A 72,089-nucleotide genomic window follows, 5' to 3' on the forward strand; every position below is an offset into this window, starting at 1 on the left:
AGTCTGAAGGATCGGTACGGAGACGTCTGTACTTATCTTTCAAAGGCTATGAAGTTTAAGAACAATATCACTTCTTTCGTATCCTGTCGTGCGATTTTATTCTATCATCAATAATTGAACCATTCTATTCTTATTCTCTCATGGTTGGAGAGAACACGTAATACATCTACCGACGGACAGAGACCAGATCACTCGGTGGCAACCATGGCCAGGGGTAGAGGTCGAGGCCGAGGTCGTGCTAAAGGCCGAGGCAGAGGTAGAGCTCGGTCTAGAGCTCGAGCAGCCGCACCTGCTGTAGAACCTCGATTAGATCTTTAGGAGGAGGTTCCAATTCAGACTGTACCAGTTGGACCAGTTCAGGTCCCGGAAGAATTCATAGCTACTCCAGTGCTTCTGGACGCTCTAGTCCGTTTGGTAAGTCTTATGGAGGGAGTGACCCAAAATGGTACATTTCCAGTGGCACCAGCCGTCTCACAGGCTGGAGAGGAGCAAAAACTCCCACTACTCCCGTTCTAAAGCAGATGGCTCCCCAGAATTAGGTTTCAGCAGCCTCGACAGTTGGGTGTAGTGCAGCCAGTTATTGTGGCACAGGCCGGTGATAGGCCCGCCATGTCTTTTGATGCCTTATTGAGACTGGATAAGTTTACCAAGCTCTTTCCAGTTCACTACAGTGGTACACCTTCTGAGGACCCACAGGATTTTCTTGACCGCTGCCATGAGGTGTTGCGGAATATGGGTATAGTTGAGACCAATTGGGTCGATTTTGTTATATTTCAGATGACGGGTTCTGCCAAGAGGTGGCAGAGAGATTATACATTGACCAGACCAGTTGGATCGCCTGCATTCACCTGGGAGCTATTTTCACGGCTATTTCTAGAGAAGTTCCTCCCTATCACTTTGAGAGAGGATTACCGCATGCAATTTGAGCGTCTACAGCATGACAGTATGACTGTTACTCAGTATGAATCTCATTTTGTGGATTTAGCCCGTCATGCTCTCTTTTTACTACCTACTGAGGGAGAGAGAGTGGGGAGGTTTATTGAGGGACTCACTCACCCTATCAAGCTTCAGATGGCCAAGGAGACCGGAAGTGAGATTTCTTTTCAGGTGGCTGCTAATGTCGCGAGGAAGATCGAGATGGTTCTTGCATAAGAGAGAGGGCAGAGGTCTGATAAGAGGCCTCGTCGGTTCAGTGGTTTCAGTGGTGCCTCGTCTGGAGGCATGGGTAATTTTGGTAGGGGTCATCCTCCCAGACTATTTCATTCAGCACTTCAGGCATCTCCCGGTGCTTCTAAGAGTCATGATCCTATTATGCCTTACTCTGGGCAGCCAGTATTTAGTGCACATTCAGCTCCTATCAGTGCACTACCACTCCAGAGTCACTACAGCGGTTATCCGGCATGTTCGGGTCAACTTCAGCTTCAGCAGCCACATCATCAGGATGGGTGTTATGAGTGTGGGAACATTGGCCACATCAGGAGGTATTGCCCTAGGTTGTCGAGTAACAGATCTCGGCAGGATTCTCGTGCCATCATACCAGCACCGGTTGCTTCACCGCCTACTCAGCCAGCTAGAGGTAGGGGTCAAGCAGCTAGAGGTGGAGGTTAGGCTATTAGAGGTGGAGGTCAGGCCGTTAGAGGTGGAGGCCAGCCAGTTAGAGGCCGTCCCAGAGACGCAGTTCAGAGTGGTGGGGCCCAACCCCGATTTTATGATTTTCCAGCTAGGCCTGAGGCCGAGTCATCTGATGTTGTGATCACATGTATTATTCCAGTTTGCCATAGAGATGCTTCAGTTCTATTTGATCTAGGATCTACTTATTCCTATGTGTCCTCCTATTTTGCTTCATATTTGGTTATGCCTCATGATTCTCTAAGTGCTTCTATGTGTATCTACACCGGTGGGAGACTCTGTTGTAGTAGACCATGTCTATCGTTCGTGTGTGATTACAATTAGTAGTCTTGAGACTAGTGTGGATCTTCTACTTCTTGATATGGTAGATTTTGATGTCATCTTGGGTATGGATTGGTTGTCACCTTATCATGCTATATTGGATTGTCATGCCAAGATGGTGACCCTAGCCATGCCGGGGTTACCTCGGTTAGAGTGGAAAGGAACTCTTGGTCATTCTACCATCAAGGTTATTTCTTATATGAAGGCTCGACGTATGGTCGAGAAAGGTTGTCTAGCCTATTTGGTTTATATTTGCGATGCCAGTGCAAATGTTCCTTCAATGGACTCAGTACCAGTTGTTCGTTAATTTTCAAAAGTATTTCCTGCAGATTTGTCAGGGATACCACCCGACAGAGATATTGACTTCTATATTGATTTAGCTCCGGGCACTCAACCCATTTCTATCCCACCATACCGTATGGCCCCGCCGGAGTTGAAAGAATTGAAGGAGCAGTTACAAGACTTCCTTGATCAGGGATTCATTAGACCCAGTGTCTCGCCCTGGGGTACACCAGTATTATTTGTAAAGAAGAAAGATGGTTCAATGCGAATGTGTATAGATTATCGGCAGTTGAACAAGGCTACTATCAAGAACAAGTATCCACTGCCAAGAATTGATGACTTATTCGATCAGCTTCAGGGTGACAAGGTGTTTTCAAAGATCGACTTGAGGTCTAGTTACCATCAGTTGAAGATTAGGGCATCTGATGTCCCTAAGATAGCTTTTCGGATTTGGTATGGGCATTACGAATTCCTAGTGATGTCATTTGGGTTGACAAATGCACCGGCAGCATTTATGGATTTGATGAATCGGGTGTTCAAGCCCTATTTGGATTCTTTTGTGGTTTTATTCATTGATGATATCTTGATTTACTCCAGCAGTCGAGAGGAGCATGAGCAGCATCTTCGAAGTGTGCTTCAAACTTTGAAGAATAATTAGTTATATGCTAAATTTTCAAAATGCGAGTTTTGGTTAAACTCGGTTGCCTTTTCGGAGCATGTTGTATTGGAATAAGGCATAAAGGTGGATCCTATGAAGATTGAGGCTGTTCAAAAATGGCCTAGACCTATTTCAGTTACAGAGATCCGAAGTTTCCTAGGTTTGGCAGGTTATTATCGTCGATTCGTGGAAGGGTTTTCATCTATAGCAAGCCCATTGACCAGACTGATCCAGAAAGGTACCCCATTCAGATGGTCAAACGAGTGTGAGTTGAGCTTTCAAAAGCTCAAGACTGCTCTGACTACGGCGCCAGTATTGGTATTACCCACTGGTTCAGGATCTTATACGGTATATTGTGATGCATCTCACATTGGGCTTAGTGCAGTATTAATGCAAGATGGCAGAGTGATTTCTTACGCATCGCGACAATTGAAAGTTCACTTATCATGTTCATGACTTAGAATTGGCAGTCATTGTTCATGCGCTGAAAATTTGGAGGCATTACCTATACGGTGTCTCGTTTGAGTAATTTACTGATCATCGTAGCCTTCAGTATCTGTTCAAATAAAAAGATATTAATTTGAGGTAGAGAAGATGGTTGGAGTTAATGAAAGACGATGATATCACCATTTTGTATCACCTCGGAAAGGCCAATATGGTGGCTGATGCTTTGAGTAGAAAGGCTGTGAGTATGGGCAGTCTTGCGTATATTCCGATTGGTGAGAGGCCATTAGCTGCAGATGTTCAGACTTTGGCTAATCAGTTCGTGAGGTTAGATGTTTCAGAACCCAGTCAAATTCTAACTTGCACAGTCGCTCGATCTTCTTTATATGAGCGCATCAAAGAGCGACAGTATGATGATCCTCATTTACTTGTCCTTAAGGAGACAGTGCGTCACGATGATGCCAAACAGGTTGCTGTGGGGGAAGATGGAGTTCTGCGAATGCAGGGTCGTATTTGTGTGCCTAATGTGGATGGGCTTCGTGAATTAATTCTGGAAGAGGCCCACAGTTCCAGGTATTCTTTTCATCCAGCTACCGCCAAAATGTATCAAGATTTGCGGTAACATTATTGGTGGAAGAGAATGAAGAAGGATATAGTTGCATATGTAGGTGTCTGAATTGTCAGCAAGTTAAGTACGAGCATAAGAGACATGGTGGATTGCTTCAAAAGTTAGAAAATCCTGAGTGGAAGTGGGAGCGTATCACTATGGGTTTTGTTGTTGGGCTTCCACGGACTCAGAGAAAATTCGACGCCGTTTGGGTCATTGTGGACAGGTTGACCAAGTCAGCACATTTCATTCTAGTGGCAGTTACCTATTCTTCAGAGCGGTTAGCTGAAATTTACATTCGTGAGATTGTCCGCCTTCACGGTGTGCTCGAGTCTATCATTTATGATCGAGGTACGTAGTTCACATCGCACTTTTGAATGGTTGTACAACGTGAGTTAGGCACGCGGGTTGAGTTGAGTACAGAAAGACAGACAATCGGAGCGCACCATTCAGATATTGGAAGATATGTTTCGCGCTTGTGTTATAGACTTTGGAGGTTCTTGGGACCAATTCTTTCCACTTGCGGGGTTTGCCTATAATAATAGCTACCAGTCGAGCACTCAGATGGCTCCATATGAGGCATTCTACGGAAGACGGTGTCGTTCGCCAGTTGGCTAGTTTGAACTGGGAGAGGCTCGATTGTTGGGTACCGATTTGGTACAGGATGCCTTGGATAAGGTCAAAATTATTCAGGATCAACTTCGCACAACTCAGTCTAGGCAAAAGAGTTATGCCGACCGTAAAGTTCGTGATATTGCATTCATGGTTGGAGAAAGAGTATTGCTCCGGGTTTCACCTATGAAATGTGTAATGAGGTTCGGAAAGAAGGGCAAGTTGAGCCCTAGGTATATAGGACCTTTCAAAATTCTTGAAAGGGTGGGCGAAGTAGCCTACAGGATTGCATTACCACCTAATTTTCTAGCGGTTCATCCGGTGTTCCATGTGTCTTTGCTCCGGAAATATCATGGTGATCCGTCCCTTGTGTTAGATTTCAGCTCAGTCCAATTGGACAAGGATTTGACTTACGAAGAGGAACCGGTAGAAGCATCTGAGAGTTATCCTTCAATTTAGGTGCAATTGAGAGGTCAGCCGGTAGAAGCATCTAACTGGGAGTCCGAGTCGGACATGCGGAGTACATATCCACACCTTTTTACCAGCTCGGGTACTATTTTAATTCCGTTCTAGGACGAATGTTTGTTTTAGAGGTGAAGAATATGATGACCCAAAAGGTCATCTTTAAATTTAATAATTAATTTTGTATTCTAAGACCTCAAAAATCACTATTTATCATTCTTCGACTTGCGTGCGTAGTCTGAAATATTTTTCGGAAAATTTTTATGTGAAAAATTGATTAAAATGTGAAATACAACCTTAAAAGTGAATTAAGTGGACTTTGGTAAACAATTTTAGCAAATGGACCCGGATCATTAATTTGATAGTTCCAGTAGGTCCGTCTCATGATTTGGGACTTGGGCGTATGCCCGAAATATAATTTGGAGGTCTCTAACTCAAGTTATGGCCATTTAACGGAAACTAGAAATTTAAAGGCTAAAGATTTCTAAAGTTTGACCACGGATTTGACTTTTTGATATCGGGGCTAGAATCTGATTCTAAAAATTGGAATAGCTCTGTTATGTCATTTATGACTTGTGTGCCAAATTTGAAGTCATTCCGGATTCATTAAACATGTTTCGGCACAAGATTTGTAAATTGAAAAGTTTGAAACTCAAAAGTTCGAATCGAGGTGTGAATTATAATTTTAGCGTTGTTTGATATGATTTGAGGTCTCGACTAAGTTCGTATGATATTTTAGAACTTGTTTGTATATTTGGTTGAGGTCCTAGGAGCCTCGGGTGGATTCTGGATGGTTAACGGATCAAAATTTGGACTTAAGGAAAAATCTAAAATTTTAGCCTTCTGGTGTAATCGCACCTGCGGATTTTAGACCGCAGATGCGGGCTCGCAGAAGCGGTCAAGTTTTCGCATAAGCGGAAATGCTGGACAAAAGACATAAAAATCGGGAGTTAGCCATTTTTACTCATTTTTTAGTTTTGAGTCTCGGATTTAGGCGATTCCAAAGCGATTTTTCACGACTTTGAATTGGGTAAATGTTCTTTAACCAAAAGTGATTATATTTCATAAATTCATGTCTATATTCATCATTTATTTCGGATTTAGATGGAAGAAATCGGAATTTTTGTAAAACTTTCCAAAAATAAATATTTAAGATTTGAAGGTCCATTTGACATAGGAATTTGATAATTTTTGTATGGTTGGACTCGTATCGGAATGGGTGTTCGGATTTCGTATGTTTTTCCGAGATTCAAAATGTGGTCCCCACTGTCGAGTTTTGAGATGAATTTCGGATTTTAATCCGGAAAATTAATAAATTCATATGGAATTAATTCCTACGATTTGTATTGAGTATATTGAATTGTTTATGACTAGATTTGAGGGTTTCGGACATGAATTCGCGAGACAAAGGTTTATTGGATTCTTGAACTTGGTTGCAAAGCGAGATAAGTATCGTGGCTAACCTTAACTTGAGGGAATAAAATCTTTGAATTATTTGCTACGTGAATTTCATGTGTAACGATGTATAGCCAAGGTGACGAGTGCCTATACTTTGTCAAATTAATTATTTGCTTAATTATTTAAATATCTTAAATTATTTTAAGACACGAATTAATTATTATAATAATTGTTTCTCTCATATTCCATGTCAAATATTAATTCTTGAATTCCTGCAATAATTGTTACATGCTTATTTGATTTATGTGTCTTAATTTGTACTTGACATTTAGCATATTAAAATTTAAACTGCATATTTTCTCCCTGATTTTCACAATTAATTTCTACTTGTCATTGTTTGTTTCATAAATAAATTATAATTATTGTATGCCTTGATGTTTAATAGTTTCTCATTGAACGTGGTATTTATTGGAGTATGTTTATTACATTTAAGAGTGGTTAAAATATATGGGGGGGGGGGGGGAGGATCGGGTTGCACGCCGCAACGAAAATAAAAATAAATATATTGGGGGATCGGGTTGCACGCCGCAACAGATTTATTTAAAAGTTTATATTGGGGGATCGGGTTGCACGCCACAATAGTTATTCTAAGTTTATATTGGGGGATCGGGTTGCACGCCGCAATGGATACAAGTTGAGGGGTTGTGACTGCTGAATTGACTTCAATTATTGATATTATTTACCGGTCTTACTACTATTCCCGTTATTATTATTAATATTATTATTATTATTATTGTGTACAGGTTAATGTAAGCGACCTACCTTAGCCTCGTCACTACTTCGTCGAGGTTAGGCTCGGCACTTACAGAGTACATGTGGTCGGTTGTACTCATACTACACTCTGCACTTCTTGTGCAGATTTTAGAGTCGGTCCCAGCGGCAGTTACTGTAGATTTGTCCGGATACAGCTACCAGTGGAGACTTGAGGTATAACTGCACAGCGTTCGCAGTTCTGAAGTTCCCTTCTATCTTATCTCAGCTGTGTATTATATTTCAAACAACTTGAATTTTATTCAGACCTTGATTTGTATTATTCTAGAAGCTCGTGCACTTGTGACTCCAGTTCTAGGATGGTATTTAGATATCGCGATTATTATGAATTAATCACTTTATTTTCACATTTGTTTCCTTGTTATTAATTAATTTAAAATTTTATTAGAATGGCTAGTTATATTCTAACGTTGGCTTGCCTTGAAAAATACATAATGGTAACACAAATTTGGTGCACTTCCCATAAAATCTGTTGTAAGTTTAGACATCATGAAGACCACTGTAAAATCTATATATATATAATTGAGGGACTGGAGAAGGTGACTTGGCATCTCTAATAGGTCAAGGAACCTAATTATCTTTTTTCTCTTTTTTTTTTAAATAATTTCCTCACTCGAAAAAACCTTCTGTAAACTTTCAACCCCGTTTTCCCTCTTTAATTTCCCGGGACCTCTAACTTTGTTAATTTATTTCTATAAACTCAACTACATCTGCCGTCTTTGTAAATTTCTTCTTTGGGGGAAACGGAAAAAATAAAGAAGTTGTCTCTATGCTTACACAAATTCAGTTTCCTTCATCGCCAACGAAGACATTCGAAGAACACTATCACCCGACCACTATTTCAGGTATTCGCTCCATAATTATCGGTCTGTAATTCTTTCAAAGTTTAATATTTATCATTTATATACGACTTATTCTTATATATTTGACTCTTACTAACTTGTATGAACTCTAATCTAATTGTATAGGTGTTGACAAACAAGTATACAAAAATACAGTCAAAAGTATGAGGTACAGTCCAAACTTTCTTCGCTATTGTTTTTTTCCTCCAAATCAGAACTTATAATGTCAATATTCTATGAAAGTATACTTTTGTCCCCTAATCAATAACTAAGGATGTACAAATTCTAAAACTCTTTCAAAAAATCTAAAGATTCTTCACTACTATGATTTTTTCACAATTGATACTAACTGTGTCGCTAATATGGAGTTGAAGAATGTTATATTACTGATAATTTCTTTCCGAGCAAAGTTCGAGAACAATATCTTTAAATATTCTACAATACTATAGTTTTTTCCTAATCAATAACTAAGGATCTAAAGATTCTATTTAACTTGCAACTTGCAAAAATACAAAAAACAATCAATGCTACTATGATTTTATCGCAATCCATAATTAATCTGTAAATATTTTTTCCAAAAATCATAATTAAATCTGTTAATATTCTGAAATACTATAAGTATTTACCTATTAAATAATTATTTACTTCTACTAAGTGTCTCCCTTGTATGGAGTGCAACAATGATGTAGTAATATTTTTTCCTTCCAAAGTTCAACGACAATGTCTTTAAATGTAGATTATATATAGATCATTAGAAGATTAGTATTATTATATTTGTTCTGCTTAACTCTTTTGTGTTTCGATAAATTAGTATCATTAAATATAGAGTTTTGTAATATTACCACTATTATATTTTTCCTGTTCTACCCTTTTGTGTTATGCTTAAAGATCATACATGCATTTAATATAGGAGTTGTAGAAAAGGAAATAGGTGAAGGAAAGGAACTGTAAGAAGTAAAATCATTCTCTTAACTACATCCCTATGAGACTATTTTAAGGAGGCTGCTCCTTAATATTAATTTACCAGACCGTGGATCAAGTATATTTGTCTTTTGTCATTTTAATTGTTCGGAGGAGATACGTGCATTCGACACTGCATATGGCCTTTCACTGTTATGGGGAAGTAGCTTGAAACTGGTTTGAAGCGAACTATATATATATTACTGGTCCTCTTCTTGAGGTACATTACCACTGTATTCTTCAAATCATTTCAGGGGCTGATTCAGTCTGTGTTTGAGCTGCCCGATGGCTTCTTCTATTGCAGGCCTTTATATTGGTTTTCCCCAACCTTGCACTACAGTCGTTAGAGCCAATATGTCCGAGAATGTCGATTCGGATGAAATTTTTTCCTGCTATTTTTCTTCTTTTTTATTTGGATTTGGATTTTACATTGTTTATCTTGAGATTGAAATTTATGTATTAACAAAATGTGAAAAAGAAGGAAAAATGAAAATAGCATCTGAAATTGGTGTTTGCAGCATATATAGGTTTTATAATTATATTGAAGTATGCTTAGTATGTTAAAAGCGACATAATTTTTTTTGTTTCCATTGTGTTTATACTTGCCAGTAACCTGAGGTATATAGAGATTCTTGGTCAAACTCAAAATTGTACTTATATGATCGTCGCACAAAGGAACAACAAAAGTAGTAGAAAAGAGAGGACGAACCACCAGTCAAGAATTATCTCTCTTCTCGCTTTCCTTCTCCGAGGAAAAAGAAGTATTGTGCCCAACTCTAATTGATATTGTTCTTTATTCGTGAAACTTATATAATTATTTGAATCTAAGAGAAATATTTCTCTGTCTCATATTCTTGATTTTTCTTCATCTTTAGGTTGATATGTAGCAATAAAGTTTGCATCTTTTGATTGTTTTATTGTCCAATTTGTAAGATTTACTTAATCTTGAATATGTTCACTTAGTAAAACTTTCATCTAACATTTTATGCATGGATAAAATGTCCCGTCAATTTTTTCTGGACACATAATGAGATGAAGATGTTGCTTTTCTCATCCGGATATGTAATGAGGTAAAATTTTGCCTTTCTCACACGGATACATAGTGAGGCAAAGATGGTGCCTTTCTCATTTCAGATTGAGATGGGAACTCTTGAAATTTGTTGGAGTAATATTTGAACATTTTGAATATTCATTTTCAGTAAAAGAGCGGACACTTGGACGTTTCTCTTTGTTAGCTCTTTTTTACTCGGAATTTGTTTAGGTTGGATTTTGGGTTATGATAGTACACTTTGTTTTGTAGATACCATGAGAACAGCGGGAAATTCTGATACATTATTTTAATACACGTCGAAAGGTGGTGGTGCTAGCAGCAAGTATTCCAGTTATTTATACAGGAGATGATCCTGGACAACGTCGTAGTTATACGTTGTTGTAATGACCCGACTGGTTGTTTTGAGAGAATAAGTCCCAAACTCATATTTATTGCTCCTTCTATATTACTTTTGTGTTTATGTGACTTGCTGGGATGATTTATTTTTGGTTTTGGGGTGAAATGAGACACATAGTCCCTAAAATAAAAGTTTAAGTCGTAGGAATTGACCGTAGGTTGAATTGTGTGAAGACGACTCCGGAATGGAGTTTTGACAGTTCCTATAGCACCGTAGAGTGATTTTGGTCTTAGAAGTGTATTTGGATGTTGAATCGGAGGTCCGTAGGTCATTTTAGCGTCAATTGGCGAAAGTTGGAAAATGGGATAATTTTTGAAAAGTTTGACCGGGAGTGAACTTTTTGATATCGGGGATTCTGATTCCGAAAGTTGGAATAGGTCTGTAATGTCAATTATGACTTGTGTATAAAATTTGAGGTCAATCGGACTTGATTTGATAGGTTTCGGTGTCGGATGTAGAAGTTTGAAGTTTTAAAATTCATTAGGCTTGAATCGATGTGCAATTCATATTTTTAGCATTGTTTGATGTGATTTAAAAGCTCGACTAAGTCCGTATGATATTTTAGGACTGGTTGGTGTGTTTGGTTGAGGTCTTGGAGGCCTCGGGTGGTTTCCATATGGTTAACGGATCAAAAATTGGACTTGGAGCATAGCTGAAGCTTTATTGTGTCTGGTGTAATCTCACTTGCGCATTTTGAGCCACAAGTGCGACACCGCAGAAGCGGCCTTTGAGCCGCAAAAGCAGAATTGGGGCTGCCCAGCTGAGCCCGCAGATGCGGTCATGGCCCCGTAGAAGTGAGAAGATTGGCGTATATGCGGAGAATGCGCAGGTACGAAGAGAATTCTGCACCTGCGGTTGCGCAGATGCGAGGGTGAAGACCGCAGAAGTGAAGGCCCAGCTCTAGTGGTTAACCGCATAAGCAGTTGTGTTTTCCGCAAAAGCGGTGCCGCAGGTGTGGCTAAGTGGACCGCAGAAGCGGAACCCCTGGGCAGTGTTTAAAACCAAAGGGTTTCGTGATTTCTCTCATTTTGGACTTTGCAAACTCGGTCTAGGGCGATAATTGAGAGCATTTTCGTGGGATTTCTTGAGGTAAGTCTCTTGTACTTATTTTTTATCAATATTCTTGTTTCCCCATTGATTTTTCCACCTAGATTGTGTGTGTTTAAGGTGAAATTTGGGAGTTTGAGGCTAGGAATTTGGAGAGTTTAATTTGTGGATTTGAATGGCGACTTGGTGTCGGATTTTGGTAATCTGGGTCTGAGTGAACTCAATATCGAATGTGTATTCGTATTTTGTGATTTTTATCCGATTCTGAGACGTGAGCCCGGGTCAACTTTTTGGGGCGATTTGGGTCTGAGTGAACTAGAAATTTGTTTATTATAGTTGTATTCATGATATGTAATTTCTTTTGGCTAGATTTGGGCCATTCGGAGTCGGAAAATCGAGGGAAAGGCATCCTTATCGATTGATTGAGCGAGATTTGAGGTAAGTAACTTGTCTAACTTTGTGTGGAAAAAATTCCCTTACGATTTGGTACTATTGTAACACCTTGTGATATGTGAGCATCGTGTACGCGAGGTGACAAGTGCGTACACGGGCTAATTGTGAAAATTTCGATTCTTGCTGAGTTGTCTTCTTTAAAATTCCTTAATTGAGTTGCCTTAGCATATGTAGTGATCATGTTTAGCCTAGTATTGCATGTCTACATGTCTTAACTCTTACTTGCAATTTGTACAACATGCTTAGTTGAATTACATGCCTCCCTTGATTTGAATTAAATCTTTAACTATAAGATCTCTTGCTGTAAATTCGTTGTTCCTTCGGTTATCTGCTGCATATTTACTTTGGGACTACAAGACGGTTCCTCGGGAGATCCCCCTGTAATGCATATTTACTTTGGGACTACGAGGCATTTACTCGAGAGATCCCCTTGTACTGCATATTTACTTTGGGACTACGAGGTGTTTACTAGGGAGATCCCCCTATACTACATATTTACTTTGGGACTACAAGGCAGTTCCTCGGAAAATCCCCCCTGTATTGCATATTTACTTTGGGATTATGAGACAGTATCTCGGGAGATCCTCCCTGTCGTGTATATTTATATTTGGAACTACGAAGCGGTACCTCGGGAGTGCCCCTGTTGTTACCTCTAATTGCTGAGCTGTTAATTTCTTAAACTTCTCGTTGTTTTAAATTCGCAATCATTTCAAAATATTATTATATCTTCTGCCTTACTTTTCTTTTAAACTAGTAGGGCCCTGACCTGACCTCGTCACTACTCTACCAAGGTTAGGCTTGGCATTACTGGGTACCGTTGTGGCATACTCATACTACACTTTGCATATTATTTTGTGCAGATCTAGATTCTTTCTACCAGACCACTTACTAGTGAGTTGGACAACACGTGGAGACTTCAAGGCAGATCTGCCGGCGTCTGCAGACCTCGGAGTCTCCCTCTATCCTTACTATGTTGTTTTCCTTATTCTCTTTAGACTCTGATATATAAAGATACTAAGTATTTGCTCTTAGAAGATTGTGACTTGTTTTCACCAGGTTTTGGGAGTTTTAATTTATGGAATCGCAATTTTATATTTATATATCATGTGTTGAGATTGGAGTTCAATTTATTATTCATTTATTCCGCATATTGTTAGGCTTACCTAGTCTTAGATACTAGGTGCCATCACGACATCCTATGGAGGATAATTGGGGTCGTGACAAGGTGGTATCATAGCTCTAGGTTCATAGGTATTATGAGTCACAAGCAGGTTTAGTAGAGTCTCATGGATCGGTACAGAGACGTCTGTACTTATCTTCGGGAGGCTATGGAACCGTTATGAAAAGTTTCACTTTCTTTGATTCCTTATCGTGCGAGATTTTTGACTTCGGACTCTAAACGGTTGTCTTTCTATTCGACACCTGCGCCCCCTGCTAGAGCTGCGAGAGGCTGGGGCCGGGGTAGAGGCCGGGGATGTCCACGTGGTGTAGCCAGAGCACCCGCACGAGCTACTACAGCGGAGCCACCAGTAGCTATGATTGGAAGACAGGCACCTAAGATGCATGTCACTACACCAGCCCTCCAGGAGACTCTAGCCCAGTTTCTAAGCATGTTCAGTACCTTGGCTCAGGCAGGATTGTACTGCAGTGGATTCGGGTAGACCAGGATCCAGAGATCATACCGATGCAGCTGGTAGCTCCAGTTCAGCCTAAGGTTAGGGTAGCAGCTTCTGAGGCGGGGCAGCTCAGGCTCGAGAGGTACAAGAAGTACCACCCTCCTACTTTCAGTGGCTTGGCGTCAGGGGATGCCCAGGGTTTTCTTGAGGAGTGCCACCGTATCCTCCCCACTATGGGTATTGCGGAGACTAGTAGGGTTTGTTTCACTGTATTCCAGCTTAGAGGAGCGACCTATCAGTGGTGGCGCGCATACGAGTTGGATAGTCCGGCTGAGTCAACTTCACTCACTTGGACTCAGTTCTCAGATATATTCTTGAGAGAGTGTGTTCCCCAGAGTCTCAAAGATGCTTGACGCGTAGAGTTTAAGCAGTTGCGCCCGGGTGCTATGATCGTGTCAGAGTATGCAGTCTGATTCAGTGATTTGGCTAGGCATGCACCAGCCTTGGTTGCTACGGTTCGAGAGCGGGTTCGTCTATTTATTGAGGGGCTCAACCCCAGTATCAGATTGAGCATAGCCCAAGAGTTGGAGATGGATATCACGTACTTGCAGGTAGTAGAGATTTCTAGGAAGTTAGAGGGTATGCTGACTCGGGATAGAGAGGATAGAGAGGCCAAGAGGTCTCGAGAGTCTAGCACTTACAGTGGTACTCGTGCCCCAGCGGCAGCTCGTCAGGGCAAGGGTTATATGGGTTGCCCTGTTCATTCAGCACTTCCAGCCGCCAGCGGTGCTCCGGCCACTACTAGGCCTCAGGATCCCTATTATGCACCGCCAATGTCTAATATACCTCCTGTACGGGGTGCTTTTAGTTGTCAGTCTAGTCGATCAGGCCCGAGCCAGTCGCAGCAGCCACGTCCTCTGAGAGCATGTTTTGAGTGTGGCGACACTCGTCATTTGGTGAGGGATTGCCCCATATTTAGGAGGGGTGCACCTCCACAGATTTCTCAGGCACCGCCTGCTCCATTAGGTCCTCAGGCTATGGTTACAGCACCAGCTACCACCCCACCTGCACAACCAGCTAGAGGTGGAGTTCGGACATATAGAAGTCGCCCTAGAGGGGGAGGCCAGGCTAGATATTACACCCTTTCTGTTAGGACAGAGGTGCTGCATCAGATTCTGTTATCACATGTACTGTTCTGGTTTGTCATAGAAGTCTTATTTGATACAGGCTCCACTTATTCCTACGTGTCATCTTATTTTGCTTCGTATTTGGGTGTATCCCGTGATTCTATGTGTTCACATGTTTATGTATCTACACCCGTGGGTGATTCTACTTTTGTTGACCGTGTGTATCGGTCGTGTTTGATTGTCTTAGTGGTTTTGAGACCAGAGCCGATTTATTATTGCTTAGTATGGTGGATTTGGATGTTATTTTGGGCATAGACTGGTTGTCGACCTATCAGGCTATCCTTGATTGTCATTCCAAGATGGTGACGCTAGCTATTCTAGGTCTACCATGGCTAGAGTAGAGAGGTACCTTGGATCATGTTCCTAGCAGGTTTGTTTCATTTCTTAGAGCTCAGCGAATGGTTTAGAAGGGGTGTGATGTGTATCTGGCCTATGTGAGAGATGTTAGTGTTGATACTCTTACCAACGAGTTTGTTCCGGTAGTAAGGGACTATTCAGATGTTTTTCCAGCGGATCTTCCGGGCATGCCGCCCGACAGAAATATTGACTTTGGCATTGATTTGTTACCGGGCACTCAGCCAATTTCTATTCCACCTTATCGGATGGCCCCAGCAGAGTTGAACGAGTTAAAGGAACAGTTGCAAGAGTTGCTCGATAAGGTTTTCATTCGGCTCAGTGTATCGCCTTGGGGTGCTCCTGTATTGTTTGTGAAGAAGAAGGATGGTTCTATGCGAATGTGTATTGATCATCGCCAGTTGAACAAGGTTACATTGAAGAACAGGTATCCATTGCCATATATTGATGACCTATTTGATCATCTTCAGGGTGCCAGAGTATTCTCTAAGATCGACTTGCGTTCAGGCTATCATCAGTTGAAGATTCGGGAGCCGGATATCCCGAAGACTGCTTTCAGGACTCGGTATAGTCATTACGAGTTCCTTCTGATGTCTTTTGGGCTGACCAACGCCCCATCAACGTTCATGCACTTGATGAACAGTGTATTCCAGTCCTATCTTGACTCCTTCATCATAGTGTTTATTGACGACATTCTGGTGTACTCCCGGAGTCGAGAGGATCATGAGCAGCACCTGAGGACTGTGTTTCAAACCTTGAGAGAAAAGAAGTTGCACGCAAAAAATTTGGAAGTGTGAATTTTAGCTAGATTCTATGGGATTTTTGGGTCATGTAGTATAGAGTGAAGGGATTAAAGTAGACCCAAAGAAGATTGAAGTAATACAGAGTTGGCCCAAACCGTCCTCAGCTATGAAGATCCGGAATCTCCTTGGCTTGGAGGGCTATAACCGTCGATTTGTAGAGGGTATCTCGTCTATTGCAGCACCTATGACCAGATTGACCCAGAAGGGTGCTCCGTTCAGGTGGACCGAGGAATGTGAGGAGAGCTTTCAAAAGCTCAGGACTGCTTTGACTATATCCCCAGTGTTAGTATTGCTTACTGAATCGAGGTCCTTTTACGGTGTATTGTGACGCGTCGCGCATTGATCTCAGCGTGGTGTTGATGCAGGATGGTAGGGTAATTGCCTTCCAAACAGTTGAAAGTGCATAAGAAGAATTATCTTGTCCACGACATTGAGTTAGCAGCTATTGTTCATGCCTTGAAGATCTAGCGGCACTATTTGTATGGTGTTCCTTGTGCGGTTTTCACCGATCACCGGAGTCTACAACATTTGTTTAAACAGAAGGATCTTAACTTGCGGCAACGGAGATGGTTGGAGCTGTTTAAGGATTATGACATCGCCATTCTCTATCATCCCAGGAAGGCCAATGTGGTGGCTGATGCCTTGAGTCTCAAGGCGGAGAGTATGGGCAGTTTAGCATATCTACCAGTCACAGAGAGGCCTTTAGCCTTGGATGTTCAGGCCTTGGCCAACCAGTTTGTCAGATTGGATGTTTCCGTGCCTAGCCGAGTTTTGGCTTGTGTGGTTTCTTAGTCTTCTATTTATGATTGTATCAGACAGCGTCAGTATGATGACCCCCATATGCTTGTCCTTAAGGACATGGTTTAGCATGTTGATGCCAAGGAAGTCACTATTGGAGATGACAGTGTATTATGGATACAGGGCAGGCTAGGTGTGCCTAATGTAGATGGTTTGTATGAGTTGATTCTCCAGGAGGCTCACAATTTGCGATACTCCATTCACCCAGGTGCCACAAAGATGTATTAGGACTTGAGGCAGCACTATTGGTGGAGGCGGATGAAGAGAGACATAGTGGAGTATGTCGCTCGGTGCCTAAATTGTCAGTAGGTGACGTATAAGCACCAGCGACAGGGTGGATTGCTTCAGAGGATAGAGATTCCAGAGTGGAAATGGGAGCGAATCACTATGGATTTTGTTGTTGGGCTCCCACGGACTCAGAGGAAGTTCAATGCAGTTTGGGTGATTGTGGATAGATAAACCAAGTCATCTCATTTCATTCCTATGGTTACTACTTACTCTTCGGAACAGCTGGCTCGGGTTTACATCCGCGAGATTGTCAGGCTTCATGGCGTATCGGTATTTATCATCTCTGATCGGGGTACACACTTTAGATCACGGCTCTGGAGAGCCGTACAGCATGAGTTGGGTATTCGTATGGAGTTGAGCATAACATTTCACCCTCAGACTAACGGATAGTCCGAGCGCACTATTCAGATATTAGAGGATATGCTTCGTGCGTGTGTGATTGACTTTTAGGGTGTTTGGGATCAGCTTTTTCGACTTGCGGCAGGCGAAGCTAGGCTATTGGGTACAGACTTAGTTCAGGATAACTTGGAGAAGGTTAAGTTGATTCAGGATCGACTATATATAACCCAGTCCAGGCAGAAGAGTTAGCGGATCGGAAGGTTCGCAACGTTGCATTCATGGTTGGGGAGCGGGTCTTGCTCCGGGTTTCGCCCATGAAATGTGTTATGAGGTTCGGAAAGAAGAGCAAGTTGAGCCCTAGGTATATCGGGCTTTTTGAGATTCTTGAGAGGGTTGGAGAGGTGGCTTACAGACTTGCACTACCACCTAGTCTCTCTGCAGTTCATCCAGTATTCCATGTTTCCATGCTCCGGAAGTATCACGGGGATCCATCTCACGTGTTAGACTTGAGCTCAGTCCAGTTGGACAAGGATCTATCTTATGTGGAGGAGCCAATGGTCATTTTGGACAGGCAGGTCCGAAAGTTGAGGTCAAAGAACATCGCGTCTGTGAAGGTTCAGTGGAGGGGTCATCCGGTCGAGGAGGCGACTTGGGAGACCTAGCATGATATGCGCAGCCGTTATCCTCGTCTTTTCACCACTTCAGGTATGTCTCTATACTCGTTCAAGGACGAACGTTAGTTTTAAAAGGGGGAGGATGTAATGACACGGCCGGTTGTTTTGAGAGAATTAGCCCCGAGCCCCTATTTATTGCTCCCTCTATTTTATTTTTGTGGTTACATGACTTGCCGGGAGGATTTATTTTTGGCTTCGGAGTGAAATGGGATACATAGTCCCTAAAATGGAAGTTTAAGTCGTGGGAATTGAATGTAAGTTGAATTATGTGAAGACAACTCTAGAATAGAGTTTTGACGATTCATATAGCTACGTAGAGTGACTTTGTTCTTAGAAGCGTGTTCGGATGTTGAATCGGAGGTATGTAGGTCATTTTAGCATCAATTGGCGAAAGTTGAAAAATGGGATAATTTTTGAGAAGTTTGACCGAGAGTGAACTTTTTGATATTAGGGTCGAATTCTGATTCTAGAAGTTAGAATAGGTCTGTAATGTCAATTATAACTTGTGTGCAAAATTTGAGGTCAATCGGACTTGATTTGATAGGTTTTCGAAGTTTTAAAGTTTATTAGGCTTGAATCGATGTGTAATTCATATTTTTAGCGTTGTTTGATATGATTTAAAGGCTCGACTAAGTCTGTATGATATTTTAGGACAGGTTTGTGTGTTTGGTTGAGGTCTCAGGTGATTTTCGGATGGTTAACGAATCAAAAATTGGAGTTGGAGCATGGCTAAAGCTTTATTGTGTCTGTTGTAATCGCACCTGCGCATTTTAGGCTGCAGTTGCGACAACCGCAGAAGCGGCCTTCGAGCCGCAGAAGCGGAATTGGGGCTGTCCAGCTGAGCCCGCAGATGCAGTCATGGCCCCGCAGAAGCGAGAAGATTGGCGCAGATGCGGAGAGTGCACAGGTGCGAAGGGAGTCCCACACCTGCAGTTGCGCAGATGCGAGGGTGAAGACCGCAGAAGTGAAGGCCCAGCTCCAGTAGTTAACCGCATAAGCGGTTGTGTTTTTCGCAAAAGTAGTGTCGCAGGTGCGGCTAAGTGGACCGCAGAAGCGGAACCCTAGGGCAGTGTTTAAAATGGAAGGGTTTCGTGATTTCTCTCATTCTGGACTTTGCAAACTCAGTCTAGAGCGATTTTTGAGAGCCTTTTCGAGGGATTTCTTGAGGTAAGTCTCTTGTACTTATTTTTGATCAATATTCTTGTTTCCCCATCGATTTTCCCACCTAGATTGTGTGTGTTTAAGGTGAAATTTGGGAGTCTGAGGCTAGGGATTTGGAGAGTTTAATTCGAGGATTTGAGTGGCGACTTAGTGTCGGATTTTGGTAATCTTGGTATGAACGAACTCGATATCGAATGGGTGTTCGTATTTTGCGATTTTTACCTGATTCTGAGATGTGGGCGCGGGTCAACCTTTTGAGATAATTTTTTGATTCTTTGCTTAAGTCATAGTTTCAGCATTTAGATTAGTTTATTGTAGTTGTATTCATGATATGTAATTTCTTCTGGCTAGATTTGGGCCGTTCGGAGTCGGAAAATCGAAGAAAAGTCATCCTTATCGATTGATTGAGTGAGATTTGAGGTAAGTAACTTGTCTAACTTTGTGTGAGGGAAATCCCCTTAGGATTTACTACTGTTGTAACACCTTGAGATATGTGAGCGTCGTGTACGCGAGGTGACGAGTGCGTACACTAGCTAATTATGGAAATTTCGATTCTTGCTGAGTTGTCTTCTTTAAAATTCCTTAATTAAGTTGCCTTAGCATATGTAGTGATCATGTTTAGCCTAGTATCGCATGTCTACGTGTCTTAACTCTTACTTGCAATTTGTACAACATGCTTAATTGAATTACCTACTTCCCTTGAGTTGAATTAAATCTTTAACTGTAAGATCTCTTGTTGTAAATTCATTGTTCCTTCGGTTATCTGCTGCATATTTATTTTGGGACTACGAGACGGTTCCTCGAGAGATCCTCTGTACTGCATATTTACTTTGGGACTACGAGGCATTTACTCGGGAGATCTCCGTTTACTACATATTTACTTTGGTACTACTAGGCGGTTCCTCGGGAGATCCCCCTGTACTGCATATTTACTTTGGGACTACGAGGCGGTACCTCGGGAGATCCCCTCCCCCTTCCCCGGTCATGCATATTTATATTTGAGACTGCGAGGCGGTACCTCGGGAGTGCCTCTGTTGTTACCTCTAATTGCTGAGCTTTTAATTTTTGAAACTTCTCGTTGTTTTAAATTCGCAGTCATTTCAAAATATTATTATATCTTCTGTCTTACTTTTCTTTTAAACCAGTAGGGCCCTGACCTGATCTCGTCTCTACTCTACCGAGGTTAGACTTGGCACTTACTTGGTACCGTTGTGGCGTACTCATACTACACTCTACACATCTTTTTGTGCCGATCTAGGTTCTTCCCACCAGACCAGATACCAATGAGTTGGACCGCACGTAGAGACTTCAAGGTAGATCTGCGAGCGTCCGTAGACCTCGGAGTCCCCCTCTATCCTTACTATGTTGTTTTCCTTATTCTCTTTAGACTCTGATGTATAAAGACACTTAGTATTTGCTATTAGAAACTTGTGACTTGTTTCCACTGGGTTTTGGGAGTTGTAAATTATGAAATCGCAATTTTATATTTATATATCATGTGTTGAGATTGGAGTTTAATTTATTATTTATTTATTCCGCAAATTATTAGGCTTACCTAATCTTAGAGACTAGGTGCCATCACGACATCCTACGGAGGAAAATTGGGGTCGTGACAGTTGTGATAAATTAAAACTTAATTAGTCATCTCTGCATTTCTTCATCCTTCGCTTACAACTTAGATATCATGAGTTTTTTTCGAAGTAGCATCACAAATCTTTTCATGAATGTTATTTATTATATTTTTCGGCCTTTTTTGCCTTTTTCACTCTATATATTGCCCCTCTAAAAAATTTTGGTTCTTTTGTTTTCCTTTGAACCTCTTAAAGTTTTCAACATAGTAAATGCCAAATTTTTAAACTGAAAGAGGCAATTATGTATTTTGGTCTTTCGGTCAGCTATATTTTATTTAATTCTTTTCAGTTTTTGGTGTGCGTCCTATGCCTCTTCATTTTTATTAGCCTATTTTCTGTCCATCCTGCATCCTTTTGCTTTCTTCTTTGTTTTCTTCTCAATGTGCATTTTGATGGAATCAGAAGGTATCGAATTTTGTGGGATAAACTTTGAGTTGTAATCACATTGGGAGCATATTATTTATCTATGTGAATGGTAAATTTTCTTATATGTTCTTGAATATGGTATCAGTAAGTGCTCCGCTTCAGTTGGAATTAGTGTAAGTATGATGTAGTCCTTTTAGCTTTTGTTGTTCAATTAGTTTTGATTGTTATTTAGCTGTTTCACGAGCATTAAAACTACTATTGGTTTTTTTATTTTATTTTTTGCCAAAAGACTATTTCCTATTGTTGTTTCAGATTTATTGGAGAAACTTTGCTGTTATTATTTTATAGGAACACAGAAGGATCAAGTTTTAAGTATGGTGGGCATTTGACATCAAACACGTAAGTTATGCATCTAAACCTGTTTATATGTGCTTATGTGACATAAGTTTCCTTTTTTTTTTTCCTGAAATATTTGTACACTTCTATAAAATGGAAAGATTCATGCATCATCATGGATCTGTTTTAGAATTTCGGCTCTTCCACTATCTTGATTCGTTGAATTTAGTTTCTGCATATGTATTATGCTTATAGGTTTATGACTTTGCTCTTCCTAATTCTCATTATAGTGTTGTTACTATCTGTAACACCATTACGACAACATATTTTCTTACTAACTTCTCTACAATTATCTGTCTACCTGTGCTCGGTATATTACTACTATTATGTTAAGGCTAAGATGTCAAGGTTCTTCCTTCCCAATTTCTACATTAGATGTGTACAAAATATTAAATTTTATTTTGGCTTAGGATTTTTTTTGCAGTGAGTATATATACAAGTTCTATGTAAACCATTTCTCCCATATTTAATATATACTGGTTGTGTGAATTCTAGCGAAATGTCATGGCATTTTGTCTAGCTAATATATTACTATATATCAACCATGTCAGTTTGGTCATTCAAGTTCAGGCGCTATTGGAATTTTGGACTCAAATCTATTTGTGAGGAGGGTTTATAGAAACATCAAATGCGACTATCTTTTGATGGAGAAGCTAAAAGTATAATTCTGCTGCTCCATTTGGTTGATATTGGGAGGTGAGGCCAAGAAAAATCTCATGAACCAATTATCATAGTGGGTGTCCAATGGTTTTACTTGTGGTAGCCACTTCTGCTCGGATTCTGGGAAGCCCTGAATTTCTTTTTTGTCTGTGAAGAAGATCTTCTATTTCCTTTGTACTTATATTAGAATGAAAGAGAATTTAAATGATTTAAGGCTAGCTTAATAAGAGTTTCAAACCCTCCAATACTGTAGAATGAGATGCCTTGAAATAAAGTTGATGGTGCCACATGCTTGATTTCTGCTGTATAAATCTTTGTTGCTATAAATGTTAAAACTATAGCTTTTATTATTAATAAAGCTCTGAGACATGGTCATTTCTGCTAATGGTTCTTGCTTAATATGGTCCGGTAGCCTTTGAAATAGTCCCAAGTCATCTTCATTAAAAAATGGCATTTGCTGAATGGTATGTTGACCAGAGCGTTGGTATTATGCTAAACATGAAATTGGTTATTCCATATCATACTAATATAACCTGTTTTCAGTTTAAAAAATCTATATTGCGGTTGAATCTAATTTGACAGCAAAATCTTTGATCGATAATAACATTATTGGGGGCCAAAATGCTTTACATAGCTTTATTTTTGCGGCAACTAAAATGGATACAAGGATACAAAACCTGAGGTAGAGGCTAAGAATAGTGTTAGTGAAGCCATATTAACCCAAAGCGAAAGAAGCACTACCAATAGCAAGTATTTAGTAAGCTTTTTTAATAATCATCACCCTTTTCCTATATTATTTTAGTATTTAGTAAGACCAAAACTGGATTCATTATTCTTAATTTTTTAAGTTGTTATTTAAAGCATTGTTTTCGTCTCTTAGATAGTGGAGTACTATGGATGATTCACTTCATTTAGATGAAGTACGAGGTATTTTATCTGAAGTTAGAACTTTCAGTGAGTAAAGATTAAAATTTAATTTTTAATAGTGTAAAAGACTTTTCATTATTAATGTAATTTTACCAATTCTCATATGTCATTATACATTGTAATAGTTCATATCGTGAAAGAAATTTTTTATAAGTAGAGATTGATTTTCTTTTATATGCCATTACTTATTCAGCCATGTTTTAGCTTTTTACGATCGCGCAAGGCGCGAACAAATTAACTTGTTATTAAAATAAAATCTGGTTGGGCTTTAAAGGGCCACATTACATAAATGGTCACTTAATTTTCACTTAATTACAACTAAAATCACTAAACTATATTTGTAACATAAAAATTACTCAACTTGATCTCGTACCACAGAAACTTACTAAATTATTTTTTGTAAGAAAGAAAATCATTCAACTTTATCTAAGTATCATATCAAGTCATCAAACAATTTCTTTGTAACCCAAAAGCCATTCACTTTGTTTAAGTATCATGTAAAATGTCTCTTTCGTTACAAAGAATAGTTTAATGACTTTCGTACTTAGATAAAGTTTTTTCTTTTACAAAAAAATAATTTTGTGATTATAATTGCAACACCTTGAAAGTTGAGTGACCATCTATGAATGAAATATAGATTAATCAGAGCAAATATACAACGACAGCACGTTTATGCTATCAAGTACAACTCACAATATCATCACAAAGGTGATGGAACTAAAGTTTCAGTTTTTATTGTGCAAGTTGAACATTGACAAATATAATATTCATGTTCCAAACCAAACATGATCAAATGGATTTTTGTATAGCATAATGGCTCTAGCCAACAGTTGTTGGAAGACATTTATCTCTTATAAATAAAAATCATTCTCCTTTATTTCTCATCAAATCTTTCAATGTTCTCAGCCAAAAATGAAGATATACTGCAAACCGGAAAATGAAAAACTAGTAGGTTATAACCTGTGAATTACTTGATTGCTACTCTGTTTGTGCCGTTTTGAGTATCATAGTGCAGACTGCAGAGTGGTTCAAATTGTACAAAGGTAGTAGGCAATGAACTCAAAAAAAAGAAAAAAAGTACTGAAGAAAAACAATTCAGTCATCTCATCCATAGTTTCTCTTTAATTACGACGTCATGGAGATGATAATTGATGTATGATTCATAAGCAAATGTTTTATTATGTTAGAAAATGAGTTAGTATCTCAAACGGGAGTGTTCAAATTCTTGCTTTAAAATGTCTATATTCATTTCTATTGGTATTTAGTGTGTCTTTAATATTTCACATAATGGGTAGTTATTTTTTTCTAGCCGTTAGCCCATGATCAATAATTAGTCATTATAATATTCTTATCTTTCCATAACCATATATACATTTCCATTCTTCGTCTAAAGATGGACAAGATTATTCCTTTTATTGAGTGAGACTAAGTATACAGAAAATACTCTCCTTCCTTTTGCTTGATTTCTATCAATAATAAATCTTTGTCAGTTTATGCTCCTAATTTTACACTAGAAGAGCTTGTTGAATCCTGAGGGATACACCCAAATCGGGTGAAATATCCTTAAGGACAATGTTTTTGACACGCCTCAAGCTTTGAAGAATTCCCTACAAGTTTCGTGATCAAGTATTTTCCGTAAAATTTACAACAACCTTAAGGATATCTCACTTTGTTCTTATGGAATTCATGGACTTTACAGACATACGATAATATCTTCCACTTGATATGTTTTTGCGTAACATTATATCTAAGTATCAGGTATGCATAATTGAACTAATATATACCTCTTCAATATTTATTTTTTTATGCTTATTCTCGTGAAAATATTAATAGGAAGATAAACTTTGGCCATAAGATGATAAATATAATCTCTTCAAATTTTATTAGTGTTTTGGGCTATGCGTTAATTGGAGTAGTGGATTTGTAGCGTGTTATTTGTACGACGTCATGTAGATGACTTAATAATTGATGTATGATTCAGAAGCAAATGTTTTATTATGTACTGGAATATTAGTCAGAAAGCCAATCTTCCTTTGTCGTTGTGGTATATAGAAAATTATATAAGTCATCTTCCAAGCAATCCCTTGGATTTGAAAGTCATTGATGTGCCAAGTGTGGTCGACGACGCCATAGAAAATATTGTTATTTTTAATAAATTAAAAAAAAAATTGATTTATATTCACTGAAAAGAAAAAAGAGAAAAAAGAAAAGAAAAATGGACCACCCATTTCTGAGATACCAAGCGCTCTCAAAGAGAGTGAATAATACATGCTATGCCAAGTCAGCAAAATGTGTTCAATATATACATATTTAGAAGAGTTTAGGTGTTCAAATTTCAATAGGTAATTACTTAAGTTTACGCAGCATATGCATTTGGTCTTTTTCCTTTGTTACGTATAAAATGTACGCTTCTCCTCTTTGTAACGTGATGTGGGCATATTTCTATATGTTATAATGTTACTTGACTCATGTTTTAATCGATTTTTGGTGCTATTTGATCTTTAAACTACCCAACATGTGTTAATTATTAGTTTTATGACTAATTGAGTTGTGTGCGATGATTTAGGATGTTTAAAGTGCAAAAATATGAAAAAACAATGTTCTCCAGCTATAGGAGAAGAAGGTGGATGTGTCGCATCCAACCTAAAAAAAAGTGTATTTGGTGCACCCTTGGCAGTGAAATCGGGCTAAGGCATCCGCCTTAGCATCCACACATGGGCACAACAGAGATGAAGGAACAGCATCAATCTCTCAAGTTGAGTTGAATTAGGAAAAGGAAAACTTTGACCCACGACTTTTGTATGCAATATATAAGTCAAAAATACCTCTTTTAGGTCATCTAACACACGGGGAAGAGGAGAAAAGCCATCACAGAGTTTGAAAACCACGGAATTCGTCTTGAGTTCTTACTTTTTCCTTCTTTTATTGAATTTTATGTATTCTTGGGAAATACTTGATATTGCTACCATGAGCATGCATGGCTAAACTCGTTAGTTTTGGGGTCATGGGTGCTACATGAGTGTTGACGTTTGAAGTTTCAATTGACGAATTTGATTTTATCATATTGGGTTATTTATTTAATCTATTTTTAATTATTTTGCTGAGTAGCTAACAGTGGAATACTATCTATGAATCTGGAGTTGCACTCAAAAGTGGGAATTTTAGATTGCTTATAGGATTAAATAGAGCAAGTTCTTGAACTCGGGCATCGCGGAACGGATTCGCAATTAGTATAGAAATATACCTAATTGTCTTGCTTGGTTGGAAACACAGGAAATGTAAATGCGTTCTTGTTAGTCTTAGTTCCATAGACATATAGGCATTCAGTTAACTTGAATAGGCGAGCAATAAATCGATAGATTCTTACGAGTAACATTAACCCTGTGAATCAACAAACTAGATAAATCAATTAGTCAGTTTAAGCCGAGAATGCAACAAGATTGTTAGCTAGCCTATGGCCCTCAAATATCCTCTCCTATTGATTGTTATCCGCAATTGCCTACATATTTTAGTCGATCTCTAGTTTAACTGTTTGATACTTTCTTTGGTTATTAATTAATTGCCTACTCATTTTGAGAAAAATCCCTTGAATAGATAATTTGTTTGAGTTGAATCAGTCAAAAGTTAATCATAAGTCTCTGTGGGAACGATACTCTACTCACTACTTTATTACTTGACGACCACGTATACTTATATGTGTGTTTGGTCGCAACGGGTTTTTGGCGCCGTTGCCGGGGACTTGAAAATTAGCTACTTGACTGAGTTAAGCTTTTATTAGTTATTTGTTCAAGTTTTAATTTTCAGTTTGCCTTGTTTGTGTTAACGCATGCACTTCTCTTGAATGCGGAGTAGTAGAAGCGCAAACAACCTCCTTTCTCTTGATCCTAAAATTGAACGAACACTTCACAGAGTGAGGAGGGAAGTCGAATCTAGAACTAGAATAGAAAGAGAGTTGGACATTGTAGTTCAACCACATCCAATAGAGATGTTAGGTAATGAAGAGCGTCCGGTGATAAAAGCTGCAAGGCCCAATCTTGCTAATATGACTCAGGCTATTGTGAACCCTGATATCACGGGTCACTTTGAACTCAAACAGTACTTGGTGCAGCTGATTCAGTCCATAGGGCAATATGTGGATCTATCTCATGAAGACCCACATCGACACATTCAGAACTTCCTGAAAATTACGGATACTTACAATTATCCTAATGTTTCCAAGCACTATGTCAGGCTGACACTTTTCCCCTTTTCACTGCTTGGGAAAGCCAAAGAATAGTTGCAAAAGGAGCTCGCGAACTCGATCCACACTTGGGATGATTTAGCAAGAAAGTTCTTAATTAAGTTTTTTCCCACTAAAAAGACAAAGTCATTGAGGAGCCAGATTCTAGGGTTCCAACAACGGTATGGAGAGACACTTAATCAAGCTTGGGAAAGATACGAGGAGCTACTCAGAGACAACCCAAATCACTGTCAGACTGATGCAGTGTTGGGGCACACTTTTATTGATGGGTTAGATGAGACATCAAAGATGAATCTTGATTCAGCTTGTGGGGTTAGTTGCATGGCGAGACCGTATTATGAAATCAAGCTCCTGCTAAACAACTTCTAATGATCATAATTGGCAAGGAGATGGGGAATCACAAAGAGCACATAAACAGAAAGCAACCAGTGTAATTGAGCTTGATGACTTCTCAGCCATGAGAGCAGATATAGCAAAATTGGCAAATCTGATAAATAGAATGACAATGCACCAAACACAACAGATGCAATATGTACAACAGATGTCTACTTACTGCGAATTATGTGGTGACAGTCACACGAGTGACATGTGCCCTAAGAATCCCGAATCTATCTACTATGTGGGGCAACAGAGCAGAGGTCCGATAAATTAGCATGCACAATATGGGAACACTTACAATTCAAATTGAAAGAATCATCCTAACTTCTCCAGGGCTCAAAATCAGCCGACTCAGAATCATGATAGAGCCCAAAGAAAATTTTAATCAACCTCAGAAGCCACCCCAACAAGTAGAGGAGAGCACGAATAACTTGTTGAACAAGTTGTTGCTTGACAATCAACAATTCAGGACCGATTTCAGAAATCTTGAGAGGCAAGTTGGGCAGTTAGTATCAAATCAAAATACCAGGCCTGCGGGCGCTCTTTCCAGTGATACAGAGAAGAACCCTCAAGTTAATGCAGTCACACTCAGAAACGGGATGGAATTGGAAGAAACGCCAAAGAAAAAAAGAGATAAGCCTACACCTGAGGGGGAGTTGATTCCTAAGGAAATACCAGAGCCAAAGAAATATAATGCAAGTTTAGAGCCAGTGAGTGCTGCAAGACCACCACCACCTTTCCCCAAAAGGTTATAGAAGAAGAATGATAATCGCATGTTTAACAAATTTATCTCTATATTGAGCCAAGTTCAATTAAATATTCCATTGGTGGATGTACTCCGTGAAATTCCAAAATATGCTAAGTATATCAAAGATATAGTGGCTCACAAGAGGAGATTGACTGAATTCGAGACAGTCGCACTTACTGAGGAGTGCACTTCGAGGGTCCAAAACAAGCTTCCTCAAAAGCTTAAGGACCCTGGCAGCTTTACCATCCCTGTATGAATTGGTAATATTGACATGGGCCATGCTCTTTGTGATATGGGGCAGGCATAAATCTAATGCACTTGTCCTTGTTCAAGCAAGTGGATCTGAGAGCTCCAAGACCAACCACTGTGATGTTGCAACTAGCGGATAGATCCATAGCCTACCCTGAAGGAGTGATTGAAGATGTGTTGCTGCAAATTGAAATATTTATCTTGCCAGTTGACTTCATTATACTAGATTATAAGGCTGATGAAAATGTTCCAATCATATTGGGACGACCTCTCTTGGCTACAGGTAATGCAATTATTAAAGTGAGAGAGGTAAAAATGATTATGAAGGTGGAAAATGAGGAAGCAGTTTTTAATGTCTACAAGGCGATCCAACTTTCTCGCCATTATGAGGAGCTCTCTATGATATCTGTTGTGGAGGTGGATGAGCAACTTACTGACATGGTTGAAAGATTTGTAGAAATTTTCATGGATGATTTTTCTGTGTTTGGGTGTTCTTTTGATAATTGTTTAATGAACCTTGATTAAGTGCTTGCTAGGTATGAAGAGGCAACCTTGGTACTAAACTGGGAAAAGTATCATTTCATGGTACGAGAAGGTTTAGTTTTGGGGCACAATGTGGACAAGGCAAAGGTGAAGGCGATTGAAAAATTTCCCCCACCAACATCCGTTAAGGGAATTTCTAGTTTCTTGGGCCATGCATGTTTTTATCGTTGTTTCATTAAAGATTTTTCAAAAATTTCTTCTCCTATGTGCAGGCTTCTTGAGAAAGATATCCCTTTCAAGTTTGATGATGCCTGTCTGAAAGCATTTGAGGAGCTGAAGGGAAGATTGGTGACTGCACCAATTATCATTGCCCCGGATTGGGCGCAGCCATTTGAGTTGATGTGCGATGCGAGTGACTTCGCAATCAGACCTATTTTGGGGCAAAAGAGGGAGAAAATTTTTCATTCCATTTACTACACAAGCAAAACTCTGAATCCAGCCCAGATGAACTACATTGTTACTGAAAAAGAGTTGCTTGCAGTGGTGTGGGCGTTTGACAAGTTTAGATCTTATCTAATGGGAATCAAAGTTATCATCTACACCGATCATTCAGCTATCAGGTATTTGCTTGAAAAGAAAGATGCCAAGTCGAGGTTGATTCGTTAGGTCCTCCTTTTGCAAGAATTTGACTTGGAGATCCGAGATCGAAAAGGAATAGAGAATCAAGCGACTGATCACTTGTCCAGATTAGAAAATCGGAACCATGTGGCTGAGGGAGGTTAAATTAAGGAAATATTTTTGGATAAGCAGTTATTGGCAATCACATCGAGTGAAGCCTCATGGTATGCAGACTACGTGAATTTTATTACGAGTGGGGTGATGCCACCTGATAATAGAAGAATATTTCTACATGATGTGAGGATCTACTTGTGAGATAAGTCATTCCTATATAAGCGGTGTGCAGATCAGTTAGTACGAAAGTGTGTCCCTGAGGAGGAGATGAATGCGATATTGCATGACTGTTATGCTTCTCCATATAAAAGTCACATGATGGGGACATAACTGCCCAAAAGGTATTGTAATTGGGTTTATATTGGCCAAAATTGTTTAAGGATGCACACGCCTTTGTTAAAAAGTGTGACAGGTGCCAAAGAACCGGAACAATCACGAAGAAGCACGAGATGTCTTTGCAAAGTATTCTGGCAGTAAAGCTCTTTGATGTTTGGGGAATTGATTTTATGGAACCGTTCTCATACTCTAATGGTCACAGGTACATCTTGGTGGAAGTCGACTATGTGTCTAAGTGGGTAGAGGCCATTGCTCTTCCTACTAATGACGCAAAGGTAGTGGTAAACTTTATAAATAAGCACATCTTCACATGCTTTGGGACACCAAGGATGCTGATAAGTGACAGAGGAACTCACTTCTGGAATAAATTGTTGAATAATGTTCTAGCAAAGTATTAAGTTAAGCACAAGGTTATCACTGCCTATCACCCCAAACGAGTGGTCAAGTGGAAGTGTCAAACAAAGAGGTGAAGCGGATTCTGGAGAAAACGGTAAGTGAAAATAGGAAGGACTGGGCCAGAAAGCTTGACGACGCATTATGGGCGTATCGAAATGCATACAAGACCCCCATTGGAACATCTCCGTATAAGTTGGTTTATAGGAAGGCGTGCCACTTACCCGTCGAGCTTGAACACAAAGCCTATTGGGCTATTAAAAAGCTAAATATGGATATGGATTTAGCCGGAGAGAAGAGGCTGCTACAGCTCAATGAGCTTGATGAGTTTCGATTGCACACGTACGAAAATGCCAAATTGTATAAAGAAAAGACCAAGAGGTGGCATGATAAGCACATCCAACATCGCAAGTTTGAGCAAGGTCAAGAAGTTCTCTTATTTAATTCGAGATTGAAGCTTTTCCCCAGAAAGTTTAAATCTCGATGGGCGGGTCCTTTTGAAGTGGTTAGTGTGAAGCCTCATGGAGCAGTGGAATTGCAAGATACAAGTTCAGGTGGTACATTCTTAGTAAGTGAGAATATAGTAAAATATTATTGGGGTGGTGACATTGCATGTCACAAGACTTCGATGGACTTGGCCGACGCTTGAAAATCATGTTGCATCGTGCCGCGACTTTAAATCAGGCGCTTCTTGGGAGGTAACACAAGCATTTCCTTTTGTTTTTCGTAGTTTACTAATTTTTCCCATTCGTTTTGTATTCTTGAATTTTTTAAGTAGTTCCTTAATTTTTATTTTATAGGAGTTAACTCTTGTATATGTTTATTTAAACAAAAAACGTTCCAAAATATGGGAAAATAGGGTGGATGCAAAACATCCCCCTTAGCGCCTAAAAATTCGAGACAAACTGCACAAGGCAATAACTACTGGCCATCACGACCAAGGTCACCTCCCCTCAAGAATTTGGAAACCAATTTGGACGCGTCGCATACCCTTCAGCGCACAACAGGTAAGTGATATATTTTTACTACACTTAACGCCTAATAACCCCAATATCATCTATCCCCTCTCAACTTAAACACACTTCCTCGCACACCTCATCTCACTGTTGCTGCTCGAATTGATCAAACACTCAGGTAATGTCTTCCTCTTCTTCTCTCTCTCAATACTCATCTCTTCTCTATCTCGCTGGTAGCAGCAGCATCCCCACCCCCAGTCCCCTAGGTTAGGTTTAATTAGATTGATATTTCCCCATTAAACTAAAAGGGGAACTGGGAAAATAATTGAGGCTTGGTGGTGTCATTTCTGTTGGTTGTGATATTTGTGAGATGATAAACTACAATTCCCTTCATCTCGTTATTTTTGGGAGCGTATTCAAATTGCCCAACTGTTAGAAAACACTAGGCAAAACTGTTGCATGCCACATGTTCAACTAAATGCATGTGAGGTAAATTTAGGCGCCAGCGAAGTCTGAGTAACCGAGTATCACTAGTATATGCTTGTGAATAAGTGTGGGGTCGTTTGAGAGATTGTGTACAACCGTCTTAGTGTAAGAGATATGGGTGCTCACCACTCTTTCACCTTTCATTTTGAGGCATATGATGGTCGTTAGACTTTCGAGCGACCATGTTTCGGGCTGAATTAAATGCAATTAAAGTGCTTAACTATTGTAATATAATGTACATGGCTCTTGCAGTTGCATTATGTGTATTCTATGCATAGTGGTATATTTTGGGACTAAGTGTTGGATTGCGAGTCATATAGCTGAGTAAGTTGTTGCGGTTCATATGAGCACCACTCGAATCAATCTCTTGTTGTGCATATTGATGTCTATAAGTGCATTGCTCACTTTTGTATTTGAATGAAGTACCAGTTAATTCATCCCTGCTGAAAGCCGTGGGCTATGTTTGAATGAAGTACTGAATGGCATAAGCATACGAATGTTTGGTAATGCACACTTTTGCACAGATGATTCACATCTGAAACTTTACTATTTTGAGAACTAATTGTTGACCCCTTTGTTATTCAGGTACATAGGTTCACAATGGCGGCAACAAGAAAAACGTCCAAGCAACAAAAAAGAGATAATGACAAGCAACCGCCCAAAAGCCTACCGGAAAGGCAACAGGTGCTCCAAACCCACAGAACAAAAGAAAGCAAAGGCACTGCCGACTAGGCAGTTAATTGATGAATGGGAGCAAGAAGAAGAGGAACCATTAGTGAGGAGGACTGTAAAAAGGGGTACCACAAATACATTAGCAAATCCGCCAAGCAAGGGGATAGAGTTCAGAGAACCGATGCCGCACCAGACCAAATCCACCTAGCAGAGTGATCTGAAAGATAAAGGGAAGCAGAAGGCTACCTCAAAATTTGAGTCCGAGTCTAATTCGGACTATAAGCTCACAAATGTCAACATGAGCGATGAAGATGAGGGTGAACCAATTGACCGAGCTGCTTGGGAGAAGAATTTTGTTAGTGAAAAAGCATTCCGAGCTTATGAGAAGATACTGGATTCAAAGAAAAATATTCCAGAAAAGCCAATCAACATTGGATCACAGAAAAATTATCCAGATCCTCTAAGATCAATTCGAGAGGTGCAATAATGGGGACCTATCTCGAAGGGCCACGGAAAGGCAAACCTTACTATTCTTAGAGAGCTTTACGCTAATTGGCATCACTCACTGTGAAGCATTGTGAGAGTATGAGGAGTGGATATCAATGTCTCAGCTGAAGCTCTGAACAAGTTCTTAGGGGTGCCACACACACCAACGGACATGTATGACTCTATACGCAAAGAACCTGATTACTCACATATTCATTCCGTCATATGCCCTACTAAGAAATATGCAAATTAGAAGCATGGGAGTGTAGAGTACCATTCTCTGGCCAAAGAATTCATGAGCGCATTTGCACGTATGGTTCTAAATTTCATATGCAACCGCTTGATGCCGTACCAGCACAAAACTAATGTCCCTCAATACCGAGCAATGTGTTGTATCTTTATTGGAGGGGATCCCGCTCAACTTGGGAGCCATTATGAACGACCGGATGCAGCGCACTAGGATGAACTACAAGTGGAGGTTGTTCTTTGCGAATACCTTATCGGCTTACTTGACGGAGATGGGAGTGTTATGGGACAAGGAGAATGATGACATCGAGGCTAAAGCTCCCGGACCATATGATGTTACTCATATACTAGAGCCGAACAAGGAGAGGGCCTCTAAGTTCACTATTTAATAGTTGTTTGAGCATATGGGAGTTGATATGCAAGAGAACATGGCTGAGTTAATCGAGACTCGTGCAACGTTGAATGCTACTAGAGGTGAGTTGATTCAGACTCGGAAAGATCTAAGTCGAGCCCAAGCTGATCAAGCTACGATGATGAGGGAGGTATCACTACTCCTCTGTGCTTTGGTCCAACATACAGATATAGATATCTCACAGTTGCTTGCACCATCCATTGTTGGACCATCCACGTCTGATCCTCCTATAGTCCCGGGGTCTCCATCCATCATCCCACAGAGATCGCCGTACCATATGCTACAGACTCAGCTCCATCTGGTGATGATAGGACTGTGACCAAGCCCCCTATTCGTGAGTATGATATTGTTATGCCAGAGGGGGCCATGATAGATGTCGTGGATGCTTAGAGTACCCATTCGGTCATTGCCACTATCTTTGATGCTCCTCCACAGACCACGGAGGAGCCCTCCACATAGACTTGAGGGAGTTTCTTCTCACCCTACTCTACTTAATTTGTATGCATTGGGGACAACGCACGGTTCTAATTGTGGGGATGGGGGTTATTCATTTTTTTTGTGGATGAATGTACTTAACTATTACAATGTTTGTTGCTTTTGATACTTTTGGGGCTGTAATATTTACTGAATTAATGGCCTATAATAGTTAGTAAATTTGTCTATAAGTAGTAACTCTCAGTCTCTTGGTGTGTCTATTGGTAGATAGAAAACAAATAAAGGACATTTCCCGACGACGGACTACCGGGACAGTTCTCTCGAGGGATTAAGGTCCTTGACAGTTCTCTCGAGGGATTAAGGTCTTTGGAAAAAGACAAAAAGATTTTCATTTGATTCTAGGAAGTAGTGTTAGTATTAAAAAATTGACAGAAAAATAAATAAAAACACAAAAATATTTTATTTGCTTTGAGTAGTTAGTTTGAAGTTTAATCTAGTAGGCAATAATCCCCCTTGGTTTTTCATTAGCCATCGGTTCTTTTTTAAGGGATAAATTTTTGAACCGGGTATAATTTTTTATTTATTTGTAGAGTAGTGTAGGATATAAAGACTCGGACTAAATTCAGCACATTCAGTGACTTGTTTGATACCAACAGAGTTAGACCTAAGCATGTGGATTATAACTGTCCCCGTGAGTTTTGAGAACTATTTTTGCTTTGAAAAGTAGAATAGTTTTTGTGACGCTTAGGCTCATTTTCTTGACTCCTCTACTAACTGTTGTGCCTTGTACATTAAATTTGTGGCTTAACCCCTTACTTGCTTTGATTGAAAGTTGGAATATAGTCCTCTTAATTGAATCATGTACCATTGCCTGGTTCTTGCTAGTGGAATGTAAATTGAGGTAGTGTTTAAAGAAAGAGGGAATGTTTTGGGGGTGATGTTGTTGTGAAATTGAAATGGGTTTAAAGAAAGTTGCGTTGAAGTGATTACTTGACATGTTAAAGTGCTTAGGAGGGTTAACCAATATTTCCTATATCTATCCTACCCGTTCTATCACGACCCCAAATTTCCTCCGTAGGATGTTGTGATGGTACCTAGACTCTAAGACTAGGTAAACCTATCAATTATGCGGAATAACAGAATCTAAAACTGAAACTCAAATATCAACATATAAAATAAATAAAAACTTTAATTCAAAATAGTTATAACTCTCAAAACCCGGTAGAAATAAGTCACAAGCTTCTAAGATAAATACTAAGTGTCTCTATACATCAGAGTCTAAAGAAAAGAAGAAAAATAACATAATAAGGATAGAGGGGGGGCTCCGAGGTGTGCGGACGCTAGCAGATATACCTTGAAGTCTTCACGTACAGACTAGCTCACTGATACCTGGTCTGGTAGGAAGTACCTAAATCTGCACAAAACGATGTGTAGAAGCGTAGTATGCGTACACCACAGCGGTACCCAGTAAGTGCCAAGCCTAACCTCAGTAGAGTAGTGACGAGGTCAGGTCAGGGCCCTACAAGAAATAATAAAAGACATGGTGAAAAGTTTAACAATACAATAATAAAAATGGAAATGGAAGTGAATCATGTAAGGAGTATGTCGCAATTTAACTGTATAGAATAAGAGAAAATAATACATTACGGAAGAAAAACGGGAATTAACATATTTAGGGGGGAAACAAAACAATCAAGACAATTACACCAATAGGAATATATCAACAAGAGCACTTCCGAGGTACCGTCTCGTAGTCCCAAATCATAAATAAATTCACAATATTTCTTTTTTTTATATCACCGCGGGAGCCTTCAAATTTAGTTTAAACGAAATCATTTTTTCTGAAATAGCATCCCGCGTTTTATCCCACCTTATCACACCGCATGGCTTCTAGTAGTTCTCCTACTAGCCACATGTATCAAGCCCACTTTATCTCACCGCATGCATTTCAACACCCAGACCTTATACCACCGCATGCGTATCAATATCACAATATATCACAATTTGCACCTCAAATGCCCAAATATTTCAACTTGCCAAATAAATCAACAACATTATTTTCTACAATAAGGAGCTCACGACTCAATCGCAATGTATAGCAAAAATCTCAACAAAATATTCGGGAGTGAATAACTCAACAAAAATAATATTTTACAATTTAACACTTTACCTCAATACCAAATTTCAATGTCAGATACTTCATATTTTAATAATTCAATTAAGAAATTCAACTTTCAATATTGAGCACACAATAAAATGAACAAAGCTTCAACTAAACAGGTAAAACAAATAGCAGGAAAAAGGTAAGGCAAATTTACAATATAAAAATAGACCAATGATGATGAGTATAACACGATAAAATAATTTAATTAATATGTGATAGAGATATACACAATTTAAAGATATAATCATCCACATTAAATCCGTGTACACATTTATCACCTCGCGTACACGGCTTTCAACATATCACAATTATCATATCAATATTAATCCTAAGAGAAATTTTTCCCACACAATGTTAGACAAGTCACTTACCTCGACTTGCATTAATTCAATCCACTAGTAGGATTTTTTCTCGATTATCCAATTCTGAATAACTCGAATCTAGCCAAAACAATTAATGCGATACAGTCAATACAAGTTATAGGAATAAATTTCATATGAAAATACTAATTCTTCCAACAAATATCCAAAATTCACTCAAAAATCGCCAGTGGGGCCCACATCTCGGAACCCGATAAAAGTTAGAAAATATGAACGCCCATTCAACCACGAGTCCAAACATACCAAAATTACTAAATTCCGATAACAATTCGTCCCTTAAATCTTCAAATTTAACCAAGAGGGTTTTCAAAATTTTCCAACTTAAATCACCAATTAAATGCTAAATTTAGCAATAGATTTGGGTAATTTGACCAAAATTGAGTTAAGAACACTTATCCTATTATTTTACTTGAAAATCTCCCGAAAATCGCCTATCCTTGAGCTCCAAATCGTTAAAAATGGACATCCCATTTTCAGAACTTAAACTCTCTGCCCAGTCATTTCTTCTATGCGATCGCTGACCAAGTCCCGCGATCGCGAAGCATAATTTTTCACTGCCCGAAATAACCCTATACGAACGCATCACTACACCTACGAACGCGAACCACTGCCTCCTCAGATCTACGCGGTCGCGTCGCGAAGAACAACGCGTTCCTTAGCTCCTACCTCCTTTCATCTTCGCGAACGCGACTTGATACAAGTGTTCGTTATGCATTCCCTCTTCTCAGCTAGGGGTGCGCATAAAATCTAAAAAAATGAAAACCGTACCGGACTGAATTAATTCGGTATTTCGGTATCGGTTCTTCAGTTTTTGGGTACTAATTCGGTATAATTTATTTGGTAGCTCGGTACTTCGGTACAGTTACCGATATTGAACTTTCAATACTTCGGTATACCGAAATACCAAATTATTTAAGTAAAAATTCCTTCACTACCCAGGCCCATACCTCTCAATTCCCAGCCCAAAATATTAACTTGTTAGTGGTCCCCTCGTCAGTAGCCCAGAAAATACCGTACCAAAATACCGAATGCTCAACCCTATTCTCAGCTACGCGATCATGGTCCTCCCTACGCGATCGTATTGCACAAAAACTCCACTGCTCAGCTAAGCCTACGCGATCGTGGACCTTCTCATGCGATCGCGTAGAAGGAAACCAGACCTGTGCACCAGAAAACCTTCAGCAAAACACCAAGTCCAAAATTGGTCCGTTAACCATCCGAAATTCACCCGAGGCCCCGGGGACCTCAGCCAAATACACCAACAAGTCCTAAAATATCATACAAACTGAGTAGAAATCTCAAATCACATCAAACAATGCTAAAAACATGAATCAAACCCCAATTCAAGCTTAATGAAACTAAGAAATTCCAACTTCTACATTTGATGCTGAAACCTATCAAATCAAGTTCGATTGATCTCAAATTTTGCACACAAGTCATAAATGACATAACGGACCTATTCCAATTTCCAGAATTAGATTTCGACCCCGATATTAAAATGCTAACTCCCCGGTCAAACTTCTAAACTTAAATTTTTATTTTAGCCATTTCAAGCCTGATTTAACTATGGACTTCCAAATAATTTTTCGGACACGCTGCTAAGTCCAAAATTACCATACGGAGCTATTAGAATCATTAAAACTCTATTATAGGATCGTTTACATATAAGTCAACATCCGTTAAACCTCTTCAACTTAAGCTTTCATCCTTGAGACTAAGTGTCTCAATTCATTCTGAAACCTCACCGAACCCGAACCGACTACCCCGACAAGTCATATAATAGCTATAAAGTATATAATGAGCCGTAAATTGGGGAATGGGGATACAACTCTCAAAACGACCGGCCAGGTCGTTACATGTTCCTTTACCCACGTTACAACCACGATAAAGTCCTAATTGATTTTAGATTGAGCGAGCTTACATTAGTATAGATTTACATAATGGGAAAGCCTGTGGTACCTTTTATGCGCATGTGAATTTCTTTGAGAGAGTGAGGGAGTTCTTCTATTGCTGAAAGTCCTTAAATTAATTCAAATTTTATTTGAGTGTGTGGACTAACTCTCTGTATTTTGTGGCGAAGGCACATGTTTCATGATGGATAGGTAACTTTATTAAGCTCTTCAGTCAAACTGAGTAAGTTGGCCTGAAAGTAGTTATGCTAGGGAGTCAGTTTCAGAGGTTGAGATGTCCCGAAGTTGCTATTTGGTTATTTTGAACTGTACACTATTGTGTTTAGAATTTTTTTTTACATGGGGAAGAAAGTACGAGAATGTCATATGCAAAGGGCTAATTGTTGGTATCAACCAAAGTCATGGGGTACTTGAGCTTAATTGAAATGTGTGACTTGATAGCGATAAACTTAATTTTGTTCGATATATTATAGGTTGATTCTACTTTGCTCAAGGACGAACAAAGGTTTAAGTGTGGGGTGGTGATGTTGGACATATTTCTATATGTTATAATGTTACTTCACTTTTCAGTTAAACTAAGTAAGTTGGCCTGAAAGTAGTTATGTTAGGGAGTCAGTTTCAGAGGTTGAGATGTTCCGAAGTTGCTATTTGATTATTTTGAACTATACACTATTGTGTTTAGAATTTTTTTTTACATGGGGAAGAAAGTACGAGAATGTCATATGCAAAGGGCTAATTGTTGGTATCAACCAAAGTCATGGGGTGCTTGAGCTTAATTGAAATGTGTGGCTTGATAGCGATAAGCTTAATTTTGTTCGATATATTGTAGGTTGATTCTACTTTGCTCAAGGACGAACAAAGGTTTAAGTGTGGGGTGGTGATGTTGGGCATATTTCTATATGTTATAATGTTACTTCACTCATGTTTTAACCGGTTTTTTATGCTATTTGATCTTTAAAATGCCCAACATGTGCTAATTATTGATTTTATAACTAATTGAGTTGTGTATGATGATTTAGAATGTTTGAAGAGCAAAAATATGAAAAAAAGGTGCTCCAGCTATAGGAGAAGAAGGTGGATGTGTCACATCCAACCTAGAAACAAAGTGCATTTAGTGCACCCTTGGCAATGAAGTCGGGCTAAGGCATCCGCTTTAGCATCCACACCTGGGCACATCAGAGATGAAAGAATAAAGGATGGATGCTTCGCATCCACCCCAACATGCAACGCTGAGAAGTTGAAGCTGAGTCGGATTAGGAAAAGGAAAACTTTGGCCCAAGACTTTTATACGCAATATATATGCTAAAAATACCTCTTTTAGGTCATCTAACACACAAGGAAGAGGAGAAAAGCCATCACAGAGTTTGGAAACCACGGAATAGGCGAGTAAGAACTCGACAAATTCTTACGAGTAACATTAACTCTGTCAATCAACAAACTAGATAAATCAATTAGTCAGTTTAAGCCAAGAACGTAACAAGATTGTTAGCTAGCCTATGATCCTGGAATATTCTCTCCTATTGATTGTTATCCGCGATTGTCTACGTATTTTAGTCGATCTCTAGTTTAATTAATTGTTTGATACTTTCTTTGGTTATTAATTAATTGCCTACTCATTTTAAGAAAAATCCCTCGAATAGATAATTTATTTGTGTTGAATCAGTCAAAAGTTAATCATAAGTCTATGTGGGAACGATACTCTATTCACTACTTTATTACTTAACGACCACATATACTTGCGTGTGTGTTTGGTCGCAACATACTGTAACGTAATTTATGGATGAATACATCATCTTAACGAGTCACACCCATTTGCATGCCCACTTCGAGCGGCAAGAATAAGATTTAGTGTAGCATTAATATGTCATCACATTTCCTTGTCGTAATATGCACTCTATGCTGGTTAAGCTTCATCAATTTTTATTTCTTCGAAATTTTCTTTACTAGTGATTTTGCAATGTTTATTAATTGAAGCTTGATGATCTTTGCATCAAATACTCTTTACTCGTGCTACAGACAACTGTTAAATCAGATCAAAGAGAATTTCTCATTAGCAGCCATATTAGTCCCAAGTTGGCGAAATTCTTCCAAATATGAACTTATGCGTCCTTGGAATTGCAACTGTATAAATATGTTTGTTGTACAAGGTTTATTACTTCTAAGTAGGATAATATAATCCGCATTTGTGTTTACATAATAGAACAGACAGGTTGATCATCGTATGAATCTCTAACTTGATAAACAGGGTATTGAGGCAGGGTATAATAGTAAGGAGTTTGCCACTGTGTCACGGCCGCAGCAGAAGCTTGGGGCTTTGTATCAGAACCAGCTTTGTCTTTATTTTCGCCACCACCAGTAGAAGCAGGGCCAACACTTACCAGTTGTGCCTGCCCCAAATTCTTTCTGAGCAAATTTGTCAGTGTCACCGCATCAATCTCATCTCCCACCACTTCTAACTGATTTTTCTCTTCCCCTTTCATAGCTGCTGATTCCACACCTAAGTAAAAGAACAACAATATTAATTAATCCTAATGAGTTTCACAAGATTTTGATTGAAAATCATTAAAATAAAAAACTGAAAGGAAACAAATCAATACCTGGCTGAGAAACAGCAATCTTGAATGCCTTGGACCTGTATTTCTGATCATTCCCATTTAAGGATAATTTGATAACCACCTTTTGCTGCCCAATTTAAGAGCACATGTTAGTAAACAAACCCGAACTATACTACTACAAAGATAAGAATCGCTGCTTTGTTATTAAAATGACAACAAATTATTAGATATGCATACCTTCATTTTCTGGGTTGTGATGTTTCCTTTGCAAAATAAATCTAAATCAGGGGGGTTGTGATTTTCGAAGTGCTATGAAGTTGCAGTGAAGAACATGTACATTCTGAGAGTATTTATAGATGGACCTTCGCCTAAGCCCCAAAGTATATATGATCCACATAAGCAGATTTTTGGGTCATAGAGAAATCAGATTTAGTCTTTTTTTTCTTCTTTTATTTAATAAGCTACGTTACATGATATCCTCAAGAATTGAATTTTGAATGCGTCGTTGCAAGTACATGTGGGAACAAATCCCATACCAACTAGAGAACGTCTTCTATATGGCAAACTCACACTCGAAGCTGTAAGCTAAATTATAGTACTGGCATCTTCCTACTTTCCTAAAATTATAATCTCGTCTCTCTTCGAATTAGCAAGAGACTTTTTTGTTTTAAATCTGATTTTACTTTTGTTTTTAAGCTTTAAAGAGTTGTTTGGTTGGGGAATAAGTTATTCCGAGATTATAATGATGAGATTATAGTGCGGAGATTATATAGTGAGGAAATTATTTAGTGGATATATTTTTATTGATAGATGTTTGTTTCATTAGACTAAAAATTGAATATATGGAATATAATATAAAACATGTATTTGGTGTTTACTAAATAAATTTGGGTAAACTTTTATTTTTAATTTTAACCTTGAGTTTTTTAAAGAACTTTGGAGAAAGAGCCTTAAAAAGTCATCTTTGTTATTGTAGTGTTTTATCCTCATATTAATAATCTTGGAATTATTACCGTACTTTTAATTAGGATAGAATAATACGACAATTGTGGTACAAATTAACCTGATATTGCTAATTCTGAATCCGAAATATCAACCAAATGCCGAATAAAATAATTCACCATCTAAGTATACACAATGTATTATTTTTTCATCAAGCTCTAATATTGCAATTTAGTTATACAAATCGAACCGAAAACCGTATCAAATCGAAAAGTCAAACCAAACATACTAAAAACCCCAATTAGGTTTGGTATTGAGTAAAAAAATCCGAATCAAACCGACATATAAATATATCATTTTTGTATATATTTTAAGAATTTTCATAGAATTTTCTTTAAAAAATGTCTAGAAATATTTGTGATTCTCTTATAGGATATAATATTTAGTTAAATATGAAGTGCTCTATTTTTATAACATTAAATAATGGGTTGTATAATCAATTTTTTATCAAGTGTTAGTGAAATGCATCAATCTCTTTCTTCTTCCATATTCATAAGTCAAGATCTATTAAATTCTTATATCTTTTTCGAATTTAAAGTGGCATTTTGATCATTTAAAATTACATAGAACGTATCATTATATAGGTATCATATTTATTTTTATGTTTAATTATTAAATTCAGTTAACCTTGAAAGTGTACATCAATAAAAAATTATTGTCAGACGACTAAAAAATAACACTTTTCAATTATGTTTTAAGGCCATTCATTAAATTACGTCCCCTTTAGTCTAATGAGTTGAATTTCGCTTTTTAAAGTAATTGAATGAACTTTTCTTTTTATACCCAAATTTTATTTACTAGGCAAGCGGGGCACAAAATCTAAATAATGATCTCAAAAAAGGACAATTCTGCAAATGCCTTGTTATTTCATAGGCGGGATGGCTCACATATTTAATGGTACTTCTGGTCCCATATAAAGATGTCTCGTTAACTCGTTTCTTTTACTAGGAGCAATATTTCAAAGATTTGTTCACACGATTGAAAACATGTTGATTTTTCTATGTTATAGACCAAGAAAGCCAACTACCTAGTCAATTAAAAATATTATGTGCAATCTTGAAATTATTGCCAATTCTTCGAAGGATGAGTCGCCCCGATAATTCAATCAAAGAAGGTGAATGATTGCTGTCAAAACTATTGACAGCTTTGTTCCTCTAACTAATTTGCAAAATGTGTTTAATACTTAAATGGAAAAATGATGGTACTAAATATTTTTATATGACTCTTTCTAGATGTAAAGTTGCCCTACATGTTGAAATCTTCCTCTCGAGTTAGTGTGTACTTTGACCCTCTCGTCTTTTCTTTTTCTTTATTCTTTTCTTTTTTTTCTTTTAATTTTCTCGAGTTGAAGTTGGCCAATGTTTAAATAAAGTAACAATGTTGAGCCACCCATCCCAAAATAAAACTATTTAAGCGTACCACTAAATAATGCTGTCAAATTAATTAGTGTCACAGCTCATATTGGCGAAATAACTATTTGGGGTAACATTATTGTGCGTTCTTTACAGTCCTCATATGGACTTGTACCCTTATTTAGACTGGAAAATTAAAAGTAAATTGACTCTATCAACCAACGAGTAGGCAATTAATATTCATAATCACACTCTTTTTATACGAACCAAAGAACTGGCATCAATATCAGTTGAATAATAGGATACGTCTTGAGTTATATATAGTTGACTTAAGACTTAAGAGACCTTGCTTCTAGTTCTGGGCCCCAAAGAGGCTACCCTATTGTTGACAAATCACACACTTCCGAGTCGGTCAATCTTTCTAAGTCTTTGTTTAATAAATTTTATATCGAACTGTTATTGTCTTCATTTATGTAGCTTCCTTATCAATTTTCTTTTGATATTTATGTGATAAAACTACAGACTAGTCGCTTGGATTTCTTAACATAAACAGAACTAATTAACAACCAAGTCAAAGCTTTTAAGATTGTGCTTACACGGAACATATCATCTACCAATTTTGAAACAGTTTAACAACCTCAATAACAAATTAAATTCTAGATTGCTGCAAAGCAAAATTAAATTGCTAATAAATGGAAATTTACTTTTTGTGTCCGATCCATTTGGCAATGATTATTTATATTGGGATTTTGTATAAAGTACATAGCACTTTTCCATCTAATATTTTTCCACCAGCTTGAATTTGAAGTGGCATTGGAATCTCTAGAATTAACTTTTTTTTCCTTCACATAATCACACACTTATTGTGGTTAAAGAATAATACTAATTCAATCAGGTAAATAATCCAAAACAAACAGCCATACTAATCTAATTCTTTGTGAAAGGAAAGTTCACTTTGTATTTCAATTTTGTTGTCTTATTTAGTTGGATGTAATTTATCTTTTCTTTTAAAAGTTACACGCTGTTCAAGTATATTATTGTCTCACGTGCACAAAGGCAAAAGAGCATGGGAATAATCAAGGGCAGATTTACATTCATGCAAGTGGCATTATTTTATCCGACACTAAATTATATGTAATTAATGATTAAAAAAAGAAATTACAATAAAAACATATTACGGTGACACTGTTGATGTCCAGGGGTCACATGATCTCCTTGGCCTCTTAATGGTCACCATCATTTCTTTGATAACACTAGGGGTCTCGATGGATATTCAAAAAATGATTAAATTGTATCGTATTGAATTGATTTTTAAATTTTTTAAAATAAATTTTATATGTAAAAAATATATTTATCTAGAAAGTATAAAAATAATAATGCATTAAATTTTTATTTGGGCCTTGAAATTATGAAAACTATTATAAGTCAATAAGTAATTAAACTCAAAATACTAATTCCTAAAACATATTATGCTACGTCTACTTAAAGTCTTAAACTAAGTTATTTCAAGTATCTTTATTAGTAAGACACAAAGTATTCTAGCGATAATGAGAAGTAAACTACAATGTATTGAATATGTTTCCTTTCATATAATTTAGATTTATCTTTTTGAATATTTAATCTTTTGTAGACTTTATTTTTGAGTCCCATCTTGGTTAATATCTTTCCACTAGTGTGATTTATATTTTCTTTATCTTTGCTTGATTTCTTTTACGTTGTTGTAGAATCGTTGATGGATCTATAAACAATAAAAATGTCTAGAGAGTTTTGCTAAGTCTTATAAAAGAATATATTTATTGCATTCTACTTCTACTGGTGAATTTTACCTGATATTTAAAAAAATACCGAAAATCAACCGAACCGTACCGATATCGAAGAGAAACTGACTTGATTGGGACGGTTTCGAAAAATCTAATTTTGGTTATACATAATAGAATAACGAAAAATTAGTATGATACAAATTTTATAAAATAACCGAACCATTGACACCCCTGCACTAACCCCAAGTCCCAACTATTCAGCAAAGTTTATTTAACGAAATTCAAAAAGGTATGTATTAAAAAACACCATATAAACATGGCTTAGTAAAGAGCTTTTTAGAAAAAGTTCTTAATGCTAATACGAGAAATTGTTCGCTTGTATTTTTCTTCTTCTTGTGATTTGCTTGTATCTTCGAAAATGATTATATTAATATATTTGATGTGTTTTATCATGATAATCAAATTATAGTAATTTTATTAGTTCACTTTTTAAAATGTCTACATCGCTTATACGAAATCTTCTGTGCGCCACTTGGTATAATGACAACATGTGATCTCATCATTTGGAAGCAAATTATAGATAGTTTCCCTAAAATTTTATTAAGTATTAAATCTTAGATTCTTCGGACCCATAATTCTAAAAGTGCAATGAATTCGTTAATGAGAATCTTAAGAGTTAGAAACCATCCAATTTAAATTTTAAATATGTATTATGTATTATTTTCAAAGAGATTTATAAATATTTTGGTCATTTCATATATTGCCCTAAAATTTTGAATTGTACGTTTAAATTCTTCTTCTCCATACATCACTTCACACTTTAAAACTTGGACAGTACCTAACTGAAATCAATAATCCAATCCGAAATTCTTATACTCCTATTTCACTATAATGGTCAAAACTGAAAGGGAGTATTTACAGAAGACCCAGAAAGGAAAAATTGAAGAAAGAAAACCACAAAATCTAGTAGATCCATTATTGAACTCAAGTAGAATAATCCAATTTGGCATTCTAATTCACATAATGGAACAGCCAGATTGACCATATGAATCTCCAACTTGGTAAATAGGGTATTGAGGAGGATAGGTATAATAGTATAAGACGGGTTGCGACTGAGCCACCGCAGCTGCAGCTGCAGCTGGAGGCTTTGTATCAGGAACTTTCTTGTCGCCGCCACCAGCTGGGCCGACGCTCACTAGCTCTGCTTGCCCTAAATTTTTCCTGAGCAAGCTCGTCAGATCCGCAGCGTCTATCTCTCCCACAACTTCTAATTGGTTCTTTTCTTCCCCCGTCATTGCTGCTGATTCCACACCTAATTAAGTAAAACAACAACAATATATATTAAATCGAATGAGTTTCGGGGAATTTTGATTGATATTAAGAAAATCGAGAGCTGAAAGGGCAGAGTTAAGTACCTGGCTGAGAAACAGCAATTTTTAAGGCCTTGGTCCGATATTTCTGATCGTTCCCGTTCAAAGATAATCTGATAACCACCTTTTGCTGCCCAAATTTATGAACATATATATGTCAGTAATTAATGAAATATACATTGCGAAGTATCTTTATAGAGTTGAATTACAGTGAAAGGGAAAACAAATTAAATATACATACCTTCATTTAGTGGGTTTGATGGAAATTAAACTTGCTTAGCAATATTACTCAGTAGAGGTAGAGAGTGAGAGATAAGGAGGAGGAGTTTGTTATTTGAAATGCTGGGAAATTGCAGTGAAGAAAGACTGAACATTCTTGAGTATTTATAGACCTCTACTCAACTCCTAAAGTAGCCACATAGTCCCTCAATTATTTGTAAACTCTACTTTTGGTCCTTGAATATTTAACTAAGCATAGTTTAACTTCAAATTAATTGAAATTGTGCTTTTGATTTCTATACTTGTATAATTTAGCGAATTATATAAAATTACATCATTTAACTACTCATAATTTTTGATAAATTAGTATTTATACTCCATATGTGAGGACATTATAGTTCTAGTATTAGTCTAAATGTAATATAATTCCTACATAAAGTAGGGGTGGGCATATATCGGGTATAACCGATAGTCCAAATCGATAAAATGCTATTGGGTTGTCGATAACGGTTTAATATTATTTGACTATTGATTTATCGGTTCGGGTCTCGATTTTGTCCGATTTTATTATCGATTTAACCGATAGCCCAATAAGCTTTAACAAAACTATAATTTTACCCACTAAGTATATAAAACCACATTATGGCTTCATTCTGTCATCCTCAATTCTTTCGGCAGTTACTGTTCATCTTCATACCTTAATCCTTAAAGTAAGTTTTAAACTTTTCTAAATTTCTCATCTTAATTCTTCAGTTAAGATTTTTAATTTTAAACTTTAAAGAATTAATTGTTCAAATTTTTAGTTTTTCTATTTGTTTCTTTTGTTGCACTGATTCTTTAGTATTTACAAGATTAGGATTTTATTATTTTTCTGTGAATTATGTCCGCTCGTAGTGAGATAGTTAGTAAGATTAGATTGTTGAATGTCTTATTCCTTACTCCTATTAGCGTATAACTTTAAAAATTGAGATCGGATTTTCAAATGAAAGGAAAGTTTTTTTTCTAAAGTTGAAATTTAATCTCTTTTTTCTTAAGAGCAAAAATTCAGTTCCTTTCTCTTAACAGTATGATCACGATTTCTATAATAAAAATACGAAATCTATGGATATTTTCTGTTCTTATCGGGTAAACCGATAACCGAACCGATAAGGATCAATAACCGACTAACTGATACCCGATAACCGATATCTTATCGGTTCGACTATCGTTTAGCATATTTATAAACCGATAATCGATATGCTGAACCAGTAACATTTACAATCGAATCGAACCGACCAATGCCCACTCCTAACATACAAAGACCACATAGACACATTCTAATAAATTGAAGGTAATATGTGCTTAGTCATATATCACAAAGAATAAAAATTGAATTTATCAATAATCAAGGGATCGATAAATTAGATCGGAAGAACGCGCATTGAATTGGAATAACTCAGTCATCCGCCGCCCCTTGTATGTCATAAAGATGACTTAATCTTCGATTGTCTGATCCATATGCGTTGCTTCATTTAAATTTTTTTTGGGGGGGGGAGGGGAGGGGGGTGCTGAAAAGTTAATAAGTCAATATGTCATTTTGCCATAGGAAATAACAAGTGATCTTCCACGTAGTCCCCTAGAATTGAAAGAGTCATTGATTACTGCGTGGAGACGCAAAACCAGAATAAACGCCTTCGATCTAGGGGTCCCAACGAAGTACTACGTACGTTAAATTACACTAGCATCTTCCTAATTTCTTTTATAGTAATACTATTTGGATCAATTCATAGGCATATTAATTGTTTTATTCAGTACCTGGTATCTTTTATTGCAATTAATCTCTCTATAATTAATAAATTATGATGTATTGGGTAAAATTTATAGGTGACGGGTGGATGCTTCTCGAATAAACACTTGGCAGTGTAGATAGGTAGGACCGTAGGAGATAAGTCAACAAATAGTCGACATCGGTTATAGGCATGTGACCGATATTGTATAAGTCTCAAAAACATCAAGACTGAGAAGAGAATTTGAAAGTAAGGTACCGTTTAAAGAAGACAACATTAAAGGAGCAGTCATTACATAAAATCATAACATTTATTTTCAACCGTTATGCAACTATCAAGAGGAATTTTCACCTTAAAAAGCAGCGTGAATTGAGGATCTTGTATTCCTTAATTAGCTATAAATAATAAAATTTGTACGAGCTGAAGGACATGAAATACTTGTACAAAAAAAGGCTGATACTATTCTCTCATTCTATAAAATTTTATTAACTAATATTAAGATATTTGCATTGTTTCTGTCTCCGGAGAGATAAATTCGAAGCCCAAACTTGTCTTTTCTTCAACTATCCTCATTTTACTCGGTTTGCTCTTTGTTATTTTATTTTAACAGATCAATTTAATCCACGTGTCTATAAATAACGTTACAAATTCAACCGTATAATTTTAAGAGTAAACACATGTGTCATTTTTTAAAACAGAATTAAGTATTCTGTCACGATCGAGCTCTGAGAATAATATTGGAAATAATAAGGGGTCATTTGGTAGGAGGTATTAAAAAAAAATAATGCAAGCATTAGCCGTGCGTATTACCAATCCCTTGTTTGGTACTTTTTCTCAACTACATAACTAATACTTATACATCCTAATTGGTATTATTCTATGTATAATTAATACATAGCAAACCATGGTATTAGCGCTACAAGGGTTTTTAATACTTGCACTAGCATGGTTAAAGACATAATTGCCCCTCAAATCCCTCAAATTAAGTGTACAAAGTTAAAGAATGTGGAAGATATTTTTAAAAATAACTAATTATTTTAGAAATTATGCAATATTTTATTATCTCAATACTACTAGAAATTCGGTAAAAACCGACCAAAACCCGACCAACGTAGGTTGGTAATGACCAATAACCGACCAAAACGCGACTATTTACGTGTGGACGATATTTTAGAGGTCGGAAAAGCATACCGACCAAATTTGGTTGGAAATTACCGACCAACTTTGGTCGGTCAATTAAATTAAAAAAAAAGTATTGCAAAAAAACCGACCAAAGTTCGTCGATTTTTTCCGACCAAAGTTGGTCGGTATTTTAATTATGTAATCAAAAGATTCACCATCTGGGAATCGAACCGGGGTCTGTACTGTGGCAGGATACTATTCTACTACTAGACCATTAATGCATTTTATTTTAAGACTGTCTTTTATTTGATTTATACTCTATAATTGTATTTTCGCACGAAAATAACCGACCAAAGTTGGTCGGTTTTATTAAAAAATAAAATTATCGACCAAAGTTGGTCGGTTTTTTAAAATGACCGACCGAATTGGTCGGTTTTTTTAATATTAATTTTTATTTATTTTAATTAAAAAATCGACCAAAATTGATCGGTTTCCTGAAAAATAAATTTTGCGGAACTCAAAGAAAACCAAAGAAAACCGACCAAAGTTGGTCGATTTCGTAAAAAAATTAAAAAATAAAATATTTTGAAAAACCGACCAACTTTGGTCGGTTTTTTGACCGACCATAATTGATCGATCGACCTTGGTCGGATTTTACCAAATTTCTAATAGTAAAATAACTAATCCCAACATTACTAATACACCCTATTCAACACTATTCTTGTAATCCTACCAAACGACCAGCAATTAAGCAATAAGGAGGGGCTTGTTACTTGCTTTTCATAAAAAAAGGGTCTCACTTTAAAGAGTTTCTCCGAACTTTGAGTGGACATCCAAAAATCTCAGAGCTTGTGCTAATTTGGACAAAAATAAAATATATATATGAAGAAAAGGAGAAGCGTAAAACTATCTTTTATAAAAGAATCAGAAAAGCCAAGTAACTTTTTGGAATTATTTCAGAGACGTGTTCAGACAAAAAGTTATTGTTTCTTTGCTTAGTCATAAACCAAATGAGTCAACTAGACGACTGGAGTACTAAATACTAATTAAGTTTTTTAAAAACTTGAAATTATTAAGACTTTTTAAGAGGATATTAACATCATTAATGACCGAAGCACGGTCAGAGGATGATGTTGAAGATGATAACATCCTGCAGGAGTACTAATTAAGTTTAAATTAAGATTTCTTAAAAGGATATTAGCATCATTAATGACCAAAACATGGTCAAAGGATGATGTTGGCGACGATAAAGCAAGAGATCGTGGCAAATTTCATGTCCAAAGAATGATGCAACCAGAAACAAAGGGTTCCTCATTATTAATCCTAAGGGTTCTTCATTATTAATCCTAAGTATGAGTTTTTAACTATAGAATATTTGGTTGTTAGTCATTGGGAATGGGATATATATTCTGGACTTTGATTCAATAATAAAATAGAAATATAAGTTGTTTTAAGTAGGAGATAATTTTTGAGAGAAATTACCTCCCCCCCCCCAAAAAAAAAGAAAAAAGAAAATGTTCAAGAGGAAATTAAAGGAAGAATGCACAAAGAAGTCATTCATTTGTTCGTATGTCTCCCACATATTTGTTATTCATTTGCTTGTTCCTGTATGCACCTAAATCATGGTGTAGAAGGGTAAGTTCAGTAAAAATAAATTAAATAAATACAAAGATGAAATATGAGTTATTGATTAAGGGTTTTATAGCCTGGCCAAGTTATTTTTAGCAAATTATACTACTAGGCGGTCTGCCCAGTAGCTAAGTTATTAATAATAAAAGAAAAACGAAAAAGAAAGAGTACAAGTAAGGGAGGCAAAAGCTACAGTAGTGTTGCCTCTATGCCTTGGCTATATAATCATCGTTATGTGCCTCCATCGCCTTATGATGGCAGCCTCATGCTGAGGATATGGCTGCCGGCAAAGTCTCGCGAAGGTGAATGATCTCATAGCCGTTAGGATATTTCCCAAAGGCATAAGACAAATAGCAAATACATACTGAGCTAGACCTTATCTTACAATTCCTATTGAGGCATGAACAACCTCATCTTTTAGCAATCATGTAAAAAATAAGAACTAGAAAGAGTAAGTACTCTATGATCATAATAGAGTTTATGACACACTCTATAATGATATTACATATGATAATGCTTAGAAAATGATAAAATAAAATAAGGTAGAAATTAGATTCTTCCCCTCATTCATGATACTTGAATTCACTATGGAGGAGGTTAATGAGTTTACAATTGAAGAAGGCTTGCATCAAGCAGTTGTTGATAAGTTCTCATATGGAAAACCTGAGTTACAAGTTTTGCGACAGATTATTCCAAAGAAATTCGACGTTAAAGGATCGTGCAATATTGGACTGCTTGAATTCCGACATGTCTTGGTCAGATTCGACCTTTTTGAAGATTATGTCCAGTTCCTATCTAGGTATACTGGTTATGTGAAGTCCAATGGTGAAGAATTCTTCTTTAGAACGCTTCCTTGGACTATAGGTTTTAATCCTAGAGAGGAAACTTCTCCAAGGTGAAAAACACTTATTGTTTTTTCAAAAAAGTATTTTTCTTTCAAAGTTGAAGTGTTTGGCCAAACTTTTAGAAAAAAAAAAATGCTTCTGAGTAGTAGCAGAATCAGCTTTGGAGAAGCAGAAAAAGTAGCTTCTTCCGAGAAGTACTCTTTTGAGACGCACTTTTGAGAAAAATACACTTAGAAGCACTTTTTAAAAGCTTGACCAAAAATTAATTGCTGCTTAGAAGTGCTTTTCAAATTAATTTGTCAAACATAAATAACTTTTCACCAAAAGTACTTTTGAAAAAAGTACTTTTAGAAAAAAACACTTCTCAAAATAAGCTGATTTTTTCAGCTTTGCCAAACGGGCTATTAGATTTGACAGTGCACTGGCATGTATTGAAGTCATTATTGCTCAAGGCTCCCAAAGATTGAAGGCCTCAAAAGTGTAGGTTGTTTACCCTTAAAATAAATAAAAATTAAATTTATACACAGTTTAAAGAATATATGATTTAATTTAACACAAATAATTAAATAATAATATATAATTAAATTATATTGAGAATGAAAGATCAAACCGATATGTCAAAGTAATTTAGCCCCGTGTAAGGATTAAATCCAATCGATCACGACTGAGCCCTCGAGATAGAGTTCGGATATAGCTAAATTAATGAACAACTAAAGAACACTTGGACAATTGGTGGAAGTCAAAGTAAATTTATTTTTGTCTTGATATGCATGCAAAAACAGTGCTGAAAAGTGAAAGAGTTCTCCTCTTTATATAGTAGAGGAGTTTTAACCATAATACAAGTGTAAATAAGGAAAAAATCCCTTTCTTCCTTTTCTCTCACGAAAATATGATCTACAACCAATACCGAGCGTGATCCGCTCAATATCCGGTTAATGGCGGATATTTCGACCGTCCGTTTGTCTTGTTTAACCAATTTTTCTTTACCCTCGATCCTTCGTATTGCTCGAGCTAGAGTCTCTCCGGGTTCAGCCATGCTCGATTCATTCCTTTTGCTCTGGGTTCTGATTTATGGGCACTCTCGGTCTCACTCGAGCTAGTAACTAATAACGTTATTCCTTGCTTCTCAACGGGAAATTGAAGGTAACTATATTACAGATTTTACCCGTACACAGATAATCTCCTCACTTCTCGGAGAGTAGATTATAAGAGTTATGAGAAGTGACTAATTGACCCCGGTTCATTCTCTCGCACATCATGAGCAAGTTGATGAACCGGAACGTCCTATAATCACGTCGCTCTGACTTTGGACACACGTAAGCTATCGGTTGATCACCCCCAGTAGTTACCAAATTCGAAACGTCATGCATTCATTACTCTTTCCCTATAAAAGTTCTAGTTTCCTATTTTCACTTTCTTACTATCTGATTTTAAACTTCCTCAAGTTACCCTCGAGCTTTTTGTATCCTCATTCGTTCATCAATCTTTCAAATCTTCATAACTTGTTCTTCATATATTCATATCCTCATAGTTCATCTTCAAACCTTCATACCTTACCTTCAAACCAAATCTTCATATCTAGTCTTTAAATCTTCATACACTTAGATAGAAATGGCGAAGACTTCAAAATCAGTACACCAAAGAACTGCACCGACGACTTCTTCCTAGGCCACCGACACCGAGGCAGTGCCTCCGGTGGTAGTCTCGGGACCTCCCCTCAAAGATTTGATCCCCGGCGGCTGCTCTATAGAAAATGACTTTAAAGTCCAGAAAGCCTCTGTACAAAGGGATCGGGGTGTGGAGGCATGGATGTAGGTTTGCTCTATTATTGAGGAGACACTTGAGGCTGTCCGAGATGACTATAAATGGGAAGGAAAGGACATAGTCATTCCCATTCATGATGAGGACATCACGATGCAAGTGAAAGGATACTTAGGTATTTACACATATCCATTCATGTTCGATCCTGTAGATACGGTGGTCCTCGAGTTTTGCAAGAGGTACGAATTTTAACTCGGGAAAGTTCACCCATCCTTTTGGAGGATAGTGACTCTTCTCCGTCATTTTGCGAACAACATGGATGAGCTCGGTTCATGATCAATCACTTGCTCCAAATTGACATCCCCCGAATCTTCTGAGGGGGGTTAATCAAACTTGCCCGTTGGGCAAAGAAGGATCCCTTCTCCTGTATAGACGAAGACATGGATCGAGATTGGCAGGGTAGGTTTGCTTGGATAAAAATCGAGGACCTCATTCCTTTCGAGTTCATGGCATTCCCTGAGAAGTGGAACCCGAGTCGTAAGATTACTTCCTCTTAAGTTGTCAAAGTCCTTTCTTGTATCTACTTTTCATGACATGTTTCATTTGATATACATCTGTCCCTAGAGTCCCAAATGCGGTTCCGTATTTTAGGGAGTGGGTCGAGGGTATATGCAAGCAGCTCACCTATTCCGAACGTGAGTGACTTAATGATGACGTCTAATCCTACACCTCCAAAGGAAGCGTAGCACGGTCGTTAGCAATAATAAACCCAACAAAGGTTGGGGTCGAATCCCACAAGGAGTAGGTGCGTGTTAGAGTATCCAAAAGTGTGCAAACTCGGTGATTCTTAATGTAATCTTCAAACAAAGAGTGGTTGTTCAATTATGTCTACAATTAAAACTAAAGTTTGACTAAGGAATTCTATTAAACACGCAGAGTGAAAATAAGATGATGTAGTTGTAACAAATAAGAGAAAGGCGCTAGGATTGCTTCCCCTTCGTGTAGGCTATGCTTTTGGGTATATAAATGTTAAATTATAATTAATTAAGCATGTGTTATGGCCTCAATTTCTTTTACACCAACTTAATATCTCCCAACACTGAAGAGGTTTTTATCCCAATTTGCTCTTTCAAGTCAACTAAGGCTCAATGATGAACAATTGATTAGCCCAAGTAGAAATCATACCATTCCTAGTTAGATTTCATTAATCAAATAATTAACCCACTTAATTCCTTGATAATTACCTTGTACCTAGGCTATGTTCCATTTTTCCAAGTTAGAACAAGCAAAATAGGTATGGATTTAGTGTTCGCAATCCTAGCTTAATAAACTTATAGACATATTAAGGATGGACAATACAAAAAGAGATGAAAATCTAAATAAAATAGCTAAAGAGGAAATAAGGATTGTGTAGAACAATAGCGAAGTTACCCAAATTCCTCAAGAAGAAATCCAAACGCTGCTACACAAAGTACTCTCCCCAAAAAGATGCCATAGAATGACTTAAAATAGCTATTTATACTAAGTCCCTAAAGTGGATAAAATTGCCCCGTCGGGCTAACCGTGGGGTCAACCGTGAGATGTAGATGAACCGTAACGAATTCCAGAAGCTTCATTTCTTCAGCTCTTCAGGCTTCTCTTGAACCGTGTCCAATGGTAGGAGCAACCTGTCCAACGGTCCGCCTAAAAATCATTTTGCTTCAACTTTTCTCTAATTTTAGCTCTAAAAGTAATGACTTATTGCCCGTCTTTGATATTATCCAATTCCAAAGTTCTCACATAACTTCAAAACCTGAAAATACACCATTCAAAGCAAAATTATCCAATTTATTCCAACAAATAGGGCATTAAACTCTATCAACACAAAAGAACAATTAGCTAAAAAGCTAACGAATCAACTCCCCCAAACTTACACATTTGCTTGTCTTCAAGCAAATCAAGACTTAGACTTAGGCACCATTTCATTGAAGCTACTAAATATTTAAGTTCACAAGCTAAAGCTAGCATCACAACCAAGCGAAGAAGCATTCAAACACAAAAACTCATGACTTCGGTTGGCACCACAACTATACTCAAATGCATGACCCCTCAACAACTTCCATAGGATTCAATTTCAAAACAACATGAGTACCAAGCAAGTCAAGAAGATTTTCAAACTATGATTCCAAAACTTCTAAATTTATATTTAAGTCACAAGGCCACTTTCTTTTGTTCATGTGTCTCAATTGAGAAAAGAAACATTTATCACACTTGAGTTTTCATGTGCCTTGACAAATCAAGAGAGATTCTCACACACGTTACTATATTTTCAAAGCAAAAGTGGGATATGGACAAAAGAAATAAGTACTCTCTCTCAAAAAAGAAGTTCAAATGTACAAAAGTAGAACCATAGGCTTGCTCATTGCGTAAATCTCCACTAATGTAGGTATGCCTAGTTTAGAATTTTTTACAACTTGTGAGAATGTATTGTAGGCTTTTTGTTGGAGGTAGAGCATCAATATGGGTAAAGAGTGACTACGACCTTCTTAAGCACTATAATCTTGACAATTCAAAATACAATTCCTTTTAAAATTCCACCATTTATGCTCTCTTTTTCAACTAGGCGATATGATTGAATTACACCATTATAGCTCCTTAGTTCGTAAGGTCCTTTTATGATCACCACCTTTGTCATGAGTTTCTAGTCTTTTTTTTTTTATGTCAGACATCCAAGGAAGGATACAAGCAGAGTCTCTAGTCTTCCCTTTTTTATTTCAACTCTTTTTCTTTTTCTCAAATTGTTGTCTTTTTTTAATTTTTTAGTGTTCTTATTGCTTCACCTTCAAGTAGCTTTCACATCACACTTTTTCCATCTCCTCCCTCAAACTTAGGCTTTTGGCCTAGATTGTAATTTCAAGTGTTTAAGAAAGTTAGAGTATCAAAAGAGGTTATCATAGAAGAGAAAAGGGCTTGTAATGTGGTTGACAATAAAAGGTTAAAGCCTCAAAAGAGTTGACTAGGATAATCTTATCAAGGATAGGTAATTAAAGGCACAAGCGGTCCAAAGAAAGCCTAAAATTATTTTTTAAACCAAGTACAACCTAGAATTTTGCCTCGAAACACACTTGGGGCAAGTTATAGACCACAATTGACACAAAAGAACTCAATAACAACCTCACCTCATATGGCTCATGCACACTCAAAGCATATATATATATATATATATATATATATATATATATATATATATATATATATATATTCAATGCCCAATTAAAATATATGAACACAAAAAGTTACCATAACCTAAAAGCTATATAGTGACATTAAGGCTAACAATGGAACCTAAGGATCATGCCAAAAATAATCAACTCAACTACTTCATGGAATTTTCAAAAGCATGCATTTCATGGAAAGTTGTTCCAAGGCATACATCTAAGTAGTGTTGGTACCAAACAAGTCAAAAGTTAACTTTGGGACATCGACACTACTAAAAAAATATTTTCGGTTCAAGTTGCATCTTTGGGAAAGAACTATGGCAAAAAAAACCCAAAGAGGTTACTGCTAATTCCTAGAAAACGTAAAATAAAAGATCAATAGAAACAAAAGAAGAGAAAAGACTAAAAAGAAAAAATAACATCAACTAATGGCATCAAAAAGTGCCAAGTATACCAAAACTCATCAATACCCTGCCCCCATACATAAAAATTTGCATTGCCCTCAATTCAATTAAAATAAGTATAAGAGTAGGATAAAAAAATACTCCCTCAATACGAGCGGGATGGAAGGCTCAACCGTGGCCAACAATTGATGAAACTGTGGCCAACGATTGGTATTGGAGCATAGATGGAGCAAGTTGGAAATTGACACAGTTTAAACCGTGTCCTACGGTTTAGCTACGGTTTGGTTCAATTGTTTCCCTATTGGTCTATCTTTTCTTAGACAATTTTGCTCAACATCTACACTTTAAACCTTCACCCTACACATATTTAATGCCCAAAATACATCAAAGCAAGGGAATAAAACACACAACACTACCAATACAAAATCAAAATGCAAGAACAAAAAGAAAAAGACTATGGAGTGAATGATTTGATCAATGAATATTTGATTCTTTCTTCAACGTAGAATCGATTCACACCAAATCTTCCTTTTTTATAGAAAAAATACGGATTCGGATCATAGAGCTTGGGTTGCCTCCCAAGAAGCACCTTATTTAATGTCGTGGCATGACGCAAAGTCCAATACTAATCAAGTCATTAGGGTTTTCCCCAATTGAATTTTTTAGGCTACTTTTCCTCTATCAAATTGGCCCAAATAATGTCGGATTCTATGCCCATGCACTTTGAAGATTCTAAGGCCATCCCCAGATTCTAAATCCACGACACTAAAGGGGTAAACATGGATAACCTAGAATGGCCCGGACCATTTTGATTTCAACTTGCCCGGGAATAACTTAAACCTTGAATTGTAGAGAATAACCAAGTCCCCGGGGTGAAACTCTCTTTCGATGATCTTCTTTCCATGGAGAAACTTTATTTTTTTCTTATACAAAAAATCACTCTCATATGCTTGAAACTGAAATTCATACATTGCATTGAGTTGAGACACTCTTAAGTTTGTTGGATCAACCCTATTTAACTTGAACTTTAGTGGCTTAATGGTAGAAGGTTTGGTTGGAGGAATAACTAGGTTTTCCAAGTCATCATGGCTTCCTTGTAACCGTCCATTGCCTCATTGTTTGAATTGAGGAGAACCGCTTGTAGAGCTTTTTCCATGAAAATATCTTCCATGTCATCATCAACCACATCAACTACGGATATCACACCATTGTAATGTGGTTGTTTCATTGAATTTTGTATAAGGAAAATTACCTCCTCATCATTCAATCTAAATTTGATTTCTCCCACTTCAACATCACAAATAGCTCGCCCAGTAGCCAAGAAAGGCCTGCCAAGGATGATTGAAATTTTCATATCCACTTCACAATCCAATATTACAAAGTCGGCAACAAAATAGAAATGATCCACTTTGACAAGGACATCATCGATGACACCCAATGGTTTATTCAGAGTACGATCCGCCATTAATAGTTTCATTGATGTAGATCTTGGGTCACCCAAGCCCAACTTCTTAAAACGGCATAAGGCATGAAGTTGATACTTGCCCTCAAATGACACAAAGCTTTTGCGAAGCTTGTCAACCCAATAGCACAATGAATAGTGAAAGCCCCCGGGTCTTCCATCTTATTAACCCCGGTTTGTGACTATATTGGTGGCTGACCTTGATGGTCTCAAAATTAACATTCTTCTTCTTAGTGACCAAGTCCTTTATGAATTTAGCACAACCCGACATCTTTTCAAGAGCTTCCATAAAAGGCACATTGAAGGATATTTGATTCAACATATCATAGAACTTTTGCAATTGGACTTCTTGTTGTTGCTTTGCAAATCTTTGTGCAAATGGAGGAGGCGGTCTCGATAATTGCTTGTACACTCTAGGTGACGTTTTCTTGTCTCATTGCGTAGTTCGTTCTCCTTTGAAGGAACTTCTTTTGTATTTTGAGAGGTGCTTGGTGCTTGATGCACCTCTTAAACAATGATTGGACTTACTTTTGGCACCTCACACTTGGGAACTTCAATCACCTTGGGTGTCTTATTTATTACGAGTGGTACATCTTGCTTAGGAACTTCATCAACTTTAGGAGGATCATCAACCTTGGGAAGAGCTACCTTAGGAACTTTGGGACTCTTGACCTTAGGAAAAGCATATTTGAGAGGCAACTCCTCTTCATCATCATCATCATCCTCAACTACTATGGATCTCTTCTTTAAGAGTTTGCCCCGCCTTGTGGAAACAGCAAAGACACGTTTTATTGCCTCATCTTTCTTTGGATTTGGAATTGTATCTAGGCAATGATCCTTATGGTCTCACATTCAATTGAGAAGCGATTTGACCCAAGTGAGTCTCAATTTGCTTGATTGAAGTGGTATGAGAAGCCACCACTTGATTCATTTCTCGCCTCTCTTTGTCAGATTGCTCTTGATTCTTGAGCATCCTTTCCATAATTCCTAAAAGTTGGTTGTCACTTGAAGAGTCACCTTGGTTGTTGTATGGATGAGGTTGGTAGGATCTTTGTTGATATTGTTGGGAAGATCCACCACCTCGATTACCTTGATTACCGCCACTCCAACCTTGATTTCCTTGATTGTTGTTCCCCCAATTTCCTTGACTGTTATTGCCCTAATTGCCTTGGTTATTACTCGGCCTCCGTTGTCCTTGGCTAGATTCTTGAAAATTACCTTGTTGATTTTGATAGTTGTTCACAAATTGAACTTCCTTATTTTGCTCTTGAAAAGAATCATCTTGAGTGTGGCATCCATCATCTTGTGAGTACATATCCTTCTGAGATTGACGTTGATTACCCTTCATCTTTTTCTTAGAAACCAAGACATGAACACCTTCCATGGCATGTACTTTCCATGATGCTTGAGTTTGTTGTTGCGCTTTTATAAGTTGATTCATAGTGGTGGTCAACTCGGCAATGTCTTGACCATGATCTTGAAACTCCTTGTTGAGGTGAATCATATTTGGATCACCTTGAGGCACAGTTTCTCGGGATTGCCAAGCAGATGATGTCTCCTCCATCTCATCAAGTATGTCACAAGCCTCCGAGTAAGGTGTGATCATAAAGTTTCCACCAGCAAGTTAATTCACTGCACATTGATTGGCCGTGTTAATCCCATGGTAGAAGGTTTGTTGCAACATGTTCTCGATCATATCGTTGTTAGGATATTCCTTCACCATGGCCAAAGTTCATGTAGTGGCTCATTTGGTTCTTGTTTGAAAGCTAAGATATCATCCCTTAAAGTAGTCATGTGCCCGGGTGAAAAGAATTTGGCAATAAACTTCTCCGCCAACTCATCCCAAGTATGGATAGAATGGTTTGGTAAGCGCTCTAGACAATACAAAGCTTTTCTCTTTAGGGAGAAGGGAAATAACCTCAATATTAAAACGTCTTCGGACAAATTTGCTTGCTTACTTCCCCAACAAGTATCTACGAATCCCTTTAAGTGCTTGCATGCATTTTGATGAGGTGCTCCGGTGAAGTAGCCTCTTTTCTCAAGCAAGGTGAACATGACATTTGTAATTTGAAAATTTTGCGTCCTAATGCGAGGGGAGACAATTGCACTTGCATAGCCATCATTTAGTGTGGCATGTTGTTGAGCCAGTTGTCCATGTGGAGGTGGTGGTGGTGGTTGTGGCGGAGGCTTGTGTTGGTTCTTCCCTCGGCCACGCCGGTGTCCTTGAACTAGAGGCGCTTCTTCATCTACCATATGTTCATCAATGGTCCCAAGAGGCAAATCACCAAGGTCATTATTGTTCTCCATTGGTAACCTACAACAAACACACACGAGTGAAAGTATCACAAAGAAAAGATAAGAACTCAAGAAAATACAAAATAACAAAGTAACACAAGAACACCGTACTCCCCGGCAACGACGCCAAATATTTGTGAGGTCCAATCCTACACCTCTAAAGGAAGCGTAGCAAGGTCGTTAGCAATAATAAATCCAAAATAGGTTGGGGTCGAATACCACAAGGAGTAGGTATGTGTTAGAGTGTCCAAATGCGTGAAAACTTAGTGATTCTTAATGTAATCTTCAAACAAAGAGTGGTTGTTAAATTATGTCTACATCTACTACAAAAGTTTGACTAAGGAATTCTATCAAACACGTAGAGTGAAAATAAGATGACGTAGTTGTAACAAATAAGAGAAAGGTGCTAGGATTGATTCCCCTTCGTGCAGGCTATGCTTTTGGGTATATAAATGTTCAATTATCGTTACTTAAAGCATGTGTTATAGTCTCAATTTCTTTTCCACCAACTTAATGTCTTCCAACACTTAAGAGATTTTTATCCCAAGTTGCTTTTCCAAGTCAACTAAGGCTCAATGATGAACAATTTATTATCCCAAGTAGAAATCACACCCTTCCTAGTTATATTTAATTAATGAAATGATTAACCCACTTAATTACTTGCTAATTACCTTGTACCTAAGCTAAGATCCACTCTTCCAAGTTAGAACAAGTAAAATAGGCATGGATTTAGTGTTTGCAACCACAAATTCAATCAACAAAGCATGGAGTGATTATATAATACAAAGCTTAATCAAATATAGAACTAATATAATAACCCAAAAATATAACCACAATTAGGGTTCACAATCCTAGCTTAAAAATACAAAAAGAGATGAAAATCTAAACATAATGGCTAAAGAGGAAAGAAAGATTGTGTATAAAAAGAGTGAATTCACCCAAATTCCTCAAGAAGAAATCCCAAAAGCTGCTACACAAAGTACTCTCCCCCAAAAGATGTCCCAAAATGACTTAAAATAGCTATTTATACGAAGTCCCTAAAGTGGATTAAATTGCCCTGTCGGGCCAACTGTGAGGTCAACCGTGAGATGCAGCTGAACTGTAACGAATTCCAGAAGCTTCATTTCTTCAGGCTTCTCTTGAACCGTGTCCAACAGTCTGCCTATAAATCTTTTGGCTTCAACTTTTCTCCAATTTTAGCTCTAAATTAATGACTTCTTTCCCATTTTTTATATTCTCCAATTCCAAAGTTCTCACACAACTTCAAAACCAAAAAATATACCATTCAAAGCACAATTATCCAATTTATTCTAACAAATGAGGCATTAAACTCTATCAAAACATAATAACAATTAGCTACAAAGCTAACGAATCACGTAAGCTCTCCAAGGTCAAGTGAGAGGCTCGTTCTCACGATGAGTGCCTTTTCTGGTTGAACTTTTTCCTGGTCGATTTTTATTCTGTTATTGTCATGGCTAAGTCTTTCTTTTATAGGCTTGCCCAAGACCACCAAACTTCGGGAAACCACCGATGCCGTGACCTCGAACCCGTCTACAAAACTCTTTGGTTCTATACAGCCCGTTGCCAAAGATGCTGCGAAGAAGGAAGAGAAAACGAAGAAGGACAAAAGATCCCTTGACTTATCGGACGCTCCTTCCGAGGCCAAGAAGAGAAAAAGGATTGTGCTCAGGGTCAGAAAGATCACCAAAAAGACTTCGGATGCCCAGGTCCCAGATTTCAAAGCTCTTCATTGGCTCAATGACTTTACCGAGGATGACGAGCATATGGAGTTTGTCAACACGAGTCGATCGTTGCCGACCAAGAGTTGATGGCCCAGGAGGGTGATGCTCGTAAGACTGAACCTCCTCAACTCGGGGGTTCGAGGAAGAACATGTGACTATTGCTTCTCAAGAAGCCCCTCCGGTCCCAAGGAGGACCGTCTCTGAAGGTGATGCCATCCTCCACATTCAAGAGTAACTGCCTCGTATGGAGGCCATTTTAAGAGAAACCGACCGAAATATCCCGAGCTATGGACGTCGGTATGCTGGATGATTACTCTGGCTTTGGCACCTGAAGATCCCAAAAAGGGTCATGCAACCGGGATGTGCTGGGCCAAGTTCGAGCTCAAAGATCGAGAAGCAATCGGCCCCGAATGTGGACCCTGAACGAAAGAAGTCGGTCATGTTCACAGTGCTAGTGGATTACTATGTTGTTCGGGCTAGTCAAAGTGGCCATCTACCTCCGTTCCTTAGTAACCTAAGAAGACCAAGTGAAGAAGAACAAGGTAGATAGGCCAAGTCTTTTCAATGAAGCCCGACAAGCGCTAAATCGAGTATATCCTTTTCCCTGTTTGTTTTAACGAGTTCCCATCATCTTAACTATTTTTAAAAAAATTCTTTCTATATGTCTTAGGATTTGACGCTCCATCATGAAAGCTTTCATCGATCCAAGATGGAGGAGAGTCACCTCAAATTCAAGCTCAAGGAGTAAGTCTGGCAAATAGATATGTACACAGCTCTCGGTGAGCATAAGGATGAAGTCCTTAGAGACATGGCCGAGCTCCCTGATAAGTAGGGATTTTGACCGCTTATTTGCTCTTTTTTACTTGTGTTTTAGCTCAAATATTCTTAAAGGTATTCCCGAAAACTAATAAAATGTGCTTTTGTGCAGAATATTGGGAGACAAGCAAAGAAGCCAAAATCAACTCATAAAGGAGTCAAAAATGGACAAGGACCAAAACAAGGCAAAAAGGCCCACAGTGCGAACCGCACAATACTGTGTGCGGCCGTAGAACAATGAAACATCACTGTCAGATGTCCTTAGAGTATGCGGACCGCACAGTTATTGTACGATCACAGAAGAGGAGATTCAGAGAGTTAGTTTTTGGGCAGGCTGAAGATATGCGGACCGCACCATAATTGTGCGGCCACAGGATGAAAAGTGTGGCCGCACTCATAATTATGTGGTCCGCAGAAGAGAAGAATCAGAGAGCCATGTTCCAGTCCAAGTTCAAGTGTGCGGCCACACTCAGAATTGTGCGGTCCGCACAATCAAATGAAGTGCGACCGCATCACACTTTTATGCGACCGCAGAAGGCCCAGTTGACCAGTCAAGCTCAGAGTACGGACCGCACACAGAATTGTGCGGCTGCACAACCTCTGCAAGGGTATTTTTGTTAGATATTTTCAGCTTAGTATAAATAGAACTTTTTGTCACTTTTAGGGTAAATTTTATTTTGGGAGATCACCTGAGCCGTTTTTCTTTACTATTTTGAGTAATATTGTACTAGATTAGCGTCTAAACATTAGATTTTCTTTCCCTAATCAATTATTATGCATTCTATCTTAATTTCTTCTTGTATTTCTTCATTTTTCATTAGTAGCTAAATTTCTAGCTAGGGTTGTGGCCCAACCCTAGTGTGGGTACTTAATGGGTGTTTGATTTAGGACTTATTTGTGTTTGGGTTAGTGATATTTAGCCTAGTTCTTGCTTGAATTCAAGAATTAATGGTTGCGAACATTTATTCATGCCTAATTGACTTAGTCTCTACTTGAGAAAGAGAGACTAAGTCTAGGAATACTTAGCTAATAAGAAATTAGGGTGCACTCAAGAATTTGATATCACCAATTAAAGGGTTGAATCTAGAGATAGTAAGACCCGACTTGAGCATTTATCACTTGTTTTGTGCAATACCCATTTGGACTTGAGAAAGCCAAATTGGGCAAAATCACTCAAACTACCGAGAGGTATAGAATGGGTAATTGTGTGTGATTGCTATATTACAACCCCAACCAATCAAACTTGACCTAAAGTTTACAACCCATTAGGTAACCACTTAGGTGGAAGTCACGACCCTAGATCTTTTATCATTTGGAAAACAACCAAAACCAAAAAATATTATCTTCTAGTTTTATAATTGTAATCAATAGCTTAAAGTAGAAGTAGAAACAACAAACAAGATTGTAGAAGTGTAATCTAAGGCATATCATACAGTTACACTAAATATATACCTAATCCAATTTCTAACTCACTGAGGATTCGTCCCCGACTTGCGTTGGGTTTTATTATTGCTTCGACTGCCTCACTACCTATATTTGTGGTGTGAGTTTGGGCGACATCAATTTTTGGCACCGTTGCTGGGGAGTTAAACGGATTTAGCTATATATCTAGGTTTTTGTGTGATTTGTCTTCTTTTCCTTCCAAGTCAGTAATTTTTTTTTGAATTGCTTATAGGTACGAGAATGGCTCTCAACAACGAGCCCATTGGTAATTTGCCATTGGGGGAGGAAATGGATGATGATAAAGGAGATGAGGTTCTTCCCGAACTTCAAACAAATAGGCGAGGTTGACCGCCTCATGATAATGTCCCCTTCCCTCCTCCACCTCCACCAAGAGCGGTAGCGCACCGTGTGTTGCCGAACGAGGGTTATGCAAGTGCTATAGTCCCGCCTCGCATTAGGGCGGGCAACTTCCAAATCACCAACGTGATGCTTACACTACTTGATCAACGTGGATCCTTCATTGGAGCTCCAAATCAAAATGCTTACAAGCATCTCAAGGGGTTCATCGATACATGTTGGGCGAGCAAGCAAACCAATGTTTTTGAGGACACGCTGAGGTTAAGGCTATTTCCCTTTTCTTTACGGGGAAAAGCATTGGACTGGCTAGAGAGATTGCCCAATCATTCCATCCATACATGGGATTAGTTGGCCAAAAAATTCATTGCCAAATTCTTCTCTTCGGGGCACATGGCTACACTACGGTATGAAATTCTAGCGTTCAAGCAAAAGCCCAATGAACCATTGCACGAGATTTGGGAAAGATATCGTACCATGGTTAAAGAGTTCCCGAATAATGATATGACCGAGGCCATGATCCAACAAACCTTCTACGGGGGGATCAACACAACAAATCAATATGTGATAAATCAACTCGCTGGCAGGAACTTCATGAACACACCTTATGCCGAAGCTTGTGAAATTTTGGATGAGATGGCGGATGCCTCATCAGCATGGCAAAGTAGGGCCAATGTTTCGCAAGGTGACCCCAATGTCATTCACCTACACAAGTAACTACATGATCATGGGCAAGATATCTCAGAGTTAACAACCACAATGAACCAATAGGCCAAACCTCAGCTGCAACAAGTTCAAGGGACAAAACAAGTGAATGCGATGGAAGGTGTAAATATGATGATGAACAAGAGACGGCAAAAAGGTCAACAAGGGCAAAGCCGTCCGGAATAATTCATGCAAGATAATAGTGGGTATGACCAAGGTGATTCGTATAATGAGCAAGAAGAAGAAGTGCAATACATCAACAATTATCATGGTCAAAGAAACAATGCTCAAAATCAACAACAATGGAGATCACAAGGAAATTGGAACAACCAAGGCCACTAAGGCAATTGGAGTGGTGGCAACAACAACCAGGGCAATTAGGTAAATGACAATAATCAAGGCAATTGGAATAATCAAGGAAACCAAGGCAATTGGGGTGGCAACAATCAAAGTAATTGGGGAGGTAATCAAGGAGGGTGGAACAACAACAACAACCGGGGGTCGGGTTTTCAAAGGCCCCCGATGTTCCAACAACCGAGCAATACACCTCCATATCCTTCTCAAGGCCCGAGCTCTTATAACAATGAGATACGAATTCAAAATATGTTTAAACAAATGATGGAGAAAAATGCTGACTCCGATGCTCAATTAGCCTCCCACAACATTTCAATCTGCAATTTGGAGGTTCAAACTTGGCCAAATCTCACAAGCATTGAACACTCGTCCTAAGGGGGCACTACCAAGTGATACGGTGGTGAACCCAAAAGGTGGGAATAATATGGGACATGCTATGGCCGTGACTACGAGAAGTGGAAAAGGTGGAGATGCAACCACCTCAAATCAAAGAAGAATTGTGGATGATGATGTTGTGGTTCAAGAAGATGAAATCCCAAGCAATGTGGTTAAAGCTAATGACTAAGTGAGAATTGATATTGATGAAAATGTGGAGGAGACTATCACGACCCGAAATTTCCCATCGACGGGAACGTGATGGCGCCTAATATTTCACTTGCTAGGCAAGCCAATGTTAGAGAATTATTAAACCAATTCCTTATATCCATTCAGTAAATAACAATAATTAACTAAGATGAAATATAATAAGTGCGGAATATTATAAAACTGTATTAATTACTACCACCCGAATCTGGAATCATAATTCACGAGCATTCTAGAATTTACTACATGAAATAGTCTGAAAGAAATACAACTGTCTGAATGAAAGAAAATAGTAGAACATAAAAGATAGACGAGGACTTCAAGGTCTGTGAACGCTGACAGATCTACCTTGAGTCTCCGGACAGCGGACCAATAGAAAAATCTCGATCAACCTGAGCCGGTACCAAAATTTGCATAGAAAGTGCAGAGTGCAGCATCAGTACAACCGACACCATGTACTGGTAAGTGTCAAGCCTAACCTCGGCGAAGTAGTGACGAGGCTAGGACAAAACACCCACATATAACCTGAACAATATAATCATGCTAGTGGCAACAACAGTAAATAAAGAAATAACGCAGAAATAATGGGAAGGGGACATATAGTAGGGGAAATACAATATAAAGAGTGAGAATAATGAAAAGACAGAATTAAACCAAAAATCCTTAAACGAATTGAGCAAATAAAACAGCAAAGGAAAACTGCACGGCATCACCCTTCGTGCTTTTACTCTCAACCTCACCAAATAAATAAATAGAACGACACGACATCACCCTTCGTGTTTTAACTCTCAACCTCACCAAATAAATAAATAGAACGGCACGACATCACCATTCGTGCATTAAACCTCTCATAATATATACGGCATCACCCTTCGTGCTTTACACTTTTCCTCACAATATAAATAATGCATACACAACATCACCCTTCGTGCTTTACACTCCTCACAAATTACACAATCAATAACACCGGATAGATATGAGTATCACAAAGAAACTCATATCTATCAATAACACCGGATAGATATGAGATGCTCGTCACCTCACCTATACATCGTATTTAACAACCAAACACGTAGCAAATAAACACATAATACCTATTCCCTCAAGCCAAAGTTAGACAAGACAGTTACCTTGCTCTGAGGACCACTTAATTCTCAATCACAACTTTTCCTTTGGAATTCACCTCCAAACTACTCGTATATATTCAAAAATGATTCACTAATATCAAATATTGCTAAAGAAATCAATTATATTGCATAAATTAAATTTTCCCAAATTTTCCTCCAAAAGTCGAAAAATCGACCCCGGGCCTGCTTGGCCAAAACCAGAGGTTCGGACCAATATCTATTTAGCCATTCACCCCGAGCCCGAATATATAATTGGTTTTGGAATCTGATCTTAAATTGAGGTCTAAATCCCTAAATTTCCGAAATTCCTAGTTCCTACCCTAACCCCTAATTCTACCATGAAAACTCTAGATTTTAGGTTGATAATTCATAAAATGTAATGGGTAATTGAAAGAAAGTAGTTTAGAATCACTTACCAACACTTTGGGGAATAAATGGCTCTTGAAAAATCACCTCTCACCGTTTGGTTTTTGAGAAAAATAATATTTTGGCTAAATCCCGTTTTTGGAATCTGTTAAATGCTGGGCAACAGTGTTCATCGCGTTTGCGAGAGCACTGTCGCATTCGTGAAGAGTATAGGCTTCCAAGCCTTCGCGTTTGTGAGACAGGGTTCGCGTTCGCATAGGCTACCCCCCATTTCCTTCGCGAGACATTGCTCGCATTCGCGTTGAAGGAACGATCGACTCTCCCCCAGGTGTGCCTAACACTACGCGTTCATGACGAGCTAGTCGCGTTCGCGAAGGGTAACGCCCCCATCGCTCGTTCGCGACCAAGCCTTCGCGTTCGCGAAGAAGAAAACTTCAGCTTCCCAGTTTTACTCTTCGCGTTCACGAGAGTACCTTCGCGAACGCGAAGAAGGACATGCCAGAACACTTGCTGCAGCAAAATACCAGATTTTCAAAGTCCAAAACATCCCGTGGCCTATCCGAAACTCACCCGAGACCTCGGGGCTCCAAACCACACATACACACAATTCTAAAAACATCATACGAACTTGCTCGCGCGATCAAATCGCAAAAATAACACTTAGAACTACGAATTTAGCACCAAATTAAATGAAATTCTCAAGAACACTTTAAAATTTCTATTTTCTCGATTGGACATACGAATCACGTCAAATCAACTTTGTTTCTCACCAAATTTCTTAGACAAGTCTTAAATATCATAATGAACCTGTACCGGGCTCCAGAACCAGAATACAGACCCGGCACTAACAATGCCAAACATCAATCAATTATTAAAAATAACTAATTTTTAGGCTTTTAATTTTCATCAAAAAATCATAACTTGAGCTAGGGACCTTCGAATTCGATTTCGGGTATACACCCAGATTCCATAATTCAATACGGACCCACCGGGACCGTCAAAATATGGATACGGGCTCGTTTACCAAAAATATTGACCGAAGTCAACTAAAATCATTTTTAAGGCATAAATTCTTATTTTCATCAATTTTCAACAGAAAAACTTTTTGAAAACATGCCCGGACTGTGCAAGCAAATCGAGGAGGGTAAAAATAATATTTTTAAGGCTTAAGAGCGCTGATTTGAGTTCTAAAACATAAGATGACTTTTTGGGTCATCGCAGAGACGTAAGAAGAGGTGAACCCGTCTAGGGAGCACGTGATTGACATATCAGAACCGATAGTGCCAAAGGTTAAGGAACCAATGCCAAAGTCTCCTCCTCCATACCCTCAAAGGCTTGCAAAGTAAAAGAGTGAGAACCAATTCAAAAAGTTTATTGACATGATGAAGAGTTTGTCTATCAATGTACCATTGGTTTAGGTGTTGGAACAAATGCCGGGTTATGCAAAGTTCATGAAGGACTTGGTCACCAAGAAGAGGTCGATGAATTGTGAAACTATAAATATGACACATCAAGTGAGTGCTATTGTGCACTCAATGGCTCTGAAATTGGAGGAGGGTGCCAAACCCTCCGTTGAACATCAAATAAGGCTAAATTAAGTAATGCAAGAGGTGGTCAAGAAGGAGATCATAAAGTGGTTGGATACCGGGGTAGTTTACCCCATTTCCGATAGCTCATGGAATTCTCCGGTGCAATGTGTCCCGAAGAATGGGGGCATGACTGTGATAACTAATGACAAGAATAAATTGATTCGCACAAGAACTGTCACTGGGTGGAGAGTGTGCATGGACTATAGGAAGCCTAACAAAGTCACTCGGAAAGATCATTTTCCTCTTCCATTTCTTGATCAAATGTTGGATAGGTTGGCCGGACGTGCTTTTTATTGCTTCCTGGATGGATGCTTCGGCTACAATCAGATTCTTATTGCTCCTGAGGACCAATAGAGGACCACTTTCACTTGTCCAAATGGTACCTTTGCATTCTCGAGGATTCCATTTGGGTTATGTAATGCACCGACTGCTTTTCAACGGTATATGATGGCTATTTTCATCGATATGGTGGAAGATATTCTTGAGGTCTTCATGGATGATTTCTCCATCGTTGGGAATTCTTTTGATGATTGCTTGAACAACTTGGACAAGGTATTGGCAAGATGTGAGGAAACTAACTTGGTTTTGAATTGGGAGAAATGTCACTTCATGGTCGAGGAAGGCATTATCCTCGGTCAAAAAATTTCAAAGTATGGTATTGAGGTTGATAAAGCCAAAATTGAAGTGATCTCCAAACTCCCTCCCCTACATCCGTGGAGGGAGTGAGGAGCTTCTTGGGTCATGCAAGGTTCTATCTCCGATTCATCAAAGAGTTTTCCAAAGTGGTGAACCCTTTGTGTAAACTTTTGGAGAAGGATGCCAAGTTCTATTTCAATGAAGATTGCATGAAGGCATTCGAGTTGCTTAAGTTCAAGTTGACTACTACTCCTATTATTACCGCACCGGATTGGAGCTTGCCTTTTGAGCTCATGTGTGACGCAGGTGATGTGGCGGTTGGAGCAATGTTGGGGCAACGTATCAACAAAATCTTCCATCTGGTCTATTATGTAAGAAAGACCATGAATGATGCCCAAGTCAACTACACAGTGACTGAAAAAGAGATCATTGCTATTGTCTTTGTTATGGAGAAGTTGCGCCCGTACTTGATGGGTACAAAGGTGATTATTCACACCGACCACGCAGCGCTTCGGTATTTGATGATAAAGAAAGATTCTAAGGCAAGGTTGATGCGGTGAGTGCTTCTATTGCAAGGGTTTAATCTAGATATTCAAGACCGCAAGGGTAGCGAGAATCAAGTGGCGGATCACTTGTCCCAATTGGAGGAGGAGGGGAGGCCACATGACGGCCTTGAGATCAATGATTCATTTCTCGACGAGCAACTCCTAGACGTTTCAATGACCGGGATGCCATG

General features: G+C 38.2%; 2 protein-coding genes and 1 long non-coding RNA gene across 3 annotated transcripts; 1 reads left to right on the forward strand and 2 right to left on the reverse strand.

Moving 5' to 3' along the window:
* Positions 1-31,626: 31,626 nt before the first annotated feature.
* LOC107798383 (uncharacterized) lies at positions 31,627-34,665 on the forward strand. The gene is made up of 2 exons (XR_001650884.2): positions 31,627-31,887; positions 32,781-34,665. It is a non-coding gene; the product is annotated as an uncharacterized LOC107798383 (long non-coding RNA).
* A 6,308-nt stretch (positions 34,666-40,973) lies between these two features.
* Positions 40,974-41,779, reverse strand: LOC107798384 (heavy metal-associated isoprenylated plant protein 16). The gene is made up of 3 exons (XM_016621358.2): positions 41,693-41,779; positions 41,498-41,582; positions 40,974-41,397 (listed from the first exon to the last, which is right to left on the reverse strand). The coding sequence occupies exons 1-3, from the start codon at positions 41,696-41,698 to the stop codon at positions 41,090-41,092; spliced, it is 399 nt and encodes a 132-aa protein (XP_016476844.1). The 5' UTR covers positions 41,699-41,779; the 3' UTR covers positions 40,974-41,089.
* A 4,633-nt stretch (positions 41,780-46,412) lies between these two features.
* Positions 46,413-47,311, reverse strand: LOC107798382 (heavy metal-associated isoprenylated plant protein 16-like). Its single transcript, XM_016621356.2, has 3 exons — positions 47,181-47,311; positions 46,985-47,069; positions 46,413-46,881 (listed from the first exon to the last, which is right to left on the reverse strand). The coding sequence occupies exons 1-3, from the start codon at positions 47,184-47,186 to the stop codon at positions 46,586-46,588; spliced, it is 387 nt and encodes a 128-aa protein (XP_016476842.1). The 5' UTR covers positions 47,187-47,311; the 3' UTR covers positions 46,413-46,585.
* Positions 47,312-72,089: the final 24,778 nt, after the last annotated feature.

The sequence above is a fragment of the Nicotiana tabacum genome, chromosome 2 (genome assembly GCF_000715075.1).
Source record: "Nicotiana tabacum cultivar K326 chromosome 2, ASM71507v2, whole genome shotgun sequence".
Lineage (NCBI taxonomy): Eukaryota > Viridiplantae > Streptophyta > Magnoliopsida > Solanales > Solanaceae > Nicotiana > Nicotiana tabacum.

Excerpts from the sequence above, each read along its gene's own strand:
- LOC107798384 (XM_016621358.2), bottom strand. Across the intron at positions 41,398-41,497 it reads GATTGCTGTTTCTCAGCCAG|GTGTGGAATCAGCAGCTATG; the intron begins GTATTGATTTGT and ends TCTTTTACTTAG.
- LOC107798382 (XM_016621356.2), bottom strand. Across the intron at positions 46,882-46,984 it reads AATTGCTGTTTCTCAGCCAG|GTGTGGAATCAGCAGCAATG; the intron begins GTACTTAACTCT and ends TTACTTAATTAG.